Raw genomic sequence first — 72089 nt, forward strand, 5'->3', positions numbered from 1 at the left:
GATTAAAAAAGGGCAGTTCTCACTAAGTTTAAAGAAATAAAAAGCAGGCTGACAATACCTGCATGACAAAAGACAGTTTATGAGAGCAGATATGAAGAAAACAGAATAGGACAATAGATATAAAATACAATAAAGCAAATTAAAAACTCAGTGGAAATGTTTAGCAGTAAAAATGACACATCCCAATTGAGAATTAATAAGATAGTTGCAAAGATACTGTTCATGAGAAAACACAAGGAGAAACTAAACACAAAATTCAAGAGAGAATATGCTTTCAGAGAATAGAATGAGTATAAGAATGATAGCAGAGAGAAGACTGGGTGGAGGTAACATGCAGAAAGATAAGGGCTGAAAGTTCTTTAGACCTGATAATAAACCAGTTCATAGATTCAGCCCTAAGCAAGATAAATTAAATAGAAATTCATACCAGGAGACATCATAGAGAAATTGTTGAAAATGAAAGTCAAAGGAAAACCAAAGTCAGCCAGCAAATAAAACACAGATTTCCTTTAAAGAGTGCAGGTAGACTGACAACTGTCTTCACAAATGCAAGAATTAAAGCAAAAAAAAAAACATGGAATGTTATCTTCAAAATACCAAAAGAAACCAATTGCACATTGATGCTACATGCATTAAAAATAACTGTAAGGATAGAAGTAAAAATCAGGGCCTTTTAAAACAAAAGCTGAGAGGATTAATCACCAGAGATACTTATTAAAGGACTGTTAAAGTATGGATTTCAGACAGAGAATGTGATTCTTGATAAAAATTTCAGTAATATTTTATCTGTGATGCTAAAAAGCAATGAAAGTAGTACACATGTGGACAAATGTAAATAGATATTGATATGTAATCAATAATAACGTCTGTTATATATTTTTAAATAGAAATAAAATGCTAGACATAATGCCATGAGACAAAAATCACATAGGTTTACAAAGGTATTCATAGGTAATGATAATCCAAAAAGAAAATACAAGATTTTATTAATTTTATACTTTGGTTAGTTATTTGTGCTGCTAAATTTTCTCAGACATAGTCATAAAAGAGAGTGCATAACTAAACAGAAAAAAATCACAAAATAGGATCATGGATATAAACCTATATTGTATTAAATATAAAAGACAATCCAGGTAAAAGACAATCATATTCATGCCAGAATAAAAAAGCAAATGCTATTTATAAAAGATCCACATAAAGCATAAGATACAAAAAGTTTGAGATTCAAATTCTACATGTCAGACAAAATAGATTGTATAGAATAAAATACACTGATGATTGAGATAATTACTTTATCATGATGAGTTTCAAATGACCAAGAAGATATAAGCATTTAATATGTATGCCTTTAAAAACACAACCTCAATTTATAGAACAAATTTACTAACTTAAAAATAATAAACAAATTTGAAAAAGTTAAAACTAAAATTTTTTTAAAATATTATTCCAGTGTGGCAGATTCTTTCTGTGATTGACTGAATGAAAAATTGAAATGTGTCACCTATATTTCAAATCAAAACATGTGACCCAGCGATTGAACTTATTATCAAAGCCTAATGAATTCCCTCTAAACTCATTTTTGACTAATCAAAAAAAAAAAAAAAGAAGATAGTACTTCCATCACAAATTAGCAATATGTTGCCTTTGTCATTAAAAATCATCTGTAAAACAGAAAAAAAAATGCACAGCCTTCGATGACTTGAAATTTTCTTCATCCATTATTATGAATTGCATGTATATTGATAATCTAAATCTAGGTTTGCTGCTTTACATTAATAAATAGACTCAGTATCAGTTACAACATTGACTGCTGGGGAAAAGTTGAAGGCTGCTGATTCTGGGTATCTCTGCTTCTTCAACATTTAGAACCAGTATAAAAAATAAACACGGACAATCCTACTCTTTATCATGACCAAAGTACCTGCTGAACCAGCTAGCCCACTGGGCCTGTTGATTAAGCAGAGATGGTCAGTGATGGCATGGTAGACTTTTCACTTAGAATCATGTACTTTTTCAAAGTGTTCCTTTTATTATCTGTCCTAAAGCTTAACTACTTATAACTGCTCAGATTTATTATAAATGGAGTAGCAAAGCTTATAAGGTCATGCAACCCTGATTACAACTGCAGAAAATCAACCCAGATTCATTTTAATGAGATACATAATGTCTTAGTGGATTTTTTTATCTTTCTTTTCTCCCTTCCTTTCCTTTCTTTCTTTTTCTCTTTCTTTCTTTCTTTCTCTTTCTTTCTTTCTTTCTTTCTTTCTTTCTTTCTTTCTTTCTTTCTTTCTTTCTTTCTTTCTTTCTTTCTTTTCCTTGAGGTGAGGTTTCGTCTCTTCACATGCTTTTCAAAGTCAAGGTTTATTAATTGGTTGGAAGATTCTTTAGTTTATGTCTCCTGACCCTGCTCCTTCAAATTTCTTCTTGGAGTAAGTAAAGTGAGAGTCATTCTAAGAAACCAGAACAGACAGATTCATAGTGAACACTCAGAATTAAAAATGTACCTATAAAAAGCAGGTCATAGGTTTTCAGGTTTATTTTCCTTCTGCTAAATCCGTCACCACAATATGCAAATAAGAGAGATGACTGCAGTCAAGTGACTTACCACTGATAATGGGAAAAGAGAAAACAACTGTCTGATTATGGAAGGAAGATGGACTACTACCAGCAAAAAACTGAAAATTTTGTCAATTTATTGTGGGTTTTGTTTGAGTTGTATGAAACTACTTGTGGGGAAGTTTTATTATCCACCATATTAATTTAACTGAGCAACTCATTTGGCTATTTGTTGACACAGGAAATGTGAAAAGAGGAAGTAAAATATTATGCTTATGATTGATGAAAATTTTTACATACTCAGAATGCCAGGTAGACAACTGGGTGAATGCGTATACAATAGTTAAAGCAAATCATATGGGCCAGCTACCAAAACTTTTTACCACAATTGTAGCCTCATATGATCCTAAGGAAAATTTGAATAAATAAGTAGGTGTCAATATATACAAATTATTCCCTTCATGAAGGATTAGATTGTCCCACTCTTTCTGACGACCATATCTCATGAAAAAGATATCAAGACAGACTAAGCTTTACTTTTTAGTGGGGTTTCTCAAGCATTAGCTTTGCTAATAATCCCTCATTTTAACACCAGGCCATACTTAAATAATTATTTCTATTATTATTATTAATATCTCATTATTCTTATAACTTAGCTTAGTATTTCCTTTAGATACTGTATGATAGATGGTACTGACCCAAAGTAAGTTTAGAATTGGTGTTTTATAATGTAAGCACATATCACCTTTTACAGAAGTCTATTAACAACAGCAAGAAGATCCTATATTCAATTTTTAATTTGTCGCCATATTTGCTATAATTATCTTTACATATAATTCATATATATTTAGTCAGAATGTTATAGTATTGGGAATACTAGATATTGAGTGCAAACATTTCAATATATAGATGAAGAATCTAAAGCCCCAAGAAGTGACACTGGTGGCAAAATAAAAAATGGTACCCAATTATCTTGACCTCTAATCTAGTAATTTTTTAATAAAATATTAGTTTTGGTTATCCACCTAGAAGAGAGTAGCAAAAACAGAAGAAAGACCCAAAATAGTAAATGTCAATCACCCCAAAAGTCAGAGTATGAGTGTGAGTTTCACCTACTAAAAGATAACCTTTTAAAAAAGACCAAAATTATGTGCATGAAGACAAAGATTAACAGAGCCAGATCATAAACTGAAAACATAGAGACAGCAGAGAAAGGGATTTTTATTTTTCTACCCCATTCTAGAATAATACAAACAAGAGCAACTTTAAAATATTAAATAACTTAATTGGAGGCAAGAATTATAGTATACCTATTATTTTAATGGTAAATATATCCAAGTATAATGACCCATCAAAAAGCAATGCGTTGAGGATATTATGCACTTAGCACTACATTTAGTGGTGACATGAGTGTGTGTTCACTGGCTTACAATAGATTGTAAGCCAAACTCAAAAAAATAAAAACTTGTGAAATAGTTTTCTAAATAACTGTCAATTCACATGACATTATTTTATTAGAGCCACTGTGGTTCTAAACATCTTATTCAAACAGCTAAAATCAGCCTTACCGAATGATGCAAACAGAAAGGTTTTCAATGGGGACTGATGAAAAGCTATATGAAGGGAGAGAAGAGGATATTCCAAGGAAGGAAAGAGAATGGGCAAGGTTGAGTAGTCAGCAAGAGGGCACAAAGAAGACAGCACAGTCCACAGTAGAAAATATACTCTGAAGGCATTCAGAGTGAGCAATAGAAAAGCAGTTAGCAGGGCAGCCCAGGTAACCTAACTGGAGGTGTTTGTATTTCATATGTGATAAATACCTGAGAGATTAGTAAGGGAGTGAGGATTTTTGTAGGATATTGGTAAGTTTGTGTGCTCAAATCATTCCTTGATAACTCTGTCAGATTTCTGGGCTACATGGATTTTGATACTAAATTTAATGTCAAAGAATATTCTCTTCCATGCTGTCAATTGACATAATTAGCTATCCACTCAAATTTTTCCTTGATTGGACTATTTAAATATCTAAGAAGTACTCACTTTAAGTTGGTGATTATTGTTAGTCTTAAATCAATATTTAAATACATGTATTTAATGTATATCAGAAGAAACAATATCAGTGCAGACATTACACTAAAGTAAGACAAATAACCATGTTGACTATCCAAACCTCAGAAAACTCAAGCATAGTTTCTCTTTTGTTGTTTTACAAGATACATATTTGTTAAATTAATATTCATCATTGATATATTTCCCCAGATATTTCACTCCTATATGTTTGTCCCATAGACAGTAAAACAAGGGTTCATTACATCTTTGTATAAGAATGTTCATAGCAACTTCATTCATAATAGCCTGAAATAGGAAAGAACACAAATGTGTATAAACAGGAGAATGGATGAAAAAATTTTGGCATATTAATAAAATGGAGTACTACTTAAGAGTAAAAAAAAACAGACTACTGATACACTCAATACCATTACACAAAAATATAATCTGAGTCAAAGAAACTGGACATAACCATAAATAATGTATATGACATTCTACAATAAACAAAAGTTACCTATGATGATAGAAATCAGGTCAGTAGCTGCTTCTGTGATGAAAGAGCTTGCCTGAGAAGGAGCACAAGAGGGCCTTCTGTGGGGTTAGAACTCTTCTATGTCTTGATACACATTCATCAGCACACTAAAGATCTGGCAGTTTGCTGTAAAGTAAAATTCACCTTAATAAAAGTTAACATACATAGTTGTTTTTCTATGTGTATTTAACTTCCACTGGAACCTGTATTGGACTAATTATTAGAGGGTTTGCCATTTTACCTTTTCGTCACTCTCTGCTTGATGAAGGGCTTGAAATATTTTCTCTGTTATATATAATGTGTATTTCTTTATTGTTTTGACGTATTTGGGGAAATTGTTGTGGGCTTCCCTAAGAGAATATTTGTTTTTATCAGATATATCTTACAAATGTCTGAATAAAATTTATAATGGGATTTTGCTCTTAAACATAATATTAATATTTCAGTTATGAAATGGATTATGAGCAAAAAACCTCCTGACCATCCTTAAACTACTCAAATGTATCCACATTTCTCTTAATATAAAATATAGCTTGGTATGCCTTTTCTGTATTTTTCCTTTTCCTCTTCACCACATGATGCTGTACAGTTCAAGGCTAATATTACCTGTAATTACAGTTCCTTTTCTCAACATATTGATCAACAACTTCAATGTTTGGGTCTTTTATTTCCTCAAATTCTGTGAGTTCAGCTCAGAAGGCATAGCCTTACCATTTTGTACTCAAATAGTTAGATTTGGGGAATGAGTCCTAATAGTACTTTTTAATTTTAAGAAATTCGACATGTTCATATTATATGCTATAGAAGATTCCTCACTCATTTAAATGGTTCTGGTTATTAGTGAGGATTAAATAGAATGGCTTTTAGTGTACTCTCTAGAAGCTCAGTGAGAATAATTCCCTAGAAATTAGGACATCAAGCTTCTCTTCCCAGTTACATCACAAATTCCTGCCCAGCAGTTAATTTCATTCCTAGAACATGGTTTGTTCATATATAGAGAATGCTTGTATGAAAAATAAATCTAGGGTTCCTTCTGGCTCTAATTATAAGGGTGTGCTTATTATAGTTGCAGTTTAAAAGTGAAATAAAGCAATCTAAAGTTAAAGACTCCAAATATGCAAACTGTATATAAATATTTTGTGGTTAAAGGTAAAACATGTATTGAACAATGTTTAATGAATTAGATTTTCCCCAGTACAGTGTCACTGTCCTATATAAACCTTGTTTGCTTGCTTGTTTGTGTCTTTCTTCTTCAGTTTTTTGAGATGCAATTAACATACAGCATTGTGTAAGTTTAAGGTGCACAACACATTGACATACATCATGAAATGATAATCCCAATAAATTTAGTGAATATCCATCATCTCACATTGGTACAAAATTAAAGAAATAGAAAAATATTTTTTTCCTTGTGATGAGAACTCGGGATTTACTCTCTTAACAACTTTCATATATAACATACAGCAGTGCTAATTATATTTATGATACTGTATATTACATCTCTAGTACTTTTTTATCTTGTAACTGGAAGTTTGTACCTTTTGACTGCCTTCGTCTAACTCCCCCACCCCACAGCCTGCACCTCCAGTAACCACAAATCTGATCTCTTTTTCTACGTTTGTTTGTTTTTGAAGTATAATTGACCTACAACACTCTGTTAGTGTTTGTTACACAACATAATGATATGATATTTCTATAAATTTCAAAATGATCACAAAATGATAAATCTAATTATGATCTCTCACCAAATATGTCACATAATTATTCTCTACATCCCCCAGACTGTACATTTCATACAGGGCCTCATTTATTTTGCAGCTGGAAGTCTGTACCTCTTAATCTCCCACCTATTTATTTTCCTCCCCTCACTCTCTCCTCTCTGGCAACCACTGGTTTGTTTTCTGTATCTATGAGTCTGTTTCTATTTTGTTATATTTGACTCTTGTATTTGTTTTTTTAGATTCTACATATAGGTAAAATCACAGAGTATTTGTCTTTCTCTACCTGACTTATTGCACTTAACCTAATACCCTCTAGGTCAATTCATGTTGTCATGAATGACAAGATTTCATTATTTTTCATGCCTGAGAAATAGTCTACTCTGTGTGTGTGTGTGTGTGTGTGTGTGTGTCTGTGTATACACATACATATGTGTATATATATATATATATGTGTGTGTGTGTGTGTGTGTGTGTGCGCATATATATATGTGTATATACATATATATATGTATATATATATATATATATATATATATATAATATCTTCTTTATCTATTCATCTATTGATGGGCAACAAGGCTGCTTCCATATCTTGGTTATTATAAATAATGATACAATGAACATAGGGGTGCATATATCTTTTCAAATTGCATGTTTTGTTTTCTTTGGCTAAATACCCAGGAGTTAAATTGCTGGATTATATGGTAGTTCTATTTTTAATTTTTAAAGGAATCTCCATACTCTTTTCCATTGTGGCTGCACCATTTTACATCCCCACCAACAGTGCATGAGGGTTCCTTTTTCTCCACATCCTCACCAAAACTTGTTATTTGTTATTTTTGTGATAATATAGCCATTCTAAAAGATGTAAGGTGATATCTCATTGATTTGATTTGTATTTCCCAGATGTTTAGTGATGTTGAGCATCTTTTCATGTGAATGCTAGTCATCTGTATGCCTTCTTTGGAAAAATGTCTATTCAGACTCTCTATCCTTTTCTAAAAATCAGTTTGATTGTTTATTTATTTATTTTATGTTGAATTGTAAGAGTTCTTTGAACATTTTGGATATTAACCCCTTATCAGATATATTGTTTGCAAATATCTTCTCCCATTCAGTAGGTGGCCTTTTCTTTTTATTAATAGTTTCCTTCACTGTGCAAAAGCTGTTTAGTTTGATGTAGTCCCATTTGTTTATTTTTGCTTCTGTTTCCCTTGCCTGAGGAGCCATACTCAAAAAAATATTACTAAGACCTATACCATAGAGAACACTGTCTATGTTTTCTTCTAGAAGTATTATGTTTCCAGGTCTTAGATTTGCCTTTATTTTGAATTTATTTTTGTGCATCATGTGAATGAGTGTTCAGTTTCATTCTTTTGCATGTAGCTGTCCAGTTTTTCCAACACCACTTATTGGAGAGGTGTATTTTCTTCATTGTATATTCTTGCCTCCTTTGTCATAGATTAATTGCTCATAAAGTATGAGTTCAATTCTGGGTTTTCTATACTGTTTCATTGATCTAAGTACCTGTTTTTGTTTGTTTGTTTGTTTTGACAGGACCATACTGTTTTAATTACTGTAGCTTTTTAGTATAGGTTGAAATCAGGAAGCATGATACCTCCAGCTTTGTTCTTCTTTCCCAAGATTGTTTTGGCTATTTGGGATCTATTTTGTTTCCATATGAATTTTGGAATTATTTGTTCTAGTTCTGTAAAAAAAATACCATTGCTATTTTGATTGAGATTGCAATGAATCTGTAGATTGCCTTGGGGAGTATTGTAATTTTAACAATATTAATCATTCCACTCCATGAACACAGTATACCTTTCCATCTGTTTGTGTCATCAATTTTTTCATCAGTGTCATATATAGTTTTCCGAGTTCAAGTCTTTTACATCTTTTGTTAGCAGACCAATATCATTGATGGATATAGATGCAAAAATCCTCAGCAAGATATTGGCAAACAGAATTAAACAACACATTAAAAGGATTATACACTGTGATCAAGTGGGATTTAACCCAGGGATGCAGGGATTGTCCAATATTCATAAATCAATCAATGTGATATACCACATTAACAAATTGAAAGAAAAATTATATAATAATCTCAACAGATGGAGAAAGAACTTTTGACAAAATTCAATATTCATTTATGTTAAACACTCTCAATCAAGTTGGTATACAGGGAACATACCTCAACACAATAAAGGCCTTTATGACAGGTCCAAAGAAAACATCATACTTAATGGTGAAAAGCTGCAAAATTTCCTTTAAGACCAGGAATGAGAAAAGGATGCTCACTCTGACTATTTACTCAATATAGTACTGGAAGTCCTAGTCACAGCAATCAGACAAGAAGAATACATAAAAGAAATTCAAATAGGAAAGGAAGAAGTAAAAATGTTACTATTTGCAGATGACATGATATATAGAAAATCCTAAGCACAACAAAAATAAACTACTAGAACTCATTGATGAATTTGGTAAAGTTGCAGGATATAAAATTAATATACAGAAATCTGTTGCATTTATACTCACAAACTATCAGAAAGAGAAATTAAGAAAATAGACACATTTATAATCACATCAAAAAAAATCTAGGTATATAAAACTTGTTGGTCATCAAATATAAGAGTCTGAAAAGTAGACACTAACATCACTTTTTTCAAGGAATCTTACAACTTGAAATGCTATTGATTAAAGATACATTAAATACACAATTGTGGACACATATTTTTAATTATCAATAAATCAATAGGTTAAATTAACACTGAGCAAGGGCAAGAATAAATGTGCATTGTTATTCATGATGTAAAAATTATTAAAGTAACAAACAAACAAATAAAAACTGTATGGTTTGTGTTCTTCAGAATAGATCTTAAACAAAGATTTAAGTGAAAGTAATTCATTTTGGAGTGAATCTCTGGAGGGAACAGGGAGCAGAGAAAGAATGGTAGTTAAACAAATATGCAAAATTAGACCAGTTACTACTGTGGGGAGTGAAGCTCCATCCCACTGGGGAACTCTGGGAGCCAGTGTATCACACACTGCTGAAATATTCCAGTGCAAGTGTAAGGCAGCATCATATTTATTCTTCCAATCTCCTCAGTTGTTTGAAGGCAGATTCTGGAACACTCACTCTTCAGCAGGCCCAGTTTGCCCTGTGATTGTTATGAGAATGCTCTTGTGGCCAAAAAGCAGCCTCACAGGCAGATTATCAGGGCTTCACAGCCATCTGCCTTCTGTGAGTAGATGTGACTGCTAAGAGGATATGGTTGCACACCAACAGCTACATCAGAATAAGTCGAGTCCACAGCAACAGTCGTCTTGGATCAGGTGAGATGTCAAGTCCATGAATTGATGAAAATGCATAAGTTGATTTTCAGTGAAGAGTTTAAGACTAGTCATAGAATAAGTTTGAAATATTTCAATACCCCAGTTACTGGAAAACCCCAACCCCAGTATATTAGACTAAATCAACTTATTTTTTTCCTCATAGCTGAAAAATTATTGGTGAAAGAAAATCCATTCATTTTCTTGAAATTTATACCAAGCAGGACTCTGTGGGGTTCCTGGACACAAAAGCCTTTCTGTGTCTCCCATTTCTTGATTACAGGAAATAGGCTACATTCAGCCTCCTTGACCTTCCCTGAGTTCCAACTAGTAAGTTCAAAGAAGGAAGGAGTGTGAAAACTGTCAAAAAACACAATAGTGCAGCTTTGGGATAGGGTGCTGATTCCCTCTCAGGAGATAAACATTACAATATCTTTAGCTGTTTTGCAGGTTCTGAAACCCCCACTAGATGGAAGAAGTTAAAGGAATGCTGCCCACAAGCACATAGACCCCAGACCAGTTGGAACCAGAAGGTTGATAATGCTGACTCCCACTTGCCTCACCACCAACCAATCAGAAGAATATACACAAGCTGATCATGCCCTCTTTGAACCATTACTATAAAACTCCTAATAGGTCAGGACACACAGTTTTAAGGGCATTAGCCCACTGTGTCCCCCTTTGCCTGGCAAAGTAATAAAGCTATTCTTTTTTACTTCACCCAAAACTCTCTCTCTGAGAATTAATTCAGTGTTGGGTACAGAGATCAGATTTGGCTTCAAAATCACATCCCTGGATATTGTCGGTCTGAACTATAATACAAGTGTTCTCACTGTCGGGAAAGAATTATACATTTTGTAGCAGAAATACCAGTGATTCTCAAAGTGTGATATCCAAAGTAGTGGCAACAGCATCAACTGGATACTTGTTAGAAATGAAAATTCTTGGGTCCCACTCTAGACTTACCAAAAATCAGGAACTCTGTGGGTTTGTTCTAGCTATCTGTTTTAACAAACTCTCAAGGTGACTCTGATGCATACTAAAGCCACTGATACCTTCTATTAAGATTTTATCTACATATAAATAGGAAATGACATTTCTCTCATTCTCCATCACCAAAAAAAAAAAAATGCTAAGTAAATTTTAAAAATGCACTGCATGCTGTATTTGTACTTTCTGGCTGATTTTTAAATATACATATATAGATAGATAGATAGATAGATATAGATAGAGATAGATAAATAGATATCTATACATACATACATATATATATAGAGAGAATATTATATATACACATACATATATATATTATATATATATATTATATATGTAATATATATTATAAACAATGTATATTTTATCCCAATATTTTTACTTATAGGTCAAAATATTAAAATACGTCCCATGTAAAAGTAATCAAATTTGTTAGCAAATTAGTAAACTAGATTAAAAACTGTGTTTAAATATATGTGACTTTCTGGAAGCCGATTTTTCTCTTTAGTCCTAAATTTCCTTAACTAAAGAAAAAGAGTCTTGAAGGTCCAGAGGAGGACCTTCAAGATAGCTTAGGAGTAAGACATGGAGATCACCTTCCTCCACACAAATACATAAAAAATACATCTACATGTAGAACAACTCCTAGAGAACACCTACTGAACACTGGCAGAAGACCTCAGAGTTCCTCAAAGGCAAGAAACTCTACACGAACCTGGGTAGGGCAAAAGAAAGAAAGAAAGAAAGAAAGAAAGAAAGAAACAGAGACAAAAGAAGAGTGACAGGACCTGCACCTCTGGGAGGGAGCTGTGAAGGAGGAAAACATTCCACACACTAGGAAGCTCCTTTACTGGCAGAGACAGGGGGTGGGTGCAGGGGGTAACCTTCAGAGTCACAGAGGAGCCAACAGCAACAGGGATGAAGAGGGCAAGTAGAGAGATTCCTGCAAAGAGGATCTGTGCCAAACATCATGCACCAGCCTGAGAAGCTTGTCTGCTCACACGCCTGGGTGGGTGGGGGCTTGGACCTGAAGCTCGGACTTTCGGAGGTCAGATCCCAGGGAGAGAACTGGGGTTAGCTGTGTGAACAGAGCCTGAAGCAGGCTAGTGCACCACAGATAAGCAGGAGGGAATCCAGGAAAATGTCTGGAACTGCCTAAGAGTCAAGAGACCATTGTTTTGGGGTGTGTGAGGAGATGGGATTCAGAGCCCCACCTAAATGAGTTTCAGAGACAGACACGAGCTGTGGCTATCAGTGCAGACACCAGAGATGGGCATGAAATGCTAACGCTGCCACTGCAGCCACCAAGAATCCTGTGTGCAAGTATAGGCCACTATCCACACCTCCCCTACCAGGAGCCTGTGTAGCCTGCCACAGTCAAGTTCCCATGACCCAGGGACAACTTCCCCAGGAGAACAGATAACATGCTTCAGACTGTTGCAATGTCATGCTGGCCTCTGCCACCAGAAGTTTGCCCCACATTCCATAACCCTTCATCCCCCTGAGCATGAGCAAGCCAGAGCACCCTAATCAGCTGCTCCATTAACCCCTCCTGTCTGGGTGAAGAACAGACACCAGAGAGACCTACAAGCCGAGGCAGGGCCTAATACAAAGCTGAATGTGAGGAGCTGTGCAAACAAAGAAGTGAAGCAGAAATTTCTCTATGCAGCTCAGAAGCAGCAGATTAAATCTCCACAATCAACTTGATGTATGCTGCATCTGTGGAATACCTGAATAAACAACAAATCATCCCAAAATTGAGGTGGTGGACTTTGGGAGAAACTGTAGACTTGGGGTTTGCTGTATGTGACTGATTAGTTTCTGATTTATATGTTTGTATTAGTTTAGATTTTAGTGCTTGTTATCATTGGTGGATTTGTTTACCAGTTTTGCGGCTCTCTTCTTTTATTTATTACTTTTTAATTTTTTTATTTAAAAATATTTTAATTTTTTTGATTTTACAAAATTTATTTATTTTATTAATTTTTTTCTTTCTTGCTTTTTTTTCAACATTTTATTCTGAGCTATGTTGCTAATAGGGTGTTGGTGCTCCAGCTGGGTGTCAGGTCTGAACCTCTGAAGTGAGAGAGCTGAATACAGTACAATGGACCATCAGAGACTTCCTGGCCCCATGTAATATAAATCAGTGAGAGCTCTCCCAGAGATCTCTGTCTGAATGCTAAGATCCAATTCCACCCAAAGACCAGCAAACTCCAGGGCTGGACACCCCATGCCAAACAACTAGCAAGACAGGAGCACAAATGTGCCCATTAGCAGAGAGGCTGCCAAAAATCATACTAATTCACAGACACTCCAGAACACACCACTGGATGCAACCATGCCAGCCAAAAAGAAAAAAAATACATCATCCACCAGAACACAGGCACAAGTCTCCTGCATCAGGAAGCCTACACAACCCACTGAACCACACTTACCCACTGGGGGCAGACACCAGATATAATGGAAACTATGAACTTTTCAGCCTGTGAAAAGGAGACCCCAAACACAGCTAAGCAAAATGAGAAGACAAAGAATTACGCAGCAGATGAAGGAGCAAGGTAAAATCCCACCAGCTCAAACAAATGAAGAGGAAATATGTAGTCTACTTTCAAAAGAATTCAGAGTAATGATAGTTGAGTTGATCAAAAATCTTGGAAATAGAATGGAGAGAACACAAGAAACATTTAACAAGGACCTAGAAAAACTAAAGAGCAAACATTGATGAAAAATACAATAAATGAAATTAAAAATTATATAGAAGGAACCAATAGCAGAATAACTGAGCAGAAGAATGGATAAGTGACTGGGAAGATGAAATAGTGGAACTAACTACTACAGACCAGAAAAAAGAAAAAAAAAGAATGAAAAGAATTGAGGATAGTCTCAGAGACATCTGAGAAAACATTAAACACACCAACATTCGAATTATAGGGATTCCAGAAGAAGAAGAGAAAAAGAATGGGTATGAAAAAATATTTGAAGATATTATAGTTGAAAACTTCCCTAATATGGGAAAGGAAATAGTGAATCAAGTCAAGGAAGCGCAGAGAGTCCCATATAGGATAAATCTAAGGAGAAACATGCCAAGCCACATATTAATCAAACTATCAAAAATTAAATACAAAGAAAAAATATTAAAAGCAGTAAGGGAAAAGCAACAAATTACATAAAGGGGAATCCCAATAAGGTTAACAGCTGATCTTTCAGCAGAAACTCTGCAAAGCAGAAGGGAGTGGCAGAACATATTTAGAGTGATGAAAGGGAAAAATCTGCAACCAAGATTACTCTACCCAGAAAGGAACTCATTCAGATTCGATGGAGAAATTAAAACCTTTACAGACAAGCAAAAGCTAAGAGAACCCAGCACCACCAAACCAACTTTACAACAAATGCTAAAGGAAATTCTCTAGGAAGGAAACACAACAGAAGGAAAATACCTACAATAACAAACCTAAAACAATTTAAAAAATGGTAAGAGGAGCATACATATCGATAATTACCTTAAATGTAAATGTATTAAAAACTCCAACCAAAATACATAGACTGGCTGAATGGATACAAAAACAAGATCCATATATATGCTGTCTAAAAGAGACAGACTTCAGACCTAGGGACACATACAGACTGAAAGAGAGGGGATGGATAAAGATATTCCATGCAAAAGGTAATCAAAAGAAAGCTGAGGTAGCAATTCTCATATCAGACAAAATAGACTTTAAAATAAAGACTATTAGAAGAGACAAAGAAGGACACTACATACTAATCAATGGATCCATCCAAGAAGAAGATATAACAATCGTAAATATATCTGTATCCAATAAAGGAGCACATAAATATATAAGGCAAGTGCTAACAGCCATAAATGGGAAATCGACAGTAACACAATCACATTAGGGGGATTTAACACCTCACTTTCACCAATGGATATACCATCCAAAATGAAAATGAATAAAGAAACACAAGCTTTAAATGATACATTAAACAAGATGGACTTAATTGATATTTATAGGACATCCCACCCAAAAACAACAGAATACACAATCTTCTCAAGTGCTCATGGAACATTCTGTAGGATAGATCATATCTTGGGCCACAAAACAAGCCCTGGTAAGTTTTAGAAAATTGAAAACATATCAAGTATCTTTTCCGACCACCATGTTATGAGACTAGATATCAATTACAGGAAAACAACTGTAAAAAATACACATACATGGAGGCTAATCAACCTGCTACTAAATAACCAAGAGATTACTGAAGAAATTAAATAGGAAAATACCTAGAAACAAATGACAATGAAAACATGATGATGCAAAACCTATGGGATGCAGCAAAACCAGTTCTAAGAGGGAAGTTTACAGCAATACAATCCTACCTCAAGAAACAAGAAAAATATCAAATAAACCACCTCACCTTACACTTAAAGCAATTAGGGAAAGAAGAACAAAAGAAAAAAAAAAAGACACAAAGATAGCAGAAGGAATGACACCATAAAGATCATATCAGAAATAAATGATAAAGAAATGACAGAAACAATAGTAAAATCAATAAACCTAAAAGCTGGTTCTCTGAGAAGATAAACAAAATTGATAAACCATTAGGCAGACACATCAAGAAAAAAAGTGGGAAGACTCAAATCAACAGAAGTAGAAATGAAAAAGGAGAAATATCAACTGACACTACAGAAATACAAAGGATCATGAGACATTACTACAAGCAACTATATGCCAATAAAAAGGACAACCTGGAAGAAATGGGCATATTCTTAGAAAAGCACAACCTTCGGAGATTGAACCAAGAAGAAATAGAAAATTTAAACAGATCAGTCACAAGCACTGAAATTGAAATTGTGGTGAAAATTCTTCCAAGAAACAAAAGCACAAGACCAGATGTCTTCACAGATGAATTCTATAAAATATTTAGTGAAGAGCTAACACCTATATTTCCCAAACTCTTCCAAAATATAGCAGAGAGAGGAATACTCCTAAGCTCATTGTACAAGGCCACAATCACCCTGATACCAAAACTGGACAAAGATGTCACAAAAAAAGAAAACTAGCGGCCAATATCACTGATGAACATAAATGGAAAAATCATCAACAAAATACTAGCAACAGAATCCAGCAGCACATTAAAAGGATCATACACCATGATCAAGTGGGATTTTTCCCAGGAATGCAAGAATACTTCACTATACACAAAACAATCAATGTGATACACCATATTAACAAACTGAAGAAAAAAAATATCATATGACAATCTCAATAGATGCAGAAAAACCTTTTGACAAAATTCAACACCAATTTATGATAAAAACTATTCAGAAAGTAGGAATAGACGGAATTTACCTCAACATAATAAAGTCCCTATATGACAAACCCACAGCCAACATCATTTTCAATGATGAAAAACTGAAACCATTTCCTCTAAGATCAGGAACAAGACAAGGTTGTCCACTCTCACCACTATTATTCAATATAGATTTGGAAATTTTTGCCTCAGCAGTAAGAGAAGAAAAAGAAATAAAAGAATCCAAATTGGAAAAGAAGAAATAAAACTGTCCCTGTTTGCAGATGACATGATACTAATCATAGAGAATCCTAAAAATGCTAATCAATGAATTTTGGTAAAGTAGCAGTATACAAAATTAATGCACAGAAGTCTCTTGCATTCCTCTGCAAAAATGATGAAAAATCTGAAAGAGGAATTAAGTAAACAATCCCATTCACCATTGTAACAAAAATAATAAAATACCTAGGAATAAACCTACTTAAGGAGGTGAAATACCTGTATGCAGAAAACTATAAGATACTGATGATATAAATTAAATATGATACAGAAAGATGGAGAGATATACCATGTTGTTGGAATGGAAGAATCAACATTGGGAAAATGACTCTACTACCCAAAGCAATCTACAGATTCATTGCAATCCCTACCAAACTACCAATGGCATTTTTCACAGAAGTAGAACAAACAATTTCATAATTTTTATGGAAACACAAATGACCCTGAAGAGCCAAAGCAATCTTGAGAAAGAAAAATGGGGCCGGATGAATCAGGCTCCCAGACTTCAGACTATACCACAAAGTTATAGTAACCAGGACAGTATGGTACTGGCACAAACACAGAAATATAGAGCAATGGAACAGGATAGAAAGCACAGAGATAAACCCATGCACAAATGGTCACCTTATTTTTGACAAAGGAGGCAAGAATATATAATAGAGAAAAGACAGACTCTTCAATAAGTGGTGCTGGGAAGACTGGACAGCTACATGTAAAAGATTGAAATTAGAACACTCCCTAACACCATACACAAAAATAAACTCCAAATGGATTAAAGATCTAAATGTAAGGCCAGACACTATAAAACTCTTAGAGAAAAACATAGACAGAACACTCTATGACATAAATCACAGCAAGATCCTTTTTGAGCCACATTCTAGAGAAATGGAAATAAAAACAAAAATAAACAAATGGGACCTAAGGAAACTTAAAAGCTTTTGCACAGCAAAGGAAACCATAAACAGGACGAAAAAAACAACACTCAGAATGTGAGAATATATATGCAAAGGAAGCAAGTGACAAAGGATTAATCTCCAAAATTTTCAAGAAGCTCATGCAGCTCAATATCCAATAAACAAACAACCCAATCCAAAAATCGGCCAAAGACCTAAATAGACACTTCTCCAAAGAAGATGTACAGGTTGTCAACAAACCCATGAAAGGATGCTCAAAATCATTAATCATTAGAAAAATGTGAATCAAAACTACAATGAGGTATCACCTTACAGCTGTCAGAATGGCCATCATTAAAAAATCTACAAACAATAAATGTTGGAGGGGGTGTGGAGAAAAGGGAATCCTCTTGCACTGTTGGTTGGAATGTAAATTGATATAATCCCTATGGAGTAGAGTATGGAGGTTCCTTAAAAAACTAAAAATAGAACTACCATATGACCCTGCAATACCACTCTTGGGTATATACCCTGAGAAAACCATAATTCAAAAAGAGTCATGTACCACAATGTTCATTGCAGCTCTATTTACAATAGCTGGGACATGGAAGCAACCTATGTGTCCATCAACAGATGAATGGATAAAGAAGATGTGGCACATATATACATTGGAATATTACTCAGCCATAAAAAGAAATGAAATTGAGTTATTTTTAGTGAGGTGGATGGACCTAGAGTCTGTCATACAGAGTGAAGTAAGTCAGGAAGAGAAAAACAAATACCGTATGCTAACATGTATATATGGAATCTAAAAAATAAAAATGAAGAACCTAGGGGCAGGACAGGAATAAAGATGCAAAGGCAGAGAACAGACTTGAAGACACAGGGAGGGGTAAGGTTTAGCTGGTGATGGAATGGCATGGACATAACACACTACCAAATGTAAAATAGATAGCTAGTGAGACAGAGCCACTTAGCACAGGGAGATTAGCTCGGTGCTTTGTGACCACATAGCGGGGAGGGATAGGGAGAGTGGGAGGGAGACACAATGTGGTGGGGTTATGGGTATATATGTATACATATAGCTGATTCATTTTGTTTTACAGAGAAACTAACACAGCACTGTAAAGCACTTATTCTCTAATAAAGATGTTAAAATATAAAAAAAAAAATTCTGTCCAGCTCAATATTTTTCTGCTCCAATGACTAATTGTAATTTTGTATATATAGCCCTCCACAGTTCTGACTCCATTACTGCAGAATTGTTTTAAGGAAGAGAATAAATCAGAAATATATATAATCTGGGGTTTGAATGATAGAAATCTTTTTTTTTTTCCTTTATGGATCAGCTAGTATGCCAAAGTCTTGACGCTGACAGTTTTAATTGAAGCTTGTTGACCCTTGGTCTGAGAAGGTGCAATCTGTGAGCTGGCACCCTCCAAGACTCTTCAAGACTGAGTCATCTTCTTAGGGTCAGAATATCCTGGCAGACGAGATCTAAGAATCAGGCAGCTGCAAAGAGAGGCTTCTCTAGGCTCTGCACTGCTTGCCTTGGCAACTCCTTTCCTGACCTATCAGAGCTTAGCTTTTCTGACCTATCAAAGCTACTCCTAATATTTAACTAACATTTTCCCTGATGCAGCTTCAGTACATTACAAGATGTTCTCTTATTTACAGTGTGAGTCACCCTCGCCATCTTAAGGAGGTGTTTAAGGAGGTGCAGTTGCTCCTAAATAAGACACAATCAGTGTAGTTTCCAACTGATGCACTGCAGCTCATTCCTCCCCCACAGAGAAGGAAGTAACTTTGAAAAGGACAGAATCATTCTTCTTACCACAAAGTGTCATCACAGCAGAGCTCTACGGTAAGCTAGTGGTCAGTCTGAACAATGACTCATTTGTTGATTCATATGATTGATTTTCAAATATTACCAGGACTGTTAGAGATAAGAATATATAAGCAAACAAAAAGAGAGCCTGCAGCATGGCAACCTATAAATTCAGCTAATTGTCTATTTTGAGGCAATTGAAGAGACTGTCTCTTAACTAAGTGTTCTCTAGTCAAAAAGCACCTAATAGATTGCAATAACATACTAAATGCTTTCTTAGTAAATGAACAAAATGGCCAAAGCTTGAACACACACTTGACTCCTGTAAATGTCTGAGATACTTCCAAAGAAAAGCCTGAGTTTTATTGGCAGAGGAGCCAAGAAGGGTGGAGATTCTCTATCTCAGGTGGCATGGTCATTTCAAGCCACTCAGATATTCTCTTACATATTTTAAGAGTCATGCATACAAGTAGAGTTGACAGGCAAAATATTTAACTTTATTTTTATTTGCTAAATCTGTCAATGCTAATACAAGTCATAGTCTTCTTACTTAAAACTGAGAAAAGAGAGACAAAGAAAAAGAGCAATCACAGAATAAATAATTTGCATAGAAATACACACTTTATAAAAAAAGTTTTCCAATTATTTATTTCCTCCCGTATGAGGTAAACTTTACTTTTTTTGACAGATGGCAAAATAGAGAGATTGAATGATTTGATAAAGGTCCTGAACAATAGTAACAGGACTAATGCTCATAGCTTTTGATGCTGAGAGAGTATTCTACTCTGCCATGGGTCTCTAAAACCAACTTACAGGTTGTGGATGGTTCTTATCTGTCCAACATCCAATATTTCTTCACCCAGGATATAAGACTGATAGTTTCTATGGAAAGCCATCCTCATTTTATTTTTGAACTGGAAGTTTGGTTGGGACTTGCTCAACTACTAACTCCAGAGTTGACCATTATTAGCTTAATGTATCAAGACATCCCATCACAGTGACCACGACAAATGTTGTAGTGGGGTGCTCATGATCTAAGCTGCTTTAAATGTGAAGTGAACTTCACAACTTTTTTTCTGAACTAGAAACAAGGAAACACTTAGCCCCAGTAGATACTGACAGCCAGGTGGAAACCATAAGGGAAAGTGCAGACAATGAAAGGAAGACAAAGGATTTAGAGATGAGAAATGTAAAGAGATAAACCAACTACTCTTCCCAATGTATAAGACCTCACTTTGTCTTGAACATGTTCACCTTAACTTTTACTGGACCATATTCTCACCCATTCTCACCACAGCTTATGTCTTCTCTACTCTGGGGCTTCTTTAAATGTAATTTGCAGTTCTCTTCCAGTTTACTTCCTTTATATTCTATCTTTGTGATGATAACCTCTGAACACTTGAATACAGAAACCTAAAAGGAGCATGGAAAACAATCTTGCTTATAGAACAAAGAAACATAGATTTCATTTTTGCAGAAGGACAGCTAGAGACAGTGTTAGCTTATTGCCAGTTCAAGTTGACCTTACCATACAGCACAATCCCTGTTTTAAAAGTCTTTCTCCAGATTACAGTTTCTTCCTCTTCAAGGATTGTTTTCTGGCTGATACCAATTTCAATGACCTCTTGGTCAAACAGCCCCTATTACTGTGTATCCTAGCATAGAAGGAACTGACTTAAGGGCAAACAGGTGTTTTAGTCAGATAGGAAGTTGGTGCTGTTCATGGAAATAACTGACTATGCAGCCATATTTCTGGAGTAGTTGCAGTCAAATGCTCCTCTTATTTGACTAGATAAATGCCAGGACCAAAAACAAAAATTAAGCTGATGTTGGAAGTGAGACACACACACACACACACACATTGTGTTGGTATGTGTATGTATATATATATATATATATATATATATATACATTCATCGTGCTTGTATTCTATTTCTGTTATGAAAGTAAATGCATTAAATAAATTAAATACACTATCCTGAATTATAGTACTTAGATAAAAGGTACATTTAGATTTCAAGAGATCATATCTTTCTTTGAGCCATTTAACACTATTTGACACTTATTTATATTATATTTTCTTTTACACGTTTGTTGACTTGCATTATTTAAACTTGTTTAGAACAGACATATGCCTAGTACAGAGGGACAAAAAACATTGATCCTTGTGTTTGAACACCTGAATGTAAATTGTCTTCCTAACACTTATGAGCTCTTACCTTATTTATTCTGTTCTGTCATGTATAAAATGGAAATAATGGTGACTGTTCCTCAGACTTCACTGAGTGGCTGAGGATCTAATAAAATAACACATGTAGGTTTATACTTCAATGCAAAACTGTGCGTTGGTTAAAGCACGCCCTTCTGATCCCTCAGATTATAGTCCAGTGCATTATTTTACACCACTTTGTAAATTGTAGGTAACTGATAAATAGACAAACTATCTTTTGCAGTTGTGTTTCCATTGACTTCCTTTCCCACTGTGGAAAAAAACAGTTTCCATCTATTTGTTGTTCCATGTAAATTTGTGGGTTTCTTTTTTTTTTTTTTTTTACTTTTCCTTTGAACAATGATATCATCTGCCTGATTCTCTCATTTGAGAAATATCAAATCTTTAACACTGTTCATTTTTTTATATCTGCAAGAGAGTCATAATTGTATCATTTTCTGAAGACTATTTTTTAACAGTTTCAGAGATCTTCCACCGAGGTGCCTAATGGATTCACCTACCACAACCAGGTAAACTTCCTCACCAGAGGAGGGCACCTTGTGGGTAGTTCCTGCCCAGGCACATCTTTTCTTAGTTCTCAGAGTTGACTCCAAAGATGTAATAGAACTTTAATGATGACTCTCTGTTTCTCTAATGTTAATATTACTCTCATACTAAGTTTGTGTTTTCCTTTTCTTTCTTTTTTTCCTAAAAAGTTATTCCCTGTTGCTGGCAGCAATGTTTGGGGATTTAGCTTTATAGTCTGATTATTTGATGATCTGTGTACAAGGATTAATTGTATTTAGAAATGTATTTTCTGTTGGGTAAGAGACAACAGAGACTCTGTTTTACTAATCTTTGTGATTAGGAGTTGGGTTTCATGGTCTGACCACTTGGCAATTTCTAGTCTGTTAGATAAGAGACGACAGAGAATCTAGTTTGTATATCTTTTCTGTTCGTCTGTTTTGAGCTAGAATCAACTATGATATATATATATATATATATATATATATATATATATATATATATATATATATATATATATATATATATATATATATATATATAATTCTGCTGGGAAGGAGGTCGGCTCTACGGTAGACTGGTAAGATTTTGTGGTTCTTTATTTACTACTGATCCTTGGCTGATTTTTGAATTGAAGCTCTATATTTGTCTGTATGTCCCATTGTCTATAACTCAGGCCCTTGTCTCTGATTGTATAAATGTGTAATGTTTTTCTACTTTTAGATGATATTGATAAATTAGAATATAAAATCTCTTAAAGGGGGCTTCCCTGGTGTCACAGTGGTTGAGAGTCCGCCTGCCGATGCAGGGGACACTGGTTCGTGCCCCAGTCTGGGAAGATCCCACATGCCGTGGAGCTGCTAGGCCCATGAGCCATGGCCGCTGAGCCTGTGCGTCCGGAGCCTGTGCTCTGCAATGGGAGAGGCCCCAGCAGTGAGAGGCCCGTGTACAACAACAACAACAACAACAACAAAAAAAAAACAACTCTTAAAGGAACTTGTTCTTGCTGACTTATAGAGATAAATAAGCACTTATATAAACTAAATATTCCTAACATTTCCAGAAAATAAGGAAATTGAACTTTAATGGGCAAAAAAAAATGTATTTTTACAAAAAACAGTTTAGGAATATTTAAAAAAATTAAGGGAACATAATTTAGATATCTGGCGAATGAGACTACTTAAATATTTTTGTCTGAATGAAAATAGCTCTATGTTCTCAGATTTATCAGTGTTAAATATAATGCAAGTGTACATTCTTCTTTGTGTTTATGTTTTTCTTAAAGTAATACAATTTACTGATCAAATAAGCTAGGATTACTTTTACATAATGTTCAAGATTATGAAAAATGTAAATCTGTGTTTTGAATCTATTCAAATTAATTTTATTCTGACAGTAATTCTGCTTTGTAGTTGTCAGCTTGAAGAAAATTTCCAAAATCTTCAGATGGCTTAAATCCTTGGACTGATATTAGATCAAGTTAATTAGTGCACATTTGTTAGACACTTAGATCATTTCTGAGTAAGACAGAACACTGGAACATTGATTATTAAGCATGAGTCTTAAGTTTATGTTCTTTTGCTTCTTATTTTTAGTTACCTAGAGGTTCAATCTTTGGGTCTGTTGATGACTGTGTTTATCGTGCCACTTCGAGTAGTTGCTCTCTGAGAGATATATGTGGCTACAGAAAGCTAGGTTTTGTGTGTGTGTGTGTGTGTGTTTGTGTGTGTGTGTGTGTGTGGTCTCTGCTACTCTGATTTAAATTGCTGGTGTCTGGCAGTTCACAATCATCCACCTCCATTTTTTTCAGTGAACTGGAAGTTACTTTAGTTAAAAGTTCTAGTTACTGTAAGTAAATGAGAGTGAACTAGGATTAATAATGGCAGAAACACAACTTTCTATGTAAAGTGACAAGATGTGTTCTTCTTTAACAAGATAATAGTTTTGTTCTAAAGTGAAGTAACTGTTCCACAATAAAAAGGAGGGTGAAGAAGGACAAAAGCCTCAGTGGGTATAGAAATTTGTAAAACGTTCATAGAAAGGGAATTTTATTTGCTTTGGATAATACTGTGTGCCAATAATGAGTGTGAAAAAGCTAGGAAATATGTTAAAATCTTAGCAAAGTTTGCTCAGTTTTGATGAGCTTGAGTTCTTAAATTGCTGTGTGTTGACCTTGGCCTAAGGTATGTCATTCTGTGTAATCTATACAGATTTTGTGTTTTATCAGAATAATTTTCTGTGCTTTGTGTTCACTTTACTATAATCTTGATTGTTTAAAATAACAACAAGAACAATAACAACAAAGGTTTCTTACTAATGAAAGAGCTAAGGTTCTTTCCAATCATGTTACTCCTTATGTTTATTTTTAAATGTTTCATTATCACTTTCAAATGAGTAAAGAAGAATTTCTATCTTAAGTGTTCAAACATCACGAAAACTGTTTATTTTTTGGCATTCCCAAAATTGAATCCTAAATATAAAATGAAATAAAATAAAATAAAACTAAAAAGACATTTTTTGCACTAAAAAAATATCATTGTGATTTCCCAGAGGGTTCCTGAAAAATCACAATGATTTGTTGAAGCTTATAAAGTCAGGTGCCAGAAATAATTAGATTTATTTGATATGCTAATATTAATATTTATGGGAGGACTGGTCAAATCTAAAGAGATTCCTCTTTTTACCTAGATTAAATTTTCATGGGTATACTGTTGTTAATATAAGGAAACTATACCCTGTGTGGGCTGTACCTAGAGATGGTTAATGCCTTAGCTCTTCCAGACATGTTTCTATTTATCAGAGTTCTAGCTCTACTTTGCCTTATGACATTAGGCAATAATGTTTTCTTATTCTTTGTCTCCATGTCTGGTCCCTATGGACTTTGGAACTACTTACTGAATATTCATACTTCATGGCTGTATGGTTATTTGCATAGATTCAATAAGAATTTACCATCTTTTTCCAGGACATAATTTGAGACATTGGTTACATGGCCAAGTCTTCGTCTAGAGTGTCATATTTGAGAATGTTGCTCATTTAATCAGATCTTTATTGGAGTATAATTGCTTCACAATATTGTGTTAGTTTCTGCTGTACAACAGAATGAATCGTCTATATGCATACATATATCACCACATCCCCTACCTCTTGAGCCTCCTTCCCACCCTCCCTATCCCACCACTCTAGGTGGTCAAAAAGCACAGAGCTGATCTCCCTGTGCTATGTGGCTGCTTCGTACAGGCTGACTATTTTACATTTCGTAGTGTATATATGTCGATGCTACTCTCACTTCACCCCAGCTTCTCCTTCCCAGCCTCTGTGTCCTCAAGTCCAGTATCTGTGTCTACATCTTTATTCCTGCCCTGCCACTTGGTTCATCAGTACCATTATTTTTTTTTTAGATTCCATATATATGTGTTAGCATATTGTATTTGTTTTTCTCTTTCTGACTTCATTCTGTATGACAGACTCTAGGTCCATCCACCACACTACAAATAACTCAATTCCATTTCTTTTTATGGCTGAGTAATATTCCATTGTATATATGTGCCACATCTTCTTTATCCATTCATCTTTCGATGGACACATAGGTTGCTTCCATGTCTTGGCTATTGTAAATAGTGCTGCAATGAACATTGTGGTACATGACTCTTTTTGAATTATGGTTTTCTCAGGGTATATGACCAGTAGTGGGATTGCTGGGTCATATGATAGTTCTATTTTTGGTTTTAAGGAACCTCCATAATGTACTCCATAGTGGTTGTATGAATTTACATTCCCACCAACAGTGCAGGAGGGTTCCCTTTTCACCACACCCTTTCCAGCATTTATTGTTTGTAGATTTTTTGATAATGGCAATTTAAACTGCTGTAAGTTGATACCTCATTGCAGTTTTGATTTGCATTTCTCTAATAATTAGCGATGTTGAGCATCTTTTCATGTGCCTCTCAGCCATTTGTATGTCTTCTTTGTTGAAAGGTCTATTTATGTCTTCCACCAATTTTTTAATTGGATTGTTTGATTTTTTTGATATTGAGCTACATGAGCTGTTTGTATTTTTTGGAGATTAATCCTTTGCCTGTTGTTTCATTTGCAGAATTTTCTCCCATTCTGAGGGTTGTATTTTCATCTTGTTTATAGTTTCCTTTGCTTTTTTTTTTTTTTTTTCTTGCTGTACGCGGGCCTCTCACTGCTGCGGCCTCTCCCGCTGCGGAGCACAGGCTCCGGACACACAGGCTCTGCGGCCATGGCTCGCGGGCCCAGCCGCTCCGCGGCATGTGGGATCCTCCGGGATCGGGGCACGAACCCGCGTCCCCTGCATCGGCAGGCGGACCCTCAACCACTGCGCCACCAGGGAAGCCCTCCTTTGCTTTGAAAAAGCTTTAAATTTCATTAGGTCCCATTTTTTAATTTTTGTTTTTATTTCTGTTATTCTAGGAGGTGGGTCAAAAATGATCTTGCTGTGGTTTATGCCAAAGAGTGTTTTTCTTATATTTTCCTCTAAGAGTTTTATAGTGTCTATTCTTACATTTAGGTCTTTAATCCATTTTGTGTTTATTTTTGTATATGGTATTAAGGAGTGTTCTCATTTCATTCTTTTACATGTATCTGTCTAGTTTTCCCAGCACCGCTTATTGAAGAGGCTGTCTTTTCTCCATTGTATGTTCTTTCCTCCTTTGTCATAAATTAGGTCACCACATGTGCATGGGTTTATCTCTGGGTTTTCTATCCTGTACCATTGATGAATATTTCTGCTTTTGTGCCAGTAACATACTGTCTTGATTACTGCAGCTTTGTAGTATAGTTTGAAGTCAGGGAGCCTGTTTTCTCCAGTTCCATTCTTCTTTCTCAAGATTGTTTTGGCTATTCGGGGTCTTTTGTGTTTCCATACAAATTGTAAAAGTTGTTTATTCTAATTCTGGGAAGAATGCCATTGCTAGCTTGATAGGGATTGCATTGAATCTGTAGATTGCTTTGGATAGTATAGTCATTTTCACAATATTCATTCTTCCAATCCAAGAACGTGGTATATTTCTCCATCTGTTTATGTCATCTTTAATTTCTTTCATCAGTGTCTTATAGTTTTCTGCATACAAGTCTTTTGTCTCGCTAGGTAGGTTTAAACCTATTCTTTTTGTTTCAATGGTAAATGGGATTGTTTCCTTAATTCCTCTTTCTGATTTTTCATCATAAGTGTATAGGAATGCCAGGGATTTCTGTGACTTAATTTGTTATCTTGCAAATTTACCAAATTCATTGATTAGTTCTAGTAGTTTTCTGGTAGCATCATTAGGATTTTCTATGTATAGTATCATGACATCTGAAAACAGTGACAGTTTTATTTTTTCTTTTCCAACTTGTATTCCTTTTATTTATTTTCCTTCTCTGATTTCTGTGGATAGGACTTCCAGGACTATGTTGAATAAGAGTGGCAAGAGTAGCTAACCTTTTCTTGTTCCTGAACTTAAAGGAAATGCTTTCAGTTTTTCAGCATTGAGTATGATGTTTGCTGTGGGTTTTTCATATATGGCCTTTATAATGTTGAGGTAGGTTCCCTCTATAGCCATTTTCTGGAGAGTGATTATCATTAATGAGTGTTGAATTTTATCAAAATATTTTCCTGCATCTATTGAGATGATAATATGATTTTTATTCCTTAATTTGTTTATATGGTGTATCCCATTGATTGATTTGCATATATTGAGGAATCCTTGCACCGCTGGTATAAATCTCACTGGATCATGGTGTGTGATCCTTTTAATGTGTTGTTGGATTCTGTTTGCTAGCACTTTGTTGAGGAATTTTGCATCTATGTTCATCATTGATATTGGTCTGTATTTTTTTGTGTGTGTGTGATATATTTTCTTGGTTTTAGTATCAGTGTGATGGTGAGTTCATAGAATGAATCTGGGAGTGTTCCTCCCTCTGAAGTTTTTTGGAAGAGTTTGAGAAGGATTGGTGTAGGCTCTTCTCTAAACATGTGATAGAATTCACTTGTGAAACTATCTGGTCCTGGACTTTTGTTTGTTGGAAATTTTTTAATTACAGTTTCAATTTCATTACTAGTGATAGGTCTCTTTATATTTTCTAATTCTTCCTGGTTCAGTCTCAGAAAATTGTACCTTTCCAAGGTTTTGTCCATTTCTTCATGGTTGTCCATTTTATTGGCATATAGTTTTTTGTAGTAGGCCCTTATAATCCTTTGTATTTCTGCAGTGTCATTTGTGATTTCTCCTTTTTATTTCTAATTTTATTGATTTGCGTCCTCTCCCTGTTTTTCTTGATGAGTCTGGCTAAGGGTTTATCATTTTTGTATATCTTCTCAAAGGACCAGCTTTTAATTTTATTCATCTTTGCTACTGTTTTCTTTCTTTCTATTTCATTTATTTTTGCTCTGATTTTAATGATTTCTTTCCTTCTAGTGACTTTTCATTTTCTTTGTTCTTCTTTCTCTAGTTGCTTTATATGTAGGGTTAGATTGTTTATTTGAGATTTTTCTTGTTTCTTGAGGTGAGATTTAATTGCTATAAACATCCCTCTAGAACTGTTTTTGCTGCATCCTGTAGGATTTGGTTCATAGTGTTTTCCTTGCCATTTGTTTCTATGTATTTTTTATTTCTTCTCTGATTTACTCAGTGATCTCTTGGTTATTTATTGGTGCACTATTTAATCTCCATGTAATTGTGTTTTTATAGTCTTTTTCCTGTAATTGATTTTCAATCTCATAGAACTGTGGTCAGAAAAGATGCCTGATACAATTTCAATTTTCTTAAATTTTCTGAGGCTTGATTTCTGACCTAAGATGTGATCTGTCCTGGAGAATGTTCTGTGTGCACTTGATAAGAAAGTGTATTTGCCATTTTGGGGTGGAATGTTCTGTAAATATCAATTAAATCTATCTGGTCTATTGTGTCACTTAAAGCTTGTGTATCCTTATTTATTTTCTGTTTGGATGGTCTGTCCATTGGTGTAGGTGGAGTGTTGAAGTCCCCTACTATTATTGTGTTACTGTCAATTTCCACTTTCATGTTTGTTAATATTTGCCTTATCTATTGAGGTGCTCCTATGTTGGGTGCATAAGCATTTACAATTGTTATTTCTTCTTATTGGATTGGTCCTTTGATCATTATGTAGCGTCCTTCCATATCTCTTGTAACATTCTTTATTTTAAAGTCTATTTTATCTGATATGATGATTACTACTCCAGTTTTCTTTTGATTTCCATTTCCATGGAATATCTTTTTCCATTCCTTAGTGTTCAGTGTGTATGTGTCCCTAGATCTGAAGTGGTTCTCTTGTAGACAGCATATATATGGGTCTTGTATCCATTCAGCTAGACTGTGTCTTTTGGTTGGGGCACATAGTCCACTTACATTCAAGGTTATTATCAATATGTATGTTACTATTACTATATTCTTAATTGTTTTGGGTTTGTTTTTGTTCATCTTTTTTTCTCTTTTTTTTTCCCACCTGGAGAAGATTCTTTAACATTTGTTGTAAAGCTGGTTTTGTGATGCTGAACTCTCTTAGCTTTTGCTTGTATGAAGGTTTTTGATTTCTCTGTCAAATCTGAATGAGATCCTTTCTGGGTAGAGAAATCATGGTTGTAGGTTTTTCTCTTTCATCACTTTAATATTATCCTGTCCCTTCCTTCTGGCCTGCAGAGTTTCTGCTGAAAAATCAGCTGATAAACTTATGGGGATTCTTTTGTATGTCATTTTTTTTTGTTTTGTTTTTCCCTTGTTGCTTTTAATATTTTTTCTTTGAATTTAATTTTTGTTAGTTTGATTAATACATGTCTTGGTGTATTTCTCCTAGTGTTTATCCTGTATGGGACTTTCTGTGCTTCCTGGACTTGGGTGACTATTTCCTTTCCCATGTTAGGGAAGTTTTCCACTCTTATATCTTCAAATATTTCCTCAGACTCTTTCTTTTTATCTTCTTCTCCTGGGACCCCTATAATTTGAATGTTGGTGTGTTTAGTGTTGTCCCACAGTTCTCTGAGATTGTCTTCAATTATTTTCATGCTTTTTTCTTTATTCTGTTCCTCAGCAGTTATTTTGTCTTCTAGCTCCCTTATTTGTTCTGCCTCTGTTATTGATTCCTTCTAGTGTATTTTTCATTTCAGTTATTGTGTTGTTCATCTCTGTTTGTTCTTTAGTTCTTCTAGATCTTGTTAAACATTTCTTGTATTTTCTTAGCCTGTGCCTCCATTCTATTTCCAAGATTCTGGATACTTTTTATTACTACTACTCTGAATTATTTTTTTTTGAATTTTATTTATTGTTTTATACAGCAGGTTCGTATTAGTTATCCATTTTATACATATTGGTGTATATATGTCAATCCCAACTTCCCAAGTCATCACACCATCATCGCCCTGCCACTTTGCCCCCTTGGTGCCCATACGTTTGTTCTCTATATCTGTGTCTCAATTTCTGCCCTGCAAACCAGTTCATCTGTACCATTTTTCTAGGTTCCACACATATTCTTTAATATACGATACTTATTTTTCTCTTGCTTACTTATGTCACACTGTATGACAGTCTCCAGATCCATCTACGTCTCTACAAATGACCCAATTTCGTTCTTCTTATGGCTGAGGAATATTCCATTGAATATGTGTACCACATCTTCTTTGTCCATTCGTCTGTTGATGGGCATATAGGTTGCTTCTATGACCTGGCTATTGTCAATAGTGCTGCAATGAACACTGGGGTGCATGTGTCTTTTTGAATTATGGTTTTCTCTGGTCTGGGTATATGCCCAGTAGTGGAATTCCTGGGTCATATGGTAATTCTATTTTTAGTTTTTAAAGGAACCTCCATACTGTTCTCCATAGTGGCTGTATCTATTTACATTCCCACCAACAGTGCAAGAGGGTTCCCATTTCTCCACACCCACTCCAGCATTTGTTGTTTGTAGATTTTCTGATAATGCCCTTTTTAACTGGTGTGAGGTGATATCTCATTGTAGTTTTGATTTGGCTTTCTCTAGTAATTAGGGATATTGAACAGCTTTTCATATGATTCTTGGCCATTTGTATGTCTTCATTGGAGAAATGTCTATTTAGGTTTCTGCCCATTTTTGGATTGGGTTTTTCTTTTTTTTAATATTGAGCTGCATAAGCTGTTTATATATTTTGGAGATTAATCCTTTGTCTGTTGATTCATTAGAAAATATTTTCTCCCATCCTAAAGTTGGCTTTTCATCTTGTTTGTAGTTTCCTTGTCTTGCAAAAGCTTTAAAGTTTCATTAGGTCCCATTTGTTTATTTATTTTTTATTTCCTTTACTCTAGGAGGTGGATCAAAAAACTTATTGCTGTGATTTATGTCAAAGAGTGTTCTTCCTATGTTTTCCTCTATGAGTTTTATAGGGTCTGGTCTTACATTTAGGTCTCTAATCCATTTTCAATTTATTTTTGTGTATGGTATTAGGGAGTGTTCTAATTTCATTCTTTTACATGCAGCTGTCCAGTTTTTCCAGCACCACTTATTCAACAGACTGTCTTTTCTGCATTGTATATCCTTTCCTTCTTTGTCATAGATTAGTTGACCACAGATGTGTGGGTTTATCTCTGGGTTTTCTATCCTGTTCCATTGATCTATATTTCTGTTTTTGCACCAGTACCATATTGTCTTGATTACTGTACATTTGTAATATAGTCTGAAATCAAGGAGTCTGGTTCCTCCAGCTCCATTTTTTCCCTTAAGATTGCCTTGGCTACTTGGGGTCTTTTGTTTCTACATACAAATTTTAAGAATTTTTTGTTCTAGTTTTGTAAAAACTGCCATTGGTAACTTGATACGGATTGCAATGAAACTCTAGATTGCTTTGGGTAGTATAGTTATTTTCACCATATTCTTTCTTCCAATTCAAGAACATGGTATATCTCTACATCTGTTTCTATCTTCTTTAATTTCTGTCATCAGTGTCTTATAGTTTTCTGCATACAGGTCTTTTGTCTCCCTAGGTAGGTTTATTCCTAGGTATTTTATTCTTTTTGTTGTAATGGCAAATGGGATTGTTTGCTTAATTTCTCTTTCAGATTTTTCATCATTATTGTATAGGAATGCAAGAGATTTCTGTGCACTAATTTTGTATCCTGCAACTTTACCAAATTTATTGATTAGCTCTAGTAGTTTTCTGGTGGCATCTTTAGATTTTCTATGTATAATATCATGTCATCTGCAAAGAGTGACAGTTTTACTTCTTCTTTTCCAATTTGAATCCCTTTTATTTCTTTTTCTTCCCTGATTGCCATGGCTAGGACTTCCAAAACTATGTTTAATAATAGCAGAGAGAGTGGAAATCCTTGTGTTGGTCCTGATCATAGAGGAAACACTTTCAGTTTTTCACCATTCAGAATGATGTTTGCTGTGGGTTTGTTGTATATGGCCTTTGTTATGTTGAGATAGGTTACCTCTATGCCCCATTTCTGGAGAGATTTTATCATAAATCGGTGTTGAATTTTGTCAAATTTTTTTTCTGCATCTACTGAGATGATCTATGTTTTTATTCTTCAATTTGTCAATATGATGTATCACATTGATTGATTTGTGTATATTGAAGAATCCTTGCATCCCTGGGATACATCCCACTGGACCATGGTGTATGATCTGTTTAATGTGTTGTTGGATTCTGTTTGCTAGTATTTTGTTGAGGATTTTTACATCTATATTCATTAGTGATATTGGTCTGTACTGTTTTTTTGTTGTTGTTGTTGTATCTTTGTCTGGTTTTGGTATCAGGGTGATGGCGGCCTCTTAGAATGAGTTTGGGATTGTTTCTTCCTCTGCAATTTTTTGGAAGAATTTAAGAAGCATGGGTGTTAGCTCTTCTCTAAATGTTTGATAGAATTCACCTGTGAAGCGATCTGGTCCTGGACTTTTGTTTGTTCAAAGATTTTTAATCACAGTTTCAATTTTATTACTTGTGATTAGTCTATTCATATTTTCTACGTCTTCCTGGTTCAATCTTGGAAGATTATACTTTTCTAAGAATTTGTCCATTTCTTCCAGCTTGTCCATTTTATTGACATGGAGTTGCTTTTCTGTTAGAATGCTTTGTATTTCTGTGCTGTCTGTTGTAACTTCCCCCTTTTCATTTCTAATTTTATTGATTTGAGTCCTCTCCCTCTTTTTCTTGATGAGTCTGGCTAATGGTTTATCAATTTTGTTTATCTTCTCAAAGAACCAGCTTTTAGTTTTATTGATCTTTGCTATTGTTTTCTTTGTTTCTATTTCATTTATTTCTGCTCTGATCTTTTTGATTTCTTTCCTTCTGCTAACTATGCTCTTTGTTTGCTCTGCTTTAGTTCCTTTAGGTGTAAAGTTAGATTGTTTATTTTGTGATTTTTCTTGTTTCTTGAGGTAGGCTTGTATTGCTATAAACTTCCCTCTTAGATAAGCTTCTGCTGCATCCCATATGTTTTGAAACATCGTGTTTTTGTTGTAATTTTTCTCTACATTATTTTGATTTCCTCTTTGATTTCTTCAGTGATCTCTTGGTTATTTAGTAACCTATGGTCTAACCTGCATGTGTTGGTGTTTTTTACTTTTTTTTCCCCTGTAATTGATTTCTAATCTCATAGTGTAGTAGTCAGAAAAGAAGCTTGATATGACTTCAGTTTTCTTCAATTTACTGAGGCTTGTTTTGTGGTCTAAGATCTGATGTATCCTGGAGATTATTCCATGTGAACTTGAGAAGGAAGTGTTTTCTGCTGTTTTGGGATGGAATGTCCTATAAATATCAATTAAACCCATCTGGTCTATTATGTCATTTAAAGCATATGTTTCCTTATTAATTTTCTTTTTGGATGGTCTGTCCATTGGTGTAACTGAGGTGTTAAATTCACCCATTATTTTTGTGTTACTGTCGATTTCCTTTTAGAGCTGTTAGCAGTTGCCTTATGTATTGTTGTGCTTCTATTTTGGATGCATATATATTTATAATTGTTTTATCTTCTTCTTGGATTGATCCCTTGATCATTATGTAGTGTCCCTCCTTGTTCTTGTAACATTCTTTATTTTAAAATCTATTTTATCTGATATGAGCATTGCTACTCCAGCTTTCTTTTGATTTCCATTTGCATGGAATACATTTTTTTCATTCCCTAACTTTCAGTCTGTATGTGTCCCTAGATCTGAAGTGGGTCTCTTGTAGACAACATATATATGGGTCTTTTTTTTTTTTTTTTTTTGTATCCATTCAGCCAGCCTGTGTGTTTTGGTTGGAACATTTAATCCATTCACGCTTCAGGTAATTATCAATATGTATGTTCCTATGACCATTTTCTTAATTGTTATGGTTTTGTTTTTGTAGGTTCTTTTCTTCCTTTGTGTTTCCCACTTAGAGAATTTCCTTTAGCATTTCTTGTAGAGCTGGTTTGGTTGTGTTGAATTCTGTTAGCTTTTGCTTGTTTGTAAAGCCTTTGATTTCTCTTTTGAATCTGAATGAAATCCTTGCCGGGTAGAATAATCTTTGTTGTAGGTTCTTCCCTTTCATCACTTTAGATATGCCATGCACTCCCTTCTGGTTTGTAGAGTTTCTGTTGAGAAATCTCCTATTAACCTTATGGGAGTTCTCTTGTATGTTATTCATTGTTTTCCCCTTCTTGCTTTCAATAATTTTTCTTTGTCTTAATTTTTGTCAATTTGATTACTATGTGTCTTGGCATGTTTCTCCTTGGGTTTATCTTGCCTGGCACTCTCTGCATTTCCTGGACTTGGGTGGCTAATTCCTTTCCCATGTTAGGGAAATTTTTGACTATAATCTCTTTAAATATTTTCTTGGGTCCTTTCTGTCTCTCTTCTCCTTCTGGGACCCCTATAATGTGAAGGTTGTTGTGTTTAATGTTTTCCCAGAGGTCTCTTAGGCTGTCTTCATTTCTTTTCATTCTTTTTTCTTTATTCTTTTCTATGGCAGTGAATTCCACTATTCTGTCTTCCAGGTCACTTATCCGTTCTTCTGCCTCAGTTATTCTGCTATTGATTCCTTCCAGTGTATTTTTTATTTCAGTTATTGTATTGTTCATCTCTGTTGGTTTGTTCTTGAATTCTTCTAAGTGTTTGTTCTTTAATTCTTCTAGGTCTTTGTTAAATGTTTCTTGCATCTTTTCGATCTTTGCCTCCAGTCTTTTTCCAAGGTCCTTGATCATCTTCACTATCATTATTCTGAATTGTTTTTCTGGAAGGTTGCCAATCTCCACTTAATTTAGTTGTTTTTCTGTGGTTTTATCTTGTTTCTTCATCTTGTACATACCCCTCTGCATTTTCTTGTTGTCTATCTTTCTGTGAATGTGTTTTTTGTTCCACAGGCTGCAGGATTGTAGTTCTTCTTGCTTCTGCTATCTGCCCTCTCTGAATTCTTTTCCAGGTAGATTGCTTTTTTCCTCTTCATTTATTTGGTGTTGTAGGTTTTTAACTTTCTCCTTTATTTATGATATTTTTTCACCATCTCATTTTTTTTGATGAGTGGTATTGTGTTCCTGTATTATTGGTTGTTTGGCCTGAGGCTTCCAACAATGGAGTTTGTAGGCTACTGTGTGGAGCTGGGTCTTGGTGCTGAGGTGAGGGCCTTCGGGTAAACTCACTCTGATGAATATTCCCTGGAGTCTGAGGTTCTCTGTTTGTCTAGTGGTTTGGACTCGGAGTTCCCACTGCAGGAGATTTGGCCTGACATCCAGCTCATGAACCAAGATCTTGCAAGCCATGAGAGGCAGCAAAACTAACAAACAAACAAACAATAATAAATTAAAAAAATAAAATTAGACTAGGAAACTAACAGATATGTTTAGAAAGAATATAAAAACGAAAATATAGATGAAACAACAACCGGAAGGTAAAACAGAACCACAGTGATAAAAAAGAGGAGAAAAAAAAAAAAAAAGGTGGAAAAGACCTTAGCTGTGGAGAGTGGGGCTTAAATAGCCACAGGATTTGGGTTGTGAGTGGGGCCTATGATTAGGTCACACAGGCCTGGAAAAGGCCCTGGATGGTGTGGAGTTTGGGGCTTAGGCTCAATGGAACCAAAGGGACACAGGTCTGCCTCCTGCTTCTGTTCTTAGAAGTCAGGGTACCTGGCCTCGTCACTTAGCAGGTTTTCTGGGCTGAAGTGTAGAGGGCAAACATCCTCTGGTCTTCTCCTGCTCCTCCAGTCTTGGAGGTCACCTCCTGCCTGGCTCCATTTCTATCCCTTGGCCTCCCTCTTATGCTCCCAGGACCAAAGTGGCCCTGAGGTGCCCTTGGAGGGCCTAGGAACCTGCCTGAGATCTGGGCTGACTTCCCTGGGCTGATTGGGTAGGAGAAACGCTTGGAATCCTCCACCCTGATCTGAGCTCCCAAGGGTATCTCCAGGCATGGGAAACCCTCCTCTGTCTCAGCCACACTTCAGCGGTGCCAATCCTGTCTGGCCTCCACTCCTCTCCCCCACTCAGTCCCCGCAAATCCTACCTGTTTGCTTGGGTGTTCCTTCCATCTCCTTGGGCATCGATGTCCCCCACCACCATCTGGGAGGCACCCTAGTTTTAGGGACATGCAAACTCTGCATCTTCCCACACAGCCATCTTGTCTCCACCCTCATTTAATTAGCTCTGACCAGCCACTTCTAAGTAATTAAGTTTGACTCTATGGAATCAATGTTTACCAATCTCTCTTGGGAAAAGTGGCTTGACACCTGGTTTTTACAGTTCTCATCCTTAAAAGTGAATATGGAAGGTCACTTTCAGGAAGGCCCAGGAAGCCTAGAATATTATGGTACATGGCAAAGTGATGCATTTACTCAATTTATAGGTACTCTAAGTGAAATCTGGTAGAGGGTTTCTTGACTTGGCTTTCTAGCCATAAAAGTCTTTTAAAAATCCAGTCTGACTCATTGACATAGAAAACAAACTTATGGTTACCAAAGAATAAAATAGGGGGAGGGATAATTTAGGAGTTTGGGATTAACAGATACACACTACTATATATAAAATAGATAGACAACAAGACTTACTGCATAGCACAGGGAATTGTATTCAATATCTTGTAATATCCTGTAATGGAAAAGAAGCTAAGGAAAGAATACATATATATATGTATATATATATATATATATATACATACGTATATATATATATACATATATATATGTGTGTATATATATATATATATATATATATATATACAAAACTGAATCACTTTACTATACACCTGAAACAACTAACACAACATTGTAACTCAACTGTACTTCAATTAAAAGAAAATCCAGTCTGATATCCTTCACAAAAATTTCTAGAAAAGCAAATGTAAAAATGTCCATGTGGTATAGTAACATTTTCAATGTACCTATGTCAATAGTCAATAATCAGGCCAAATCTAATGAGCTCAGTCTTATTTTGTAATTAAGAGAATTATTTGAGCTTATTTTTTATCAAAAGATAAGAGACTGTAGAAAAAGATTATACTATTATGGAAAAATATACATTGTCTATATCACACTCTTCTGAATGGTCTGATTCTAGCACTGTTCATTATATTACTGGGTTCCAGGACTTGCTGCCCCAAAATATGCCTCAATGGCATATTGATTATTTTGAATTAAAGGTACTTAAGAAATGGTTGATGTAAAAGGACACTTAGACCCTCCCCTCATCTCACTGAAAACAGGAAATAATTCTGCCACGTGAAAGGTACACTCCCTGTACTGGGAGGTAGAAAGACATCATTATCATAGGGAATTCTGGAATGAAAAACCTGTGTAAAGAAATCATGTTACTTCTTTACTAATTTACTACCCAAGCCCAAACTTTCCTTAAATTTCTTATTAATTAAGCACCCAAACCTAAGTTCCTTTGTCCCGTCAATTCCTCTCAAATATATTGTTTCTTTGTGAAAAAAGTATAAAAGCTGCCTTCTTTGGCCACTCCTTAGGTCATATTTCTATGAATCATTCCTGCTAAGCATTGGCTAGATAATACTTGCTTAATATCTGATCTGCAAGATGTTCTACTGGGTGCCAGGAAGATGGAAATAAAAATGAATTTCAAGGAGTTTACAGTCAAACTATGTAAAAGGACATACACCTTGGAATATTATTAGGTGTCAAATGAAAATAGGTGACATCACTGGATGTTTAATGTTTACTATGAGCCCAGTGATATTTGGTGTGAGTTATAAGTATTACACCAATTTTCACCACAACTTTATAAGGCAGGTATATTAATGTTCCATTTTACAAATGGAGAAACTGAGGCATAGGCTGTCTATAACCTGTCTAAAGTAACATAGCTAGTGAACAGGCTTGCTAGGGTGTGAATCCAAGAGGTCTGATTGAGAAGCATTTGTTTTTAGCCATTTTACACATGGGAGAGACTATGTCTGCCTGCTTAGGGGTCAGGAGTATTATGTCCCAATGAACTGGGTCTCCCTAAATGGCTTCAAAAAGGAAGAATTTATACGGGAATTTTAAGAATGGATAAAATATGTGGGAATACACAGTAGGAGGGACAAGGACATCGAGCAATTTGAGGGACAAAATTGTTGGGATACAGGAGTTCATTATTTTGAAATCTGAACATCCATCCTCTGCTATCCTCATTCTTCATCTCCATCTCACTTCATTTCTGAGTCTATGTCTAGTCACAGCTGCAGAATGAAGCTCTGCATCATAAGGGATGATTTAAGCCACTGTAGGCTGGGTATGAGAGGTGAGTATGAGAGCTTATACCCTCTTCCTGCCATCTTGGGGTAAGGGATTGAGTCCAGAGGAATTGCAATATGAAAAACCATGGGACCTACAACTTTTATTTCTACCTTATACAATTTCAGTAATACATTAGTTACCTAAAACTGTTAATTTCATATTTTTAAAATGCAAAATAAGAAAAGGTCTCACAAATAATTATGCTTATATACTTTATAAACCCTGGAAACAGAGAGAGGTGAGGTGACTCATGTGCTAGACTGTGCTTTCTATGTTAAAAGCTAACCTCCTGGGCTTCCTTGGTGGTGAAGTGGTTGAGGGTCCACCTGCCGATGCAGGGGATGTGGGTTCGTGCCCCAGTCCAGGAGGATCCCACATGCTGCAGAGCAGCTGGGCCCGTGGGCCATGACCACTGGGCCTGCACATCCGGAGCCTGTGCTCCACAACGGGAGGGGCCACAGCAGTGGGAGGCCCGTGTACAGCAAAAAAAAAAAAAAAAAGCTAACCTCCCTTACTTCAACTTTTTTATGGGAGTGTGGCCTTATCGCCCAGTAAGAATTCTAGAATCCACTTTATCTCCAATACACCTGGTGTAAAATAATCACAGAACCACAAACTTTTAGACCAGGAAGAAACGACAAGAATGATGTTATTTATTATATTAATGAGGAAAATGACTTCTCCAAATCACAGCTCTGGCTGGTGGCAGGCGCATGATTGGAAAAATTTCCTCTGAAAATATATTTCTTAATGTATGTAGAGCTTATATGTCACCTAATCATGCATGCCTTGCATGGTGACCCTGATGTCCACTTCAAACTGACATTATTATTGATAACACAGTTTTCAGTAATCCTGTAAACTTCTAGAAAGACTCTACCCATCTGTTTTCATACACCATGGCGTCTAGCTGAGTGTCTTGCACCATCACTGCATTTGAAGAACAGACTGAGATGGGAAGCAGGAGGTGGGGGTTTAGTGGGGAGGGAAAGAGAAACCCGAATTACTTGCTTTTGGATAAAGATGTGAGAATCAGCAGATTCTTAATCTTGTGGCGTTCAATGTCTACTCCAAGCCTAAAGGTTTCTGTGTGGAGGAGATAGAATTTTAAAATTTACTTTAATCCTGACATCAAAAGGAAATCTGTGGAATGAAGCCTCCTTATTAAACGAAACTCACAATAAAAATAAATAAATAAAAGTTGGCATGAATACCCTTGCTAACAGAAGCTGCTGAATCTCCCACACCTCTTAGAGAGATTAATCCCTTCCTACAGGCCAAAATCTAATTATAAACCATTCTAATTAGTTAGGAAATAGAACGGCTGCTCCTTATTGAGGAAAAAGTCTAGGAAGAGATGCTACTACTGCATGAGAACATCAGAACAAGGCAAAGAATTTAGATGTTAATGCAAATCTGTTGTCCTGTACCATAAAGCTTATTTGCTTGCATCAGTTGGCTACTGCCTATATATTTTTATGGGGCATCTGCAGTTTACTTTGCTGTTTTAAGTTCACTATAGTTCCAGTTTCATTGTAGCAAGCCTTTAAACCTGAAATAAGCATTATGTAAAATATTATTTTGACTTATGTTATTTTGCCTTTACATTAAATGGATCTTCAGAACTTTCAAGTGCTCTAGGGCAAAAAGAAGAAAATCTTCTAGGGAAAAGCCTTAATATTCCAGATATAATGAGTTTGTTTTACATTATCTTGCTTATTTTTTTACTCTAGACTATTTTCACTTGGAATCCTCTCATATCCCAGTTAGCAAAGGAATTGACCAGAACTAAGAACAGCCCTAGAGCAATAGCTAAAATTCTGCTGTGCTTGTCAGATACTGTCTGACCACTGATTACTGCCCAAGGGGTATCTGTTTCCTTTATAAATTTTTTGGTGCATTCTCATCACTGTTCAAACAGCCTTTCTCTCTCTCATGAGAAACTTCTGGATGGTATTGAGGAAAGTGTGAGCTTCTTAATTTTCTTTTTATTATTTTAATCTTGGGTTTGTATGCTATTTTGAAGAGTGAGATGAAAAATAGTCCTCTTCATAATACAGAAATCAGGAAAACATCGTAATAATTGATGGTACTAATATGATCTACCTGGAAACTTGCCTCAGGCAAATCAGCATGAATCAGGCTGGAGAAGTACAACAGGAATCTGTCATTTTCCTTACCTTTCACCTATGGAAAATATGCAAATTCATTAATTCTGTGCTATGGGGAAAGCTTGGGATTAAATAGATTGTATTAGTCAGAGTCTTATGAGGAAACAGAATTTATAGGTAATGAAGGGAATTTTTATAGAGGTATAGGCAGGTTTAGGGGAACAGAAAGAAGATAGGAAGGCTCCACTTAGAGAACTGCAACAATCTCTTGCAACAATTACACAGAGACTGGCAGCCCTTCCTTAGGGCCAAAGGACTTCAGGGAGGCAATAGTGCTAGTGGTGCCCATTAGGAGCTGGAAATATGGAAGAAGGGATACACTATAGGAGCACATGGTGGGGCAGATGGGTATAGAGAAATGTGTGTGTGTGTGTGTGTGTGTGTGTGTGTTTGTGTGTGTGTGTGTGTGTGTGTGTGTGTGTGTTGAGGGGTGGGGGTGGTTGTAAATGGAGAAGAACCAACACACAAGAAATGGGTCCATGTCTAGCAGGAATTCCCTAGATAGATTTCCTTTTGTCTATATAAAAAGGAAACTCAGAAATTATGAATTTCTATTTTATGCTTTAAACATTTCAAACTTAAAAAAAAATTGCATCCTGGCCTTGATGATTCTCTGGTTTGTGCAGCTGCAAGGTTATTGTCTGAAAGGGTGTGTCTCTTTAAATTTTGCAACCTACATGCCTTACTCTCTTTATCTTCATTTATGTCCTGTGGGATGAAATAGTTTATAGGTAAGGTCAAGTGGGAGTAGACCTAATAGTGAAATTACAGGTGCAAACTCAGGATCCCAGTCACATAAGCCTGGGATGTGGAACTCTATTCAAAAATTCAGACATAAGGATCTGAACAGAAATAATTACTTTAACCGTCCCAGTATTCCTGATGCTGATATTGTAGTCACATGAACTTCCTATATCCTTCTCCCTGGCACCAAAGATTTCAGGCACTTGCATGGCTTGGCCTTGAAACTCTACTTTTTCTGCTTAATCTTCTCAGAATATTCTGCATCCCAGTTTCCATCCTGAGATTCCTAGTCCTCTTTAGAGGGTCAGCTTGAATGCTCATCCACATCTGTGATTCCTTTCTCAAAGAGAATCCTTAGCTGAAACAAAAATTCCTTTAAGTCTCAGAAGATTTTATAATGAGTACCTATTATGCTAGATAAAAAGTCAAATAACAAATAATCTGAATTGTGGCCTGGAGTGCTGGTCATAATTTATGTTGTAACTTTATAGTTCTTCTCCATCTGAAGACATAGTAGGACTGCACTTCCTTGCCCCTTTGAAATTGTGTGTAGACATATTACTTTCTCTGACCAATGAAAGATGATGGTAGGATATATGTGGCATATTGAAGTGGAAGACTTTAGAACTAGTACATGGTTCCCCACATTTCCTTTGCACTTCCAAAGTGTTCCAGATGTTGTTGGAGCTCCATAGACCTGCCTGCTTTTGTTTGTTTGTTTGTTTGTTTTGGCCTGAGTGGCATGCAGGATCTTAGTTCCCTGACCAGGGATGGAACCTGTGCCCCCTGCAGTGGAAGAACAGAGTCTTAATCACTAGACCACCAGGGAAGTCCCTGATATGCCTATTTTATTTATTTATTTATTTATTTATTTATTTTGTGGTATGCAGGCCTCTCACTGTTATGGCCTCTCCCATTGCAGAGCACAGCCTCCGGATGTGCAGGCTCAGTGGTCATGGCGCACGGCCCCAGCCGCTCCATGGCATGTGGGACCTTCCTGGACCAGGGCATGAACCGGTGTCCCCTGCATTGGCAGGTGGACTCGCAACCACTGCACCACCAGGGAAGCCCTCTGATATGCATTTTTGAATGAGTAGGATGTGGAGTGAAGCCTCCCATTGACCTGAGATGGACATTTAGGCAAGTGAGACAGAACATTTTGTTTTAAGCCACTGAAATTATCCAATTATGACTAATACAGAAATTTTAAGAAATACCACTGTTATGGACTTAATGTTTGGATCCCTACAAAAGCCATATGTTAAAATTTTAAGCCCAATGTGATGGCTTTAGGAGATAGGGCCTTTGGGAGTTAATGAAGTCATGAGGGTGAAACCTTCAGGAATGGATTTATTTCCCTTATAAGAATAGATATGAGAGCTTGCTTCCACTCTTTCTGTTTTCAGCCATCTACAAACCAGGAAGCTGGTTCTCACCACAACTCAACCATGCTGGCACCATGATCACAGACTCCCAGTCTCCATAGATGTAAGAAATACATATGTTGTGATAGCCACCCAGTCTACGGTAATTTGTCCTAGCGACCCAAACTGACTAAGACCGCCTATATCGACTTTGATGGCATGCTTTAAACCCCACTGGCTGAAAACAAAGAAAGAAACAAATAAAAAACCTTTATCAAACAACGTCACCTAAAAGAGTGAACAAAAACAGCATAGTGGACCCTTAATAGGGACATCCTTCAAAGGTTATTAGTAAAAATCAAATACTTCAGCATGACCAAAGACATGGCTGTGCTTTAGTGTATATGTGGTGAAAGAGGGGAGTGGAGGCCATGAAGGCATCTATTTGCCTGTAAGAGAAATTTTGAGATGGAGAACTGTTCTGGAAATATAATTGCATAAATAAAGCTCTTCCATATTATCAAGTGAGCAGAGTTCATAAAATCCTAGCATCAAAGGATTGAGGAAGATCTTCAAAGGTCACTTGGTTCATTCACCTCCTTTCAAGTAGGATCACATCAAAACCATCCCAGAAAAATGAGAAGCTACTCTATTTTTAATGCTTTCTCTAGAAAAAGATTTTCTTTGACAGAACTGTTTTTCAGTAAACATTAAAATCTCTATTCTGAATGATATGCCTTGCTCACAATCAGGACACAATATAACACTCAACATCTCTATTAGTCTCCCAAGGTGGCCATAACAAATTGCCCCAAACTGGATAGCTTTAAACATAGAAATTTATTTTCTCACAGTTCTGGAGGCTAGAAGTCTGAAATCAAGATGTCAGCAGGGCCATGCCCCCTCTGAAGGCTCTAGCAAAAAGTCCTTTTTTGCCTTTTCCTCACTTCTGGTGGCTCTCAGGTCCTTGGCTTTCTTGTTGTGTAGCTGTATCACTCCAGTTTCTGCCTCCATTGTCACATGGCTTTCTTCCCTGCGTGTATCTGTGTGTCTTCATCTCTCCTTATAAAGACACCAGTCATTGGATTTCGGGCCCATCCTAAGACAGTATGAGCTCATCCTAACTTAACTAATTACAACTGCAAAGACTTGATTTACAAATAAGGTCATATTCTGAGGTTCTGAGTAGATACAGATTTTTTGAGGACACTATTCAACACAACACAGCATCCTCTGTGCTACTTGTTCAGAGTCTGAGCACATCAGCGATTTTTTTTTAATTGCACCCATAACTGATCTTTCTTGCAGTCAGTGTGAATTTTATAGTGCTGCTAATGGAGATTATTTTCATTTAATTATTTTTCTTGATGGTTTAAATTAACGCAAAATCATTTTCAAATGTCAGCATGAATATGGCCATTGCTGTGATGTTTGGTGGGAGGAGAGAAATAAGCCTAAGACACATAAATTGCACTTGAGAAAGTAATAATATAGTCACATTAGTTGATTAAATGGATGAAATGAGCCCACTCGATACACACAATAAATCAAGATGTATCAATATTATGACATAATGCATACTGTGGGGTTCTTTTGGCCAAAAGTGATGCAAAAGTTGTGGAGAGAGGAAAAGTGGGACATGCTGAAGTAATTAGAAAGATTTTAGGGAGGAAGGAGAAGACATAAGGGTATAGGATTTTATGAAATGACACATATTATTTTCAGTTGAGGGAACTACATGATAATGCAGTAGAATTGGCAAAGACATAGCAGTCAATAGAATTGATGGGCTACAGAGGCCTGGCCATAGAACATTTGTGATGACAATAGCTGGGCTTTGGTTTATAAAGATAAATCAGGGCCTGAATGTGGAAGACTTTCAATGTCAAGTTAACTTCAAGCATTTTCCTATAGGTAATGGAGAGGCCCTGGAAGTATTTGAGCCCTTAGAAGGACATGATATAGATGATGGAGGAGACAATGAACTTGGTGATAATAGTAAAGGTTATGTTTTATGTATGGGAAACTAAAGATTGTTGCAATGGTCCAGGAGAGTTATGGGGGCTTCTTTCTTATTGAATAATGGGAAGCAATAACATGGATGTTAGCACATGGAAATTATTTGATCCAGAGAAGATATGCCACTGAGGGATTTGTGTTGTTTTCTAGTTATGGTCTATGAGAAAACTCACTTTCCTTTCCCAGGTATTCCTTCATTCCTCAAGACAGAACATCAGTATCACTGCCAATATGTGAAATCTGCTGCTTAGGCTGCTCTCCACTAAACCTGAGTTTCATTTAAGAAAATAAAGAAAAGTACATTCTCAGCCTTCTCTGTTGGAAAAAATTTCCTTATTCAGCAAAAGATAATGTAAGGTTGCCCTGTTAACTCAGCCTTGCAGAAAACATTTCTATCAGTTGGCATGAGCTTTGTTCCTTTCACCTCAGGCAGGTGGTAAAGGCATTTTGCAAATGAGGATTCCAAATTAGGTTAAGCACCAAAATAGGGAAATGTCCTGGTTCACCCTGGTGGGGAGAGATTGGACTGCTGAAATATATCCAAATTCACCTCTTAAAGCTGCCATGTTTCAGTGCAGCTCTTTGGAGAATAAAAATGGAGAGAAAGGTTGACTTTGATGCCTTTCAAACATTCTTTTCATTGGTCATGCCCTAATGTTCTGGGGCCTGGACACCTCTGTAAATGATCACCTGCCTTATTGCAGCCAGACTTTGCTTTCTCTGGGCTGTCTAATGACACTTCCTTCTAAAAGTAATGGATGCTCTTCATCCCAGGGGCATGTGCACATGAACAAAGTCTTCTTGGAGGTAGAAACTTTCATAAGACACACAAAGGTAACATTTAAGTGGTGAAATACCAGATCCTAGAGTGTGTATGTGATAGTATTAGCTATTTTCTTAACTTGATAAAATATAATTTTCATGGATTTATTTTTTAGTCATTATCTAAATTAAGTAGACTTACTCAAATTGTGGCATGTGACTGTAGTTCATTTTCACAAATGTATACTATTCCACTGTGTTATTATACACAGTGGAATTGTATTCTCTTGTTGATGAGAATTTGTGTGTGTGTGTGTGTGTGTGTGTTTGTGTGTGTGTTTCCCCGGGTTTTTGTTTTTATAAATGGTGCTGATATTAACATTCTGTTGTATATGTTCTGATGCATATGTGCAAGCATTTTCTCCTGGATTATGTATGAAAGAGTCAGATTGCTGGGGTTATATTTTACATAAGTGTTCAATTCTACATGATAATATCAATCCATTTTTCAAAGTGGTTGTAGTAGTTCTTACTCCCACCAGCACTGTTTAAAAGATCCTATTGATTTTTCAACATTTGATAATACAGACATTAATTTTTGCCAGTCAAATGGCAATATATGTCACACTGATTTGTGTTTTATTTGTATTACTCTCATTACCAAGGTATTTGAGTACCTCTTTCATGTATTTAATGACCGTATGTGTCTCCTCGCTGTACCTATATTTCAGTGAGTATACCAAATTATCTTTAGGTCTAATGCTCCTTCTTAGTGCATTGTCTGGGTTACAAAAGGCTGGAAACTCATTTTCATTTCTTTGGATTTTCCCAAACAGTGTCCACAGAAGTCTTGCCAGCAGCAGTTTCCGCTATAAGATGAATGGCTCCTGTGACTTCCTGTGTCTCCCAATCGGAAAGCCTATAGGAAGAGCTAGAGTTTATATGATGCTGTGCTGGGCACAACTTGCTGTGTTACCTAATTCCTGTTTTTTAGGAACTTGAAATTTTGAACAGACAGTCACATTGATTTAAACCCTCACCATTTCACTTACTACTTGTCAGTATATTTTTTTCTTCCAGGTTTTGTTTTATTCTGCCCAAAGTGGAAATGTTGTAATTTTCATTTATAACCCTCAAAAAACTGAGACAATTATTAACACTTATTTTTAAATATATTAATAATACTTTTTATTTTTAGTAATAAACAAAATGTGGAAAATATTACTCTGACATATTAAAAATGGTCATCTCCAGGCAAACTTTTCAACTGCTTATTTGACTTCTCAGATACAGCCTCTGTCTGACCACTTTCCATATCACAGAGACTGAAGATGTATACCACATTCAAGATTCCTGAATTATACTTCAATTTGAGGCTTTGCAGAATCTAACTTCAAAGCTATTCAAAAGAAGAACTTTGTGGGTTACCCAACTTCAAAGTGTACTTGAGATTATTTAGCATCATTAAACAGAGCAATCTAAGAGACATAGACACAGGCTAAAGTCAAAGCAATTTTAAAGACATCACACAGGATTGTCTTTGCTATTACTTTTCCTCTCAAATTACTAAGACCTAGAACATGCTACAGGGTGTGTGTGGGGGGGGCTAGGGGTTGAATGCACAGTTTTTCCTTATCATTTCCTTAGCTTTCTTTGCTCTTTCTTAAATGTTCCTTGATATATCTACTTCCAGTTCGTTGACTAAGCATATGAATTTCTTTTCAAACAAATACAAAAGCTTATTTCCAGAAGTCATAATATGAGGCACAGCTGTCACAACATCTGACATATATTCATAGTCAAGGATACGACCTAGCAGATCTGAATGCACTCTCTCATTTTTCTCATATTTTAACATTTATCTCTCCTTCATTCAGTAGCATTTGTCACCCTGCCTCTATCCATGGCAACTCTTTTTTTTTTTTTTTTTTTTTATAACGGTACACAGGCCTCTCACTGTTGTGGCCTCTCCCGTTATGGAGCACAGGCTCTGGATGCGCAGGCTCAGCAACCATGGCTCACGGGCCCAGCCGCTCCACGGCATGTGGGATCTTCCTGGACCGGGGCACGAACCCGTGTCCCCTGCATCGGCAGGCGGACTCTCAACCACTGCACCACCAGGGAAGCCGCAACCTTTCTTATTTTAATGCTCTCACTCTTAACCACAAACTAAATTTACATTTCTTGCAGTTAATAATTTTTGCTTGTTGAGAAACATTACTTCAAGAAGACTGCAGCCCAATGAACTCTCAAAGACTAGACTTTCAGAAGAAAGAGCCCTCCATTTCTTATAGCCTAGAAAAGACAAGAACAAATGAAAAGAAAAAAAATAATAATAATAAGGCTCTACATCACTCTGGGAGGTTGCTCTGCTTAATCTTATCTATCTATCAAAGAGCATTGGTAGAGCATTAGAGGGGGTGTAGAGCAATGAGCCCTCTGAGTTGAGTCTAACTCTGCAAAGGTGTTTGGGGTTGTGAATATATTGCATATGGAATATAAAACTGTTGGTTCAGTGTGATATTCAAATATATAGTATATGTTTAATTGTGTCTCATTTCAGATGTTTTTTTTCAGTTAGTTCAAATTATAGAAATTTATGGAAGCAAAATACTCCATAGATTATTTGTTCATGATCCTTACTTGAAAAGTAGGGTGACCATACAATTTATTATCAAAATATGGATACTTTTGAGAATGAAAAGGGATACTATTAATAAGTAGGCATTGACAGCAGGCATAAACAGGCACTAGGACAAGCAATAAGGTGCAAATAGTCACCCTAGTCTTAAGGTATAAGGGAGTTAAGTGGCTTAGTCCCATGCCTTGTAAGTGACACACAACACCAGAAACCAGGCTCCTAGCATCTTAGGAATACATTGGAACTGAGTGAGCTACAGTCTGAAAATGTGCATTGATCATTTTACCTAAGGTCTGAAGATGAGTCACATCTAACCACTGACTTTAGATAAATGGAATTAATGTTGAAACTGCATTCTCCTATCTTCTCACTAGACTTAAGATCATAAAGGATTCTGACAGCATGTCTTCCCCTTGGGCAAATCAAACCAAGCTGACATGATCCACTCTGATATGGTAAACTTGTTAATGAGAGGCATGATGACTTTCTGCACATATGTAGTCATCTCACTAACTCCCTGGGTGCAGGATAGTTGTGTCCTGAGTCTGATACAGTGAGGAGTAATCAGTTGAGGTGCTCTTCATTCTTCATTTTTTCTGTTTCCCTATTTAACACAGTTAATGAAAGGTATGTTTGCTATTCTCGATTCTGTTGTCTTTAGCATATACTGAACACCTACTGGGTACCAGAAATATGCTAGGGGGTTTCACATACATCACTGTTATTTATTATATTTTGAGATTTGAATAATTTTTCTTACCAGCAATTCATATGAATATGTTTTTGCATCTTATAGCCTGCCTGCCTCAGTATGGGTCCTAAGGTCACATGGAAAGCCCTCTACAAGGCTCTTTCTGCCAGTTTTCTCATAGTCAGGGAAAGACTTACTAAAATTTCTGTTTCAGAAATGACTCCAGTTATATTCCTACCTTCACTCACAAAAGAAAGCAAAAAGTGAAATGGCGGCTATTTAAGAACAGTGAAGACTTCCGGGTAAGATGGCGGAAGAGTAAGACACGGAGATCACCTTCCTCCCCACGGATACACCAGAAATACAGCTACACGTGGAACAACTCCTACAGAACACCTACTGAACACTGGCAGAAGACCCCAGACCTCCCAAAAGGCAAGAAACTCCCCACATACATGGGTAGGGCAAAGCGGAGAGATCCCCACACAGAGGATCAGTGCCGAGCGGCACTCACCAGCCCGAGAGGCTTGTCTGCTCGCCCGCCGGGGCACGCAGCACTGGAAGCTGAGGCTCGGGCTTCGGTCGGAGCGCAGGGAGAGGACTGGGGCTGGCAGCGAGAACTCAGCCTGAAGGGGGCTAATGTGCCACAGCTAGCCGGGAGGGAGTCCAGGAAAACTCTGGAGCTGCCGAAGAGGCAAGAGACTTTTTCTTCTCTCTTGGTTTCCTGGTGCGCGAGGAGAGGGGATTAAGAGTGCTGCTTAAAGGGGCTCCACAGACGGGCGCGAGTCACGACTGAAAGCACGGAGCCCAGTGACGGGTGTGGGACGCTGGGGCTGCTGCTGCCACCGCCAAGAGGTCTGTGTGCGAGCGCAGGTCACTGTCCACACCGCCCTTCCGGGAGCCTGTGCAGCCCGCCACTGCCGGGGTCCCGGGATCCAGGGGCGGCTTCCCTGGGAGAACGCACGGCGCGCCTCGGGCTGGTGCAACGTCACGCCGACCTCTGCCGCTGCAGGCTCGCCCCGCGCTCCGTGCCCCTCCCTCCCGCCCGGCCTGAGTGAGCCAGAGTCCCCGAAGAGGCTGCTCCTTTAACCCTGTCCTGCCTGAGCGAAGAACAGACGCCCTCCGGTGACCTACACGCAGAGGCGGGGCCAAATCCAAAGCTGAGACCCAGGAGCTGTGAGAACAAAGAAGAGAAAGGGAAACCTCTCCCAGCAGCCTCAGAAGCAGCGGATTAAAGCTCCACAATCAACTTGATGTACCCTGCATCTGTGGAATACATGAATAGACAACACATCATCCCAAATTGAGGAGCCCGGAGTCAGTGCTGTGCCTCTGAGGTGGGAGAGCCAACTTCAGGACACTGGTCCACAAGAGACCTCCCAGCTCCACATAATATCAAACGGCAAAAATCTTCCAGAGATCTCCATCTCAACACCAGCACCCAGCTTCACTCAACGACCAACAAGCTACAGTGCTGGACACCCTAAGCCAAACAACTAGCAAGACAGGAACACAACGCCACCCATTAGCAGAGAGGTGGCCTAAACTCATAAAAAGTCTGCAGACAACCCAAAACACACCACCAGACGTGGACCTGCCCACCAGAAAGACAAGATCCAGCCTCATCCACCAGAACACAGGCACTAGTCCCCTCCACCAGGAAGCCTACACAACCCACTAAACCAACCTTAGCCACTGGGGACAGACACCAAAAACAACGGGAACTACGAACCTGCAGCCTGCAAAAAGGAGACCCCAAACACAGTAACATAAGCAAAATGAGAAGACAGAAAAACACACAGCAGGAGAAGGAGCAAGATAAAAACCCACCAGATCTAACAAATGAAGAGGTAATAGGCAGTCTACCTGAAAAAGAATTCAGAATAATGATAGTAAAGATGATCCAAGATTCTATTTCCCAGATCCAAAATCTTGGAAATAGAATAGACAAAATGCAAGAAACAGTTAACAAGGACCTAGAAGAACTAAAGATGAATCAAGCATCGATTAAAAACACAATACATGAAATAAAAAATACTCTAGATGGGATCAATAGCAGAATAACTGAGGCAGAAGAACGGATAAGTGATGTGGAAGATAAAATAGTGGAAATAACTGCTGCAGAGCAAAATAAAGAAAAAAGAATGAAACGAACAGAGGAGAGTCTCAGAGACCTCTGGGACAACATTAAACGCACCAACATTCGAATTATAGGGGTTCCAGAAGAAGAAGAGAAAAAGAAAGGGACTGAGAAAATATTTGAAGAGATTATAGTTGAAAACTTCCCTAATATGGGAAAGGAAATAGTTAATCAAGTCCAGGAGGCACAGAGAGTCCCATACAGAATAAATCCAAGGAGAAATACGCCAAGACACATATTAATCAAACTGTCAAAAATTAAACACAAAGAAATCATATTAAAAGCAGCAAGGCAAAAACAACAAATAACACGCAAGGGAATCCCCATCAGGATAACAGCTGATCTCTCAGCAGAAACTCTACAAGCCAGAAGGGAGTGGCAGGACATAATTAAAGTGATGAAGGAGAAAAACCTGCAACCAAGATTACTCTACCCAGCAAGGATCTCATTCAGATTTGATGGAGAAATTAAAACGTTTACAGACAAGCAAAAGCTGAGAGAGTTCAGCACCACCAAACCAGCTTTACAACAAATGCTAAAGGAACTTCTCTAGGCAAGAAACACAACAGAAGTAAAAGACCTACAATAACGAACCCAAAACAATTAAGAAAATGGGAACAGGAACATACATATCAATAATTACCTTAAATGTAAATGGACTAAATGCTCCCACCAAAAGACACAGATTGGCTGAATGGATACAAAAACAAGACCCATATATATGCTGTCTACAAGAGATCCACTTCAGACCTAGAGACACATACAGACTGAAAGTAAGGGGATGGAAAAAGATATTCCATGCAAATGGAAACCAAAAGAAAGCTGGAGTAGCAATTCTCATATCAGACAAAATAGACTTTTTTTTTTATTTTATTTTATTTTTTTTTTTTGCGGTACGCGGGCCTCTCACTGTTGTGGCCCCAACCGTTGCAGAGCACAGGCTCCATATGCGCAGGCTCAGCGGCCATGGCTCACGGGCCCAGCTGCTCCGCGGCATGTGGGATCTTCCCGGACCGGGACACGAACCCGTTTCCCCTGCATCGGCAGGCGGACTCTCAACCACTGCGCCACCAGGGAAGCCCAAAATAGACTTTAAAATAAAGACTATTAGAAGAGACAAAGAAGGACACTACCTAATGATCAAGGGATCGATCCAAGAAGAAGATATAACAACTGTAAATATTTATGCACCCAACATAGGAGCACCTCAATACATAAGGCAAATACTAACAGCCATAAAAGGAGAAATTGACAGTAACACACTCATAGTAGGGGACTTTAACACCTCACTTTCACCAATGGACAGATCATCCAAAATGAAAATAAATAAGGAAACACAAGCTTTAAATGATACATTGAACAAGATGGACTTAATTGATATTTATAGGACATTCCATCCAAAAACAACAGAATACACATTTTTCTCAAGTGCTCATGGAACATTCTCCAGGATAGATCATATCTTGGGTCACAAATCAAGCCTTGGTAAATTTGAGAAAATTGAAATTGTATCAAGTATCTTTTCCGACCACAATGTTATGAGACTAGACATCAATTACAGGAAAAGATCTGTAAAAAATACAAACACATGGAGGCTAAACAATACACTACTTAATAACGAAGTGATCACTGAAGAAATCAAAGAGGAAATTAAAAAATACCTAGAAACAAATGACAATGGAGACACGACGACCCAAAACCTATGGGATGCAGCAAAAGCAGTTCTAAGAGGGAAGTTTATAGCAATACAATCCCACCTTAAGAAACAGGAAACATCTCGAATAAACAACCTAACCTTGCACCTAAAGCCATTAGAGAAAGAAGAACAAAAACATCCCAAATTTAGCAGAAGGAAAGAAATCATAAAAATCAGATCAGAAATAAATGAAAAAGAAATGAAGGAAACGATAGCAAAGATCAATAAAACTAAAAGCTGGTTCTTTGAGAAGATAAACAAAATTGATAAACCATTAGCCAGACTCATCAAGAAAAAAAGGGAGAAGACTCAAATCAATAGAATTAGAAATGAAAAAGGAGAAGTAACAACTGACATTGCAGAAATACAAAAGATCATGCGAGATTACTATAAGCAACTCTATGCCAATAAAATGGACAACCTGGAAGAAATGGACAAATTCTTAGAAATGCACAACCTGCCAAGACTGAATCAGGAAGAAATAGAAAATATGAACAGACCAATCACAAGCACTGAAATTGAAACTGTGATAAAAAATCTTCCAACAAACAAAAGCCCAGGACCAGATGGCTTCACAGGCGAATTCTATCAAGCATTTAGAGAAGAGCTAACACCTATCCTTCTCAAACTCTTCCAAAATATAGCAGAGGGAGGAACACTCCCAAACTCATTCTACGAGGCCACCATCACCTTGATACCAAAACCAGACAAGGATGTCACAAAGAAAGAAAACTACAGGCCAATATCACTGATGAACATAGATGCAAAAATCCTCAACAAAATACTAGCAAACAGAATCCAACAGCACATTAAAAGGATCATACACCATGATCAAGTGGGGTTTATTCCAGGAATGCAAGTATTCTTCAATATACGCAAATCAATCAACGTGATACACCATATTAACAAATTGAAGGAGAAAAACCATATGATCATCTCAATAGATGCAGAGAAAGCTTTCGACAAAATTCAACACCCATTTATGATAAAAACCCTGCAGAAAGTAGGCATAGAGGGAACTTTCCTCAACATAATAAAGGCCATATATGACAAACCCACAGCCAGCATCGTCCTCAATGGTGAAAAACTGAAACCATTTCCACTAAGATCAGGAACAAGACAAGGTTGCCCACTCTCACCACTCTTATTCAACTTAGTTTTGGAAGTTTTAGCCACAGCAATCTGAGAAGAAAAGGAAATAAAAGGAATCCAAATCGGAAAAGAAGAAGTAAAGCTGTCACTGTTTGCAGATGACATGATACTATACATAGAGAATCCTAAAGATGCTACCAGAAAACTACTAGAGTTAATCAATGAATTTGGTCAAGTTGCAGGATACAAAATTAATGCACAGAAATCTCTGGCATTCCTATATACTAATGATGAAAAATCTGAAAGTGAAATCAAGGAAACACTCCCATTTACCATTGCAACAAAAAGAATAAAATATCTAGGAATAAACCTACCTAAGGAGACAAAAGACCTGTATGCAGAAAATTATAAGACACTGATGAAAGAAATTAAAGATGATACAAATAGATGGAGAGATGTACCATGTTCTTGGATTGGAAGAATCAACATTGTGAAAATGACTCTACTACCCAAAGCAATCTACAGATTCAATGCAATCCCTATCAAACTACCACTGGCATTTTTCACAGAACTAGAACAAAAAATTTCACAATTTGTATGGAAACACAAAAGACCCCGAATAGCCAAAGCAATCTTGAGAACGAAAAATGGAGCTGGAGGAATCAGGCTCCCTGACTTCAGACTATACTACAAAGCTACAGTAATCAAGACAGTATGGTACTGGCACAAGAACAGAAAGATAGATCAATGGAACAGGATAGAAAACCCAGAGTTAAACCCACGGACATATGGTCACCTTATCTTCGATAAAGGAGGCAGGAATGTACAGTGGAGAAAGGACTGTCTCTTCAATAAGTGGTGCTGGGAAAACTGGATAGGGACATGTAAAAGTATGAGATTAGATCACTCCCTAACACCATACACAAAAATAAGCTCAAAATGGATTAAAGACCTAAATGTAAGGCCAGACACTATCAAACTCTTAGAGGAAAACATAGGCAGAACACTCTATGACATAAATCACAGCAAGATCCTTTTTGACCCACCTCCTAGAGAAATGGAAATAAAGACAAAAATAAACACATGGGACCTAATGAAACTTAAAAGCTTTTGCACAGCAAAGGAAACCATAAACAAGACCAAAAGACAACCCTCAGAATGGGAGAAAATATTTGCAAATGAAGCAACTGACAAAGGATTAATCTCCAAAATTTATAAGCAGCTCATGCAGCTCAATAGCAAAAAAACAAACAACCCAATCCAAAAATGGGCAGAAGACCTAAATAGACATTTCTCCACAGAAGATATACAGACTGCCAACAAACATATGAAAGGATGCTCAACATCTTTACTCATTAGAGAAATGCAAATCAAAACTACAATGAGATATCATCTCACACCAGTCAGAATGGCCATCATCAAAAAATCTAGACACAATAAATGCTGGAGAGGGTGTGGAAAAAAGGGAACACTCTTGCACTGCTGGTGGGAATGTGAATTGGTACAGCCGCTATGGAGAACGGTATGGAGGTTCCTTAAAAAACTACAAATAGAACTACCACTTGACCCAGCAATCCCACTACTGGGCATATACCCCGAGAAAACCATAATTCAAAAAGAGACATGTACCAAAATGTTCATAGCAGCCCTATTTACAATAGCCTGGAGATGGAAACAACCTAAGTGTCCATCATCGGATGAATGGATAAAGAAGATGTGGCACATATATACAATGGAATATTACTCAGCCATAAAAAGAAATGAAATTGAGCTATTTGTAATGAGGTGGATAGACCTAGTGTCTGTCATACAGAGTGAAGTAAGTCAGAAAGAGAAAGACAAATACTGTATGCTAACACATATATATGGAATTTAAGAAAAAAAAATGTCATGAAGAACATAAGGGTAAGACAGGAATAAAGACACAGACCTACTAGAGAATGGACTTGAGGATATGGGGAGGGGGAAGGGCACGCTGTTACAAAGTGAAAGAGCGGCATGGACATATATACACTACCAAACGTAAGGTAGATAGCTAGTGGGAAGCAGCCGCATAGCACAGGGAGATCAGCTTGGTGCTTTGTGACCGCCTGGAGGGGTGGGATAGGGAGGGTGGGAGGGAGACGCGAAAGGGAGGGGATATGGAAACATATGTATATGTATAACTGATTAAATTTGTTATAAGGCAAAAAATTAAAAAATAAATAAATAAATAAAAATGACAAAAAAAAAAAAAGAACAGTGAAGACACACTTGGATTTTCTTAGATACATTTTGTCAAAGGAAATTTGTAGAGGAGGAGTGCAGGATGAGTCTTTGGTTCATACTGGCAAAATGTATTGAAGAGTTATGGGGGAAAGCCTTCCCTAGACCTCATAGAGAACCTCCCCGAAAGAACATTAAAATCTGTGAGAAGGAATAATTTAAGGACGTAAATGACTGTATCATAAGGAACAGGTATGTTGTAGCATAAAGAAATTCTAATACTGTGTTTTCAAAGTTTCATGTAGTAACAAGGAGACAAATTTTTCATAAAGAAAATTAAATTTAAGGTGGGACTTGAAGAAATGAGTGAAACTCTGACAGACAAATGCAAGGCAAGAAACTTTTCAAGCAGAAAAATATAGCATGAATTGCAGCATCGAAACAGGAAAACATACAAAATATATTATTAGGGAATAGGCAAAATCAAACCTTAGCTGGAATTTGGGGGCAAAAAGCAAATGGTGCAAGATTAATGTTAAGTCAGATCACTTGTAAATCCCTTCTCAGGAGAAATGTAAAAGACACATTCTAGCATATTCAAAACAAACACTATTTTTTTAATACAACTTCTAAGACATGAGGCTTTATTCTTTGTAAATCTGTGTCATGAACATTATTTCATTTAAATTTCATAACATATCTATGGTATAGGCAAGGCAATTATTTCCTTTTTGTGGGTTGGATAGCTGAGATAAACAGAGGTTTATTGCTACCCTGGTGGAGTGGGTAATGCTCTCTCCTTCCTTCCATCTTCCACTAGGAGCAAAGTGCTTAGTCCAAGAGAATACCTTTTCACATGCAGGAGGCTTGTTTTCCTGTTGAGATTTTATTTGAGTTTTGAAAGTGGGACAATGTATTTGTCAGGAAACTTCATTGGATTAAGGCACTGCTTCAACCATGCTAATAAGGCCACTGCACTCAAAATGTGAGCAAGACTTTGAAACTCCAAACTGCTGCTGCCCAGCCATCTCATCAGTCCACCTGCTGTGCACCTAGTATTTCAGTCCCAGCTCCTAGGCCCAGTAGAATAAATATCAGCTCTGGCTTCAGGCCTTGGCCTCTTCCACACTGATGCTGCTGCCTACAGGCCCCTTTGCCATCTTCAGGCCCATTATTCATCCCCCTAGTGCCATTGACCAGGTTCTGAGCTCACAGAGACCATTGTGCTGATGGGGTCAGTATGAATGTCAAAGTGGCAAATTAAAGCAAATGCAGATGGGAACACAAGGTGTGGATGAGAACCCTGGACCCAAATATAATGGGGGCTCAGAAATATTAAAACTGCTAATTAGTGACATTGGAACCATCCTCATTGGCTAAATAATAAATAAAAAATTATCTGAGTTGGTTTTACTAGTAACTTTAATTCAGGGACTATGGCAAAATGCAATGAATTCACCTAGTTTTAATCCCTGGTGCTCATAAGCAGGTGTATGAAGTAGCGGGACCATATGTTATTTGCATGTAATTAACATGTAAGTTACACTCATTAATTTAGACTTCACAGTTTGTTCTCAGTCTCTTTTTAAGTGAAAACTTCTTTAATTTTCTTCTTTGGGGATGATTTTGTTTACCTCTTCTCATGTTATGTTTTTTTCCCCCAAGTCTTAACAGAAATACTCAGGTGGAAGAATGTATCATGAAATCAACATGATACAGAGCAAGCCTCCTAGGCTTAAGCTCAGAATGTTCTGAGCTCTCTGAATTCCCCCTTCCCCAAATCTATTCAGAGAGCATCCATAAAAGGACATGATAGTCAGCTGGAGTGGGAAATACACTCCTCTGGCATAGGATTATCTAGATTTGCAGTTCTTTATGTTTCAAGCAAATGAGTAAATATCTGAGTTTCAACTGTCCATGGCAATCTCATGTGAGTAAAAATTACTGTCTGTGTTCCTCATATATTGACAGGAGCAAATGAGATAGGACATGAAAATACTTTGACGAATATTGATCCTGTCTTAATTTTGTTGATATTTTTTTCATATGGAACTTTGCATTGATTTTTACTTTTTAAAATATTACACTGAAATAAATATTTATCTTGATTACTAAATTTTTTGGTTCCCCTTAAATTTTGTTTTTGAGTAAACGCCTCAATTGCCTCGTTCTAGTCCTCAACCTGGGCAAGCACTACTTGGTGGTACAGCCACAGAAAGGTTTCAACCAACCAGATACTGCAGCAAAAGGATAGCTGAAGAGAGCTATTGAGTGCACCAGATGTCTTGGTCAGTTCAGAAGAAACACTGGCACCCTAGGACATGTCAAAAAAAATATCGACACTGTTAACACAACGTTGTTAATCCTGAAGCCCTCTCCAGAAGAAATGACTAAATCCGGCCACTCATTTCCCTTGAGGATGAAGCCCCAACTTCTTAGTCAAGCTTCCAAAATCCACTGCAGTACGGCCCTCTGCTGCCCTTTTAGCATTAACTCTTAAATCCACAATTGATCTGTCCATTCAGTTGTGCATCATTACTGCTCAGATCCCACTTTTAATTCACATTCTATGTTCTTGACTTCCTTGTTCATTGTTCCTGCAATTTCTTTCTTTCTTTTTTTTTTTGTCCTATTGAGCAGAGAAAAAATACTAACCAGCTTGCAATTTTGAACTGAAACTTTACTTCTCTGCCAGGCCTTTCCAGATGATTGCAGTTTAAGATGGCCTCCCTTCCTAATATACACCTGAGTACTGCCTCCTAGTATAGGAGTTAGGGACATCAGTTTCTACTGCTGCTTAAATCTTTGTGCATGTGTTTTATTTATTTTTTTAAGTTTTTTTTTAACATCTTTATTGGAGTATAATTGCTTTACAATGTTGTGTTAGTTTCTGCTTTATAAAAAAGTGAATCAGCTATACATATACATATATCCCCATATCTTCTCCCTCTTGCACCTCCCTCACACCCTCCCTATCTGACCCATCTAGGTGGTCACAAAGCACTGAGCTGATCTCCCTGTGCTATGTGACTGCTTCCCACTAGCTATCTATATTACATTTGGTAGTGTTTATGTGTCCATGCCACTCTCTCACTTTGTCCCAGCTAACCCTTCCCCCTCCCTGTGTCATCAGGTCCATTCTCTGTGTCTGTATCTTTATTTCTGTCCTGCCCCTAGGTTCTTCATTTTTATTTTTTAGATTCCATATATATGTGTTAGCATACGGTACTTACTTCACTCTGTATGACAGACTCTAGGTCCATCCACCTCACTAAAAATAACTCAATTTCATTTCTTTTTATGGCTGAGTAGTATTCCATTGTATATATGTGCCACATCTTCTTTATCCATTCATCTGTCAATGGATGCTTAGGTCAGTTCCATGTCCTGGCTATTGTAAATAGAGCTGCAATGGACATTGTGGTACATGACTCTTTTTGAATGATAGTTTTCTCAGGGTATATGCCCAGTAGTGGGATTGCTGGGTCGTATGGTAGTTCTATTTGTAGTTTTTAAAGGAACCTCCATAGTGTTATCCACAGTGGCTGTATCAATTTACATTCCTACCAACAGTACAAGAGGATTCCCTTTTCTCCACACTCTCTCCAACATTTATTGTTTGTAGATTTTTTAATGATGGCCATTCTGACCGGAGTGAGGTGTTACATCATTGTAGTTTTTATTTGCATTTCTCTAATGATTAGTGATGCTGAGCATTGTTTCATGTGTTCATTGGCTATCTGTACATCTTCTTTGGAGAAATGTCTATTTAGATCTTCTGCCCAATTTTGGATTGGGTTGTTTGTTTGTTTGTTTGTTTGTTTGTTTGATATTGAGCTGCATGAGCTGCTTATAAATTTTGGAGAATAATCCTTTGTCACTTGTTTCATTTGCAAATATTTTCCCCCATTCTGAGGGCTGTCTTTTCATCTTATTTTTGGTGTCCTTTGCTGTGCAAAAGCTTTGAAGTTTCATTAGGTCCCATTTGTTTATTTTTGTTTTTATTTCCATTTCTTTAGGAGGTGGGTCAAAAAGGATCTTGCTGTGATTTATGTCATAGAGTATTCTGCCTATCTTTTCCTCTAAGAGTTTTATACTGTCTGGCCTTACATTTAGATCTTTATCCCATTTTCAGTTTATTTTTGTGTAAACATGCATGTGTTTTATTTTAATGTTTCTCCAGTGAGATGGTAAATTCCCAAAAGGCAGAGAACATGTCTTAGGATTTAATTCTCCCCTATGAATTTTTACCTATGAATTCTTATGCACACATTCATTCACTCACATGCACATTTTCTCTCTTTATGAAGATCTATATCTATAACACTCATATATTTCAAGCTTTATCATTCATATCATATATTTTTTATCTTCAAGCATTTAATTTACATTATGGTTATACCTTGTTCTAAAATCTTTCCAGTGGTTTCTTATGAATTAGTTGAGTCCCCTAATTTGAATATTAGCTCTTCTATGGCAGGAAATATGATTTTCCCTTCTCTTGGGTCATCTTTACTAACCTGCAAAGGCCACTGTATGTTTCTGACAATGTACAGCTCAGACTCCTGAGTAAATAAACAGATACCTCTTGCTAGAGTAGGGAATAAAAAAAAAAAGCTGTCATTAATTTTACCATGGGTATTCTACCTAAAGTTGCTCCATATTTGAGGAATTCATTCTTCATTACTTGATTAAATCTTTGCCTTCACTGTGAATTTTCCTGAACTGTGTAGATAGTTGCTAAATGATTTTTATAGGCTAAAACAATTTTCTGATGTAGAGACAAAAAAACAAAAAAAACTACCAGGAACCTTTAGAATCGTATATCTTTCCTTTATATTCTAAATATTTTTAATATCCTATTTACAGAGTATAAACTCTCCAGAACTCTTTTGATGTTTCATAACACTTATAAGAAAAGCCATCTTGTAAGCTGTGCCCATTTTCATCAAGAGTTAGTCAAGGCAGAAAAACATTGGAATGGAGGATGCTGGTAAAGTACATCTATAATCAAACATCAAAAAATGTAAGTTATTCTCAAACTGGAATAGGATCTCAACAACAGAACAATGCAGGGGGTTGCAAGAATAGTGGTCAGTCTATTAATACTGTCATGGTTGTCAGGCATTATTTGTATCATGTTTATCTCCAACTTTCTTACAAATTGGTTTTCAGACTCCATGAGTTGCTGTGAAACCATTCTTCTAGAAGGAAATATGATTTCCTAAATCCAGTCAAGTGAGCTCATTTTAACAAGAAATATGAAAGAGCCCTCAAAGCTGAATTCTTATGCTGAAATTTTACTTCCAAATTTTCATTGCATCATCTTAAAATATGTAGCTTTTAACTGGAGAATCACTTTTCTCCCATAGTGGGATTCATCTTTCTTATTACTGTGCTCCCATTTCATTATATTTTCAACGAAATTATTAAATGAACCAGTGGTGTATGGGATATACTGTCTCATAAGCACCAATTTTATAATTTTCTGGAATATTGAAAGTCAGTCATTAAAGGCATCTATTCTTAAAAATTAAATTACATTCACTTTTCTTAAATATATTATATTAAAAACAAACAAAAAATACACACCACATATCTTCCTGAATATTTTATTGCATGTTACTATTTATGCTTTTGAAGATAGTTATGTTTATTCTGTCTCTACAGTGGAAAAGCCATATAATGGTGTGTCACTGCTCACCTCTTCCCAACCCCACATTCAGTTGCATCATATCCATAGTTTGAAATTCACAGAAACCAGAAAACACTTCAAATTAGGGCTTGATTTATTGCTTGTTGACTAATAGTCTTGAAATAAAAAAAGTGATGGAGCAAGCATTATTAACACAGATTAAACTTTGACAGTGTCATGCCAGTAGCCTTTATATTGTGAATAGCACAAAAATTGAGGAAATATTTTTTCCAGTATTGAAACTATTATCCAAATTAAGTAAAGAATGCCATTTCTGAAGGTGAAGTTTCTGTATGTCTTCATTATTTTTGTTTAGTCTTACTTGTAAACAGACACAACGTATCAACCAACAGTCCAAACTGTATCCATTAATCATTTGTAACCATAGATTGACCTTAGCCATGAGAGATCAGCAAAATCAACACACCATTCTAAGAGTATCAGTTGCCTATATGGAATCTGCAATAAGTAGTATATATTTTGTTATAATTTGTAACTTACATGCCATATATATTTATTTTTACTTTTAAAATTTATAAGATAAATATGTATGTGTACACACACACACACACACACATGCACACAAGGTTTGGGTTTTTGGAGGGAGAGGAGCCAAACCACATGTTTAACATTTGCCAGAACAGCACTGCTGATAACCAAAGTATTATCAGATAATTAAAACTTTTATCTAATAAAGATATAAGACGTGACATCCTCATCAACCCCACGGATATATTTTGATTGGATTAGTGAATTTTGGATGTCTTAAAAAGCTTCATATAATTAGGCTTTATTGGTGAAATCATAGTAGGGAAATTTCCTATTATTGGATAGTAAGATTGGAGACCTCCAGCGCCTTAAATCAAACCTTATAAAATTTGACTATGCATATGTTACTTAACTAGTAACAGAGGATCAGAAAACAAGTGTATAATTAGGTGTAATTTCTTATACAGCAAGAAAAAGACATGATCTTGACTCCCAGCTCAGTTATAGTTAAATGTTGTCTGTTGACAACTAATTTTACTTTTTCTGCAAATGCAAAATAAAGGAATTACATGATTTTACTAGTTCTCAAATATCACTACATATCAAAATAACCTGCAGCACTGTTCAAATCAAAGATTTTTTTCCTCTAACAAGATCTACTGAAATGGAAACTCTAGAAGTGATGCAAAGAAATTGGATCATTTTAATGATCTCATATGGCTTTTATGCTGGATCTGGAACCCCTCTATCACCAAGAACCTTTGAAATCACACAGTTATAACAGTAAGCTGACTAGTTACAGGTGAGGGTGCCAGATATTTATATTTACACATTGTCCTGACTCATGGCTGTTTCTTCTCACACATACTTCTTTTATATTTAACATGCTCTCCAAATAATTTTTGTATCTTAATAATACCCCCACAACAGCATACATAATCAGTGTTGTTTGTAAGTAATTATTTAGCTACTTATAAAGAAGTTAAATGTATGTATGTCAAAATTTCTAAAATCTTATGCATAAAACTATGAGAAATCATGGCAAATCCTTATTAAAACCAAGATTTGCTAAAGCTAAGGTACTCACCGAATCAATAGATTGATAACCATATAAATTAAAAAAATGAGTTTTGATAAATTTGTTAGTGTAACTTGGTTAGCTCTTAATTCTTTTTTTAATGTTCAGTGCTGCAATCATTCTAATCATTTAAAAAATATTACTAACAGTGATACTGAAAATATCTCTTCATTTTCCCTTAGGTCTTATGATAGAATTCCTCATATTTTTGCATTATCATTATAACAAATATTTAGAAATTACTTTAAAATTTTGCACATATACCTCCAATAAATTATTATATTTATATTTAATTTTATAACAATCTCTAGCCAACATATTATATCCTATATTTTTTATGAAAGGTAACTAAAGCTCAGATAGTCATTATAGAGAATCAGTTACAGAGATAAACTCAAAAATACGTACATAGCTCCAGATTGTGCCACAGAGTGCCAAGAGGAGGACTGGCAAGATATTGAAAAGGATAGAAAATCCCTTCTAATGGCTCATGAAACTTGTCACAGCCATGTGGCTGATGGGTCTTGGTGCTCTGGCTGGGTGTTAGGCCTGAGTCTCTGAGGTGGGAGAGCCAAGGTCTGGACGTTGGACCACCAGAGACCCCCAGCCCCATGTAATATCAATCAGCAAGAGCTCTCCCAGAGAAAGAATCCTAAAGATGCTACCAGAAAACTACTAGAGCTAATCAATGAATTTGGTAATGTAGCAAGATATAAAAGTAATACACAGAAATCTCTTGCATTCCTGTACACTAATGATGAAAAATCTGAAAGAGAAATTAAGGAAACACTCCCATTTACCACTGTAAGAAAAAGAATAAAATAACTAGGAATAAACCTACCTAAGGTGACAAAAGACCTGTATTCAGAAAACTATAAGACACTGATGAAAGAAATTAAGGGCGATACAAAGAGTTGGAGAGATATACCATGTTCTTGGATTGGAAGAATCAACATTGTGAAAATGACTCTACTGCCCAATGCAAACTAGAGATTGAATGCAATCCTTTCAAACTACAAAGAATTTTTCACAGAACTAGGACAAAAAACTTCACAATTTCTATGGAAACACAATAGCAAAAGCACACTCAAGAAAGAAAAACAGAGCTGGAGAAATCAGGCTTCATGGCTTCAGTCTATACAACAAAGCTACAGTAATCAAGACAGTATGGTATTGGCACAAAAACAGAAATATTGATCAATGGAACAGGATAGAAAGCCCAAGATAAACCCATGCACATATGATCACCTTATCTTTGATAAAGGAGGCAAGAATATACAATGGAGAAAAGACATCCTCTTCAATAAATTGTGCTGGGGAAACTGGACAGCTACATGTAAAAGAATGAAATTAAAGCACTTCCTAACACCATACACAAAAATAAACTCAAAATAGATTAAAGACCTAAATATAAGGCCAGACACAATGAAACTCTTAGAGGAAAAAACAGACAGAACTCTCTTTGACATAAATCACAGCAAGATCTTTTTTGACCCACCTTCCAGAGAAATGGAAATAAAAACAAAAATAAATAAATAGAACCTAATGAAACTTCAAAGCTTTATACGGCAATGGAAACCATAAACCCAAAAGACAACCCACAGAATGGGAGGAAATATTTGAAAAGGAAGCAAGTGACAAAGGATTAATCCCTAAAATATACAAGCAGCTCGTGCAGCTCAATATCAGAAAAAAAAAACAATCTAATCCAAAAATGGGGAGAAGCCCTAAATAAACATTTCTCCAAAGAAGATACACAGATTGCTGTCAAACACATGAAAGGATGCTCAACATCACTAATCTTTACAGAAATGCAAATCAAAACCACAAAGAGACATTACCTCACACAGGTCAGAATGGCCATCATCAAAAAATCTGCAAACAATAAATGCTGGAGAGAGTGTGGAGAAAAGGGAACCCTCTTGCACTGTTGGTGGGAATGGAAATTGATACAGCCACTATGGAGAACAGTATGGAGGTTCCTTAAAAACCTAAAAGTAGAACTATCATATGACCCAGAAATCCCAGTATTGGGCATATACTCTGAGAAAATCATAATTCAAATAGAGACTTGAACCACAATGTTCACTGCTCCACTATTTACAATACCCAGGACATGGAAGCAACCTAAGTGTCCATTTACAGATGAATGGATAAAGAAGAAGCAGCACATATATACAGTATTACTCAGCCATGAAAACAAGTGAAATTGAATTATTTGTAGTGAGGTGGATGGAGAAAACAAATGAAATTGAGTTATTTGTAGTGAGGTGGATGGACCTAGAGTCTGTAGTACAGCGTGAAGTAAGTCAGGAAGAGAAAAACAAATACCGTATGCTAACACATATACATGGAATAAAAAAAAAAATGGTTCTGATGAACTTAGGGGCAGGACAGGAAGAAAGATGCACCTCTCCTTGCTGAGGTGTAGTTTCTTATGCATCTTGAAGGAGGTTCAGAATGTCCTGTCCTTTAACAAATTTCAGACAGCCTATTAGCAAGCATTGTAAATAATAATGATGAACTGAATTAGTCCTGCATCCTTAGATGTGGAATAAGCTCTGATCTTAAGCATTGGGTGCTTCTTGACTTCTGTAGCCTTTGCTGTGTTGACTTTTACCTGAATTTTCTGTGAAGCTCATAGGTTTCCACTGGAGTTACTTACCTGTGTTGAAACCCAGTTAATTTGACTCATTCTTTGGCATCTGAGTTGGCTTTCTATAATCCCTGCTCTCGCTGTTTTAACTTAAATATAGACTCATCATCTATCACTAGAACTTTGCCTACTTATTTAAATATTGTACCATGTGATACATCTCTCCATGACTATGAAATTTCATGCCTCATGGTACGCCCCTATCAATACAAAATAATGTGGGTGGACTTTATGTCCTCTCCTTGGTCTGATTCAACTGGAACACAGCCCACATATAAAGGGATGCAGAAATTAGGATTATATATAATGTCATTTAATGTCTATTTCCGCAGTAAGACTATAATTTCTCTAGGGTCAGGGACCATGCCTGTTTCTTGTTCATTAGTCTGTTTCAAAATTCTAACATAGTGTCTCTACAGTAGGTTTTAAAAATTGTTGAATGCTATCATAATTAGAAGAAAGTTTTGTAATGATGTAATTAATTTAGTCTGTGTAGACATGGCAAATTCTAAAATGTATATATATATATATATACATCTGTATATCTATGCTTATGGATATACATACAGATATATAAATTTGTTCTCTCTCAGTTATAGGTTATTAGCTAAGCTTACATTTGTATTAATCAGAATCATCTACATCATTACATACCAGCAAACAACACAAATCTCAGTGGCTAAAAACACAGATATAATGTTTTTACTTATTATTCATATTACTCAAGTTGGTTAGAAGCTGTGCTGAGTGAAATCCCCACTTGGAAGCAGTTTGATGAAGAAGCCACTATTTAAAGCATTGCTATCCCTGTGACATAATGAATGAAGCTCTGTAGGGTCTCAGATGTATAACTGAGTTATCTTGCCTTTGCTACTCAATGGCCAGAGCTAATTGCATGGCCCCAGTGAACCATAAAGCCAAAAATACAATTCTACCATGTGTATAGGAAGAAAGAGAACTTCATGCATTTGGAAAATATCTTAATGTCAGCCAAAACATCTGCTCATACAAAGTAAAGAAGATATGCAACAATTTAAAATACAACTTTAGTTTAAGAAATTTTGTACTGGAATATGCTAATGATGAAATACAACATTTTAAACATCTCAAAAATAGATATTTACTTTTAACATCTCAACTCTCTAAATATAGATATGAACTGACTTTCAGCTTAAATAAACATAAGATCACTCAAACACAAGTCTCTTCCATTTTGGGAAAAATGCAATCCAAAAAATAATCATGCACAGGGTTAACCTTCTCACTTAGATCAAGTCCAATCCCAGGGAAATATGAGACTTGGTCTGGAGCAAGAGGAGAAGGTAAAAACATTTTCTGTATACCAAGTATAGGAATAAAACATCTGAAAATGAGTTATAGAGAAATGCATGAAGGAATTAATGGTTGTAGTCAGAAGTCAATTTAATACTTATTGAAAAGAAAGCATTATCCTCCATAATCAAAATTTAAATACATTAGGTGTCAGTGTTAATTTCATATTATTTAATAATTCTAACCATTGTTATGATATTTTAATAAAAAGAAAGGTCATTTTGTATGTCTGTGTAAATCAGCAACAGCTCCTATTTGGTTAGAGGGGATTGGGGAGGGGGTATTGATTCTTATTAAGGAAGTATCAAATGTGAGGGGGTGATTTATCCTTTGTTACATAAAATCCTTTATCATTAAGGAGCTCTAGATATCCAAGTTCATCCTTTTTCCCCTTAGTTTTTTTTTTTTAATTACTATGTTGAGGTATGATTGACATACAAAATACTGTACATATTTAATGCTTACAACCTGATGAGGTTGGAGGTAAGTATATATCTGTTAAACCATCACCACAATCTATGCCATGAACAAATCCATCATCTTCAAAAGTTTTCTACTGCTCTCTTTATTCATGATGATGATAAGAATGCTTAACTTAAGATCTATATTTTTGGCAAACTTTTAAGTATACAGTACAATTTTGTTAACTATGGGCATTTTGCAGCACAGTAAACCTCTAGTTTTTAATTCATCTCATATAATTGAAATATTGTAACCTTTAACTAATACCTCCTCATCTTCTCCTCCTTCCAGAAATTGCCATTCTACTCTATACTTCTGAATTGGACTATTTTAGATTTCTTATATAAATAATATCATGTAGTATTTTTCTTTATGTGACTGGCTTATTTCACTTAGCAAAATGTTCTCCAGTTTCATCCATGTTGTTATAAATGACAGGATTTCCTTATTTTTTAAGATTGAAAAATATTGTATTGTATGCATATTTTTTATTCATTCTTCCACTAAACATTTAAGTTGCTTCGGTTATTGTGAATAATGCTGCAATGAACATTAGACTATGCATATCTCCCTGAGATCCTGATATTAACTCCTTTGGATCTATACTCAGAAGTAGAATTGCTGGATCATATGGCACTTCTATTTTTAATATTTTAAGGAGCTTCCATACTGTTTTCCAAAATGAAGACACCAAGTTACAACCCCACAAATAATGTGCTAGGTGTCGTTTTCCCTACATATTTGCCAAAGTTTATTTTTTTAATTTTTAATTTTATTTATTTATTTATTTATTTATTTATTTATTTATTTTTTGTGGTACATGGGCCTCTCACTGTTGTGGCCTCTCCCGTTGCGGAGCACAGGCTCTGGATGTGCGGGCTCAGCGGTCATGGCTCACGGGCCCAGCCACTCTGCGGCATGTGGGATCTTCCCGGACCGGGGCACGAACCCGTGTCCCCTGAATCGGCAGGTGGACTCTCAACCACTGCGCCACCAGGGAAGCCCTTAATTTTATTTTTTTAGAATAGTCATTCAACAGATTTGGTAGGTGGTATCTCACTGTGAGTTTGATTTCCATTTCCCTGATGAGTAGTGAAATTGAGCACCTTTTCATGTACCTGCTGGACATTTGTATGTCTTCTTTTGAGAAATCTCTATTTGTTCCCTTGACCCATTTTTAATCAATGCTTTTTTGGTTTGTTTCATTTTGGGGTTTTTTTGCTATTGAATTATATGAGTTCTTTATATATTTTGGACATTAACCTTTTATCAAATATATGTTTTGCAAATATTTTCTCACATTCTGTAGGTTGTATTTTCATTTTGTTTTTTTGATTTTTGATTTTTGATTTTGATTTTTCCTTTGCTGTGCAGAAGTTGTTTAGTTTAGTTCAAAAAATTATTGCCAAAGACAATATCAAGAAGCTTTTCTGATATTTTCTTCTAGAAATTTTACAGTTTCAAATTTCATACTTAAGACATTAATCCATTTTGAGTTATCTTTCTTGTATAGTGTAAGATAAGGGTTCTTTTTCTTTCTTCTGTATGTGACTGTGCTATTTTCCCAACACTATTTATTGAAGAGGTGGTTATTTCCCATCATGTATTCTTGGCATGCTTGTTGAAGATCAGTTGACTGTACATGTGTGACTTTATTTCTATGTTCTCTATTCTATTCTATTGGTGACTATGTCTGTCCTTAAGCCAGTACTTTACTGTTTTGATTACTGTAGCTTTGTAAAAAAATTTGAAATCAGAAAGTAAGATAGCTTCAGAATGTTTTTCTTTTTCAAGATTATGTTGACCATTTGGGGTCTTTTTCATATGAATTTGGGGTTTCATATGAATCTTATTGTTTTTCCTAATTTTTGTACAAATTTCCTATGCAATTTTGATAGGAACTCAATTGAATCTGTAAATTGCTTCTGGGTAGTAAGGATATTTTAACAATGTTAATTATTCTAATCCATGGACATGGGATGGATTTCCATTTATTTGTATCTGCTTCATTTATCAGTGTTTTATAGTTTTCAATGTACAAGTTTTTTACTTCCTTGACTAGGTTTGTTTCTAAATGTTTTATTCTTTTCTTTTTGATGTTACTGTAAATGAGATTGTTTTCCTAATTTACTTTACAGATAGTCCATTGTTAGTGTATAAAAATGCACTGACTTTTGTATTTTTATTTTGTATCTTTAATGTTACTGAATGTATTTATTAGTTCTAACAATTTTGTTTTTGTTGTTGTTATTGTTATGTTTGTGTGGAGTCCTTAGCGTTTTTTATATATAAGATCATGTCACCTGCAAACATATAACTTTACTTCTTTTTTTTTTGACTTTTTATTTTTTTATTTTATTTTATGTTTTTTACATCTTTATTGGAGTATAATTGCTTTACAATGGTGTGCTAGTTTCTACTTTATAACAAAGTGAATCAGCTATATATATACATCCCCATATCTCCTCTCTGTTGCATCTCCCTCTCACCCTCCTTATCCCACCCCTCTAGGTGGTCACAAAGTACTGAGCTGATCTCCCTCTGCTATGCAGCTGCTTCCCACTAGCTATCTATTTTACAATTGGTAGTGTATGTGTGTTCATGCCACTCTCTCACTTCATAGCAGCTTTCCTTTCCCCAACCCTGTATCCTCAAGTCCATTCTCTACATGTGCATCTTTATTCCCATCTTGCCCCTACATTCATCAGAACCTTTTTTTTTAAAATTTTATATATATGTATAAGCATATGGTATTTGTTTTTCTCTTACTTACTTCAGTCTGTATGACAGACTCTAGGTCCATCCACCTCACTACAAATATCTCAATTTCATTTCTTTTTATGGCTAATATTCCATTATATATATGTATCACATCTCTTTTATCCATTCATCTGTCGATGAACAATTAGGTTGCTTCCATGTCCTGGCTATTGTAAATAGTGCTGCAATGAACATTCTGGTACATGTCTCTTTTTAAATTATGGTTTTCTCAGGGTATATGTCCAGTAGTGGGATTACTTCTTCCTTTCTGATTTGGATGTTCTTTCCTTTTTTTTACCTAATTATTCTGGTTAGGATTTCTAGAATATGGGCTATGTGAACAGAAACAGTGAGAGTGGGCATGCTGCCTTGTTCCAGATATTAGAGGAAATATTTTCAGTTGTTCATAATTAAATATGATATTTGCTGTGGCCTTTTCATAAGTGGACTCTATTTTGTTGAGGTAAGTTCCTTCTATACCTAATTTGTGAGAGTTTTTATCATGAAATGGTGTTGAATGTTACCAAATGTTTTTAATGCATCTATTGAGATGATCATATGATTTTTATCCTTCATTCTGTTAAAGTGTGCATTATATTGGTTTGCTGATGATGAAGCATTCTTGCTTCCCTAGGGGTAAATCTCACTTCATCATGGTGCGTGATCCTTTAATGTGCTGTTGAATTTGGTTTGCTAATATTTTGTTGAGAATATTTGCATCCATGTTCATCAGGGACATTGGCCTATAGTTTTCTTTTTTCATGGTGTCTTTATCTTTCTTTTGTATCAGGGTTATGCTGGCCTCATGAGTTTGGAAGCATTCCCTCTTCTTCTATTTCTTTGGAAGAGTTTAACAAGGTTTGGTATGGGACTTCCTTGGTGGCACAGTGGTTAAGGATATGCCTGCCAATGCAGGGGACACGGGTCCAATCCCTGGTCTGGGAAGATCCCACATGCTGCGGAGCAACTAAGCCTGTGTGCCACAACTACTGAGCCCACATGCCACAACTACTGAAGGCTGTGCAACTAGAGTTTGTGCTCCATAACAAGAGAAGCCACCTCAATGAGAAGTCCATGCAGCACAATGAAGAGTAGCCTCTGCTAGCTGCAACTAGAGAAAGCCCACACACAACAATGAAGACCCAATGCAGTCAAAAATAAATAAATAAAATAAAGATATATATTTTTTTAAAGAAGAAAGTTT

The sequence above is a fragment of the Mesoplodon mirus genome (genome assembly GCF_964341445.2).
Source record: "Mesoplodon mirus genome assembly, chromosome: 13".
In the NCBI taxonomy this organism is placed as follows: domain Eukaryota; kingdom Metazoa; phylum Chordata; class Mammalia; order Artiodactyla; family Ziphiidae; genus Mesoplodon; species Mesoplodon mirus.